Here is a 69936-nt window from a genome sequence, read left to right on the forward strand (position 1 = left end):
AACTACCAGTTCCTACAAATACCACTGGACTATGCCGCAACTCAAACACCACTGACTAAACAGATTGATGATCAATCACTCACTTACTCCGTCATTTTGAAAGCTTTGGACCACGCTCATAAATTTCTGCCCTCTGCCCGATTTTCAGAGATGAGAATTAAAATAGCACAGATCCTATCTAACTCCATTTGTAGGCCACAGAATAGGTTTATATCCCACCTCTCCATGCTTTCTTTAAATGCCACACCATGGGGGCCAATCTCCATCATTGTCTCTGGGCCTGCCCTAATATTTAGACTTTCTGGTCCTGTATTCGATCCTACACAACTCAGAACCTAACGAACTACACTCCTGACACAGCACTCGGGGCAATTTTTGGCTATATAGACCCGGACACACACAGATGCTCCCAAGGGGCATATAGATTATTACATTATGTGGCAGTGGCGGGTGCGAAGGCCATTTTACAGACTTGGCTATATGACCTTGCCCCATTATTTAAGCTTTTTTTATGGATAAACTCTCATATTTATTCAAGATGGATTGGATGGAGGCGTCTCTTCATAAAGAACTTCAAGTGGAGCAGTTCTTTGCCACATGGGAAACCTTCATCTCCCTACTTCCACAGAGAGTTAGGACGGATATTAGGAACTGCTTTCAGCACACTATTTGATTTCAGGAACAGATACTTTTAGGAAACACACCAGTGTGAGGGTGCAGGGGTTCTGGAGTGATTGTGGTGTTGGTTGGAGTCATGCGCTCAGTTGGCGTGTTCTCTTCTCTCAGACGCTCCTGCAGAGTTTACAGTGGCATGGAAGGGGATGGGCGGTCGGCTGGTCCCCGTCCCACCTTTTTGTCCATGGTTGCATTAGGCTTTGATTAAGAGGAGTAGAGGCACGCTTCCTCTTTTTGTATGACATTTATGCAGCAGGGGATTTTTGCTCTGAAGACAGGCTGACTTGTTTGTTTGTCGTCCCCCCCCCCCCTTCCCCTGACTAATACTATAAGGTATCCTGATGGATAGCTGTGTATTCTATTTGCTTCTGGGGATTCCCCCCATTCTTTTATTTTTGTTTTTGTTTTTTTATTTTTCCTCCTTTTTATTCCTGTACCCCATATTTGAAAAAGTTGAATAAACAAAATTGAAAATAAAAATAAAAAAACATAAGTAGAGGTTTACTGGAACAACAAATTTGCTACACTTTCTTTTTATCATCAACGTTGATAACTAGAAAGACAAAATTGAGTCAGATACCTGTGTCATGCCTTTCAAATCCGACCCGCTCGAGTCAATGGCAGAGGATACAGAGGATGATGAAACTGATTTTTGCTTTTCATATTATGCAGTTGCAGATCACTTGAGAAGACATGAAGAAATGTTTTCTACCTCTTCTACATCATCTGTCTCTCCTTTGCCAAGTGGCTCTGAACCAAGTTCCCCGCCTTTCCAACTAGCACCTCCAGGGGTGGCAGGAGAGAAAGATGCGAGTAGCTGGACAATGACTCCTCTCCTGCGTGCATTCAATTTAGTGTTCAAAGGACACTTTTAGTGGGAAAGATGGTAGATCTAAGGAAAAAAGTTATGCAGACTCCTGAATGGACAGGGATTATCAATAGAAGCAGAGATAAATAGCTTAATGAACTAGAAGAAGAATATAGGCAAACAACTTAGTCAACTAGGAGATCTAGTTTAGAGGACATTGGGGATCTCAGGCAGACCAAAAATGTCAAACTATTCACATCCTACCTGTGAGGGTGTAACGCCTATGGCCGCGGACCGTCGTCCTGACTCACCCTCTGATGGCCGTGGCCATGGACGAGTGAGTTCCTGGCGGCATCTCCCTCCTGAGAGACGCCGGCACTCACTTCCTGGTCAGAACATTGTCTCCCGCAGGGCGCACGCACCCGCGCGTGCATGGCCTTAAAGGGCCAGTGCGCGCACAGTTACATAATATCTGCAATTAGCCCAGAATGCTGCTGGACTATAAAATGGGCTCTGCCCTCTTGATCCTTGCCTGAGCGTTGTTGTGTTACCTTTACTTTGTCATTGCAAATGGTCTCCTAGTGTTTTCCAGTTTTCAGTGTTACCCGTTCCTGCTGCCTGTACCCTGTATCCCGTGCTACCGTGCCCCTGTGCATTCAAGAGTGGAAGTCGTGTTGTGCCCTCCGCTGCGTCTATTGTGTCGCACCCCTCCAGGTGTTCGTCTACTGTTGGAGCCTCATCTTAGCCTGAATCCACCGCTACTGTCTACATTGCCTCAGGTACCCTTTCTGAACTATAGACATTGCATTGTACCTGTTTGGCCAGCTGCTATCCCGCTACGCGGTACGGCCCAGTGGGTCCACACCCCGCGACGTGACAGTACACTCAGGCCATGGACCCCGCTGGCCGATCCAAGACCAAGATGACGTCACAGGAGAAGCAAACAGATATGCTAGACCTCTGGTCTCGACAGGACCAACTCCTCCAGGCCTCGAACATTCTCGCACGTCGGCAGGAGGTGCGAGCTGCCGTTCCTCCTACTACACCTCCTGGCAGTGTTGATCCTTTGACTACACCTCCTGGCAGTGTCGATCCCCGATTTTCTTTCCACTTCCAGTTTCCTGTACCTGTTCCAGTTCCTGTTCCTGTTCCTTGCATTCCATACCATCCTGGTCGAGCACTGTGCTGTGCCAAAGTCGTGTTGTGCTGTATTCCACGTCTGACCTGCTTCACCTCGCCTGAAGTCTACCTGGTGCCTAGTCCTAGCCGAGCTTGCCCTGCTGCTGTCTGAGCTGCCACAGGTACCTATACGAACTATAGACATTGACCTGCGCCCTGTTGGCCAGTTGCCTTACCGCCTAAGCGGTACAGCCCAGAGGGTCCACAGACCCTTCGTGACAGTGCGCTCAGGCCCTGGACCCCGCTGGTCGATTCAAGACTGACGACGCCTCAAGAGATGCGAGCGGATATGCTGGACCTCCGGTCTCGACAGGACCAACTCCTCCAGGCGTTCAACATTCTTTCACCTCGGCAGGAAGCACAAGCTGCTGTTCCTCCTACTACACCTCCTGCCAATGTTGATCCTCAGACTACACCACTTGGCAGGGTTGACCCGCGTGTTTCTTTGCCACTTCCTGACCGCTATGATGGAGAAGCAAGTACCTGTCATGGATTTCTGAATCAGTGCCAGATCCACTTCAGCCTGTTTGCTAGGACATTTTCGTCTGATGGCGCCAGGGTCGCTTTTATCATCTCTCTCCTCACTGGCAAGGCTCTTGCATGTGTGAACCCTATCTGGGAGAGACAAGGACCAGAGACCCGTGACTTCCCAGCCTTCCTCCAGACTTTTTGCATGGTGTTTGAGGAACCTGGACGGGTCTCATCTGCAGCGGCCCCTTTGATTTATCCTACGCTAAGGAGACACTTCCGTGAGTGAGTACGCCATCCACTTCCGCACCCTGGTGGGAGAGCTGTTATGGAACAATGAGGCTCTGGTGGCTGCATTCTGGCATGGACTGGCTTCTAGAATTAAGGACGAAATTGCCGCTCGGGATCTGCCGTCTACCCTGGATGACCTACTCATTCTGTCTGAGAACGCCTCCAAGAGGTTCGACGGGAGGGAGTCCTTCCCAGTCTGGCTCCTACATTGCAGCAACTCCTGCTGTCCTCAGATGTCGATCCTCCTAAGGAGTCGGTAATAATGGACCAGTGTAAGTTATCCACCCAGGAGAGACAACGCAGACGCACGTCTAGACTCTGTCTTTATTGCGGCCTCGGTGGCCATCTCGTGTGCCTGTATCCCCAAAGATCCCAAAACCTAGGGTTGCTAGGAGTGACAACCGTATGTAAGAATGGACTTCCGTCTAGATTGTCCATACCTGTGACCATAGTGTCCGGTGAGAGAACGCATCAGGTCTCTGCATATCTGGACTCTGGATCCGCTGCTAATTTCATCCGTAGAGACCTGATGGACCTTCTGCAATTACCCACCACCCCTCTGGAGAACCCGTTGACAGTTGCTTCAGTAGATGGACTACCTCTGCCAGACCCAGTTATAGCTGTGACCAAGCCGCTGAGCCTCCAATTGGGAGCCCTTCACTCCGAACTTCTGCCTTTCTATGTGCTATCCAAAGCTGTTAACCCTGTGTTGCTGGACCCGCCTTGGCTCCGACTACATGCCCCAGTCCTGGACTGGAATTCGAGTGTCAAGGTCGTTGCCTGGTGCAGATTCATTCGGCTCAGCCTTTGCTGCCTCGGTCATTGGCAGGATTGAAGAGTCATTATGCTGCATTTTCAAACGTCTTCAGCAAGAGGGAGGCGGAGACATTGCCTCCACATCGGGCGTATGATTGTCCTATCGAACTGATTCCTGGTGCATCCCTTCCCCGTGGTAGGGTATATCCTCTCTCCTTGCCGGAGACTATGTCCATGTCCGCCTATGTGAAACAGAACTTGGAGAGGGGCTTCGTACGAAAGTCTTCCTCCCGGCAGGAAGAAAGATGGCTCTCTTCATCCTTGTATCGACTACCAAGGTCTCAACCAGATAACGGTGAAGAATAAATATCCATTGCCACTGATCTCTGAACTGTTTGATCGTATACGTGGTGCCAAGATTTTTTCTTAATTAGACCTGTGTGGGGCTTACAACCTAGTCCGGATTTGCTAGGGTGATGAATGGAAGACTGCATTTAACACCCGTGATGGACACTATGAGTATATAGTAATGCCCTTCGGCCTGTGTAATGCTCCCGCGGTCTTCCAGGAGTTTGTGAATTACATTTTCCGTGACCTCCTCTATGTTAGTGTAGTAGTCTACCTTGATGACCTCTTGATCTTTTTCTCCAGATCCTATGACGCACCAGAGACATGTTTGTCAAGTTCTGCTACGGTTAAGGGAGAATCGTCTGTACACCAAGTTGGAAAAGTGCGTGTTTGACAAAGATGCTCTACCCTTCCTGGGCTACATCATCTCGAATCGAGGTCTCGAGATGGATCCTGAGAAGGTAAAGTCTGTTCTGGAATGGCAACGTCCTCAAGGCTTGAGGGCCATACAGCGCTTTTTGGGATTCACTAATTTTTACAGGCAGTTTATTCCAAACTTCTCCTGGTCGAGCACTGTGCTGTGCCAAAGTCGTGTCGTGCTGTATTCCACGTCTTACCTGCTTCTCCTCGCCTGACGTCTACCTGTTGCCTAGTCCTAACCCTGCTGCTGTCTGAGCTGCCACAGGTACCTATACGAACTATAGACATTCACCTGCGCCCTGTTGGCCAGCTGCCTTACCGCCAAGGCGGTACGGACCAGTGAGTCCACAGACCCTTTGTGACATTCTGGCAGGAACTGTCTTCTACGATTAAGGACGAGCTGGCCGCTCGAGATCTGCCGTCTACCCTGGATGACCTCATCCTTCTGGCTACCCGGATTGATATAAGGGTCCGAGAACGGCTCCAAGAAGCTCGTCGGGAAGGAGGTCTCCCTAGTTCGGTCCCTATTTTGCAGCAACCCCTGCTGTCCTCAGATGCCGAATCTCCTAAGGAGTCTGTGTGGATGTACCTGTAATGACGGGGGGTGGGGAGACAGACAAGTGAGCCCTAATCTACCCGCCACTCAGTCCCTGCCTACTTGCAACGACCCGCCCTAGGCGACGGGGTACAACTGGGCGACAGTCCCTACGCTCAATAAGTGCACGACAGACAAACAGACAAGGGTACACAGAGCTAGGGGGAGAAAGGGACAGTTGCCCACGGCAACACCGTGAGCAACAAGTGAAGTAAACAAGCCGAGTCAAACCAGGAGTGTATGAGGTACCAAACGCAGAGCAGGAGAGTAGTCAGCAAGCCGGGGTCAATATGAAGCAAGGACAATAGTACAAGACGCTGCAGCAGGGCCAGGAAACCAAACGAAAAGAATCACAAGCAAAGGAGGAACAGGAAAGGCAGGTATAAATAGACACAGGGTGCGGGAGCTAGCTCCGTCTGGCCAGGCTGTGATAGGTTCTCCCACTCCTAAGCCTGCCACCCTGAGTGGTGGAAGATGGAGTCAGTCTCACAGACATAGAAGCAGGTGCAGACTGATTATCTATGGGCGTTAACCCCGAAGCTGTGCCTGGCAGATCCTTTACAGTACCCCCCCTTTTATGAGGGGCCACCGGACCCTTTCTAAGTGGACCTGGTTTACTGGGGAAACGAAGGTGAAACCTCCTGACCAATATCCCAGCGTGAACATCCCGAGCGGGTACCCAAGTTCTCTCCTCAGGCCCGTATCCTCTCCAATGGACCAGGTACTGGAGGGAGCCTTGGACCATCCTGCTGTCCACAATCTTGGCCACCTCGAATTCTGCCCCCTCAGGGGTGAGAACAGGGACCGGAGGTTTCCTCGAGGGAGCCAAGGACGGGGAGCAGCGTTTAAGGAGGGAGGCATGGAACTCGTCGTGTACTCGAAAAGATGGGGGCAACTCCAGTCGGAAGGAGACAGGATTCAGGACTTCAATGACCTTGTACGGCCCTATAAACCGGGGAGCAAACTTCTTGGACGGGACCTTAAGGCGCAAATTTTTAGACGATAGCCACACCAGATCCCCGACCATAAACAAGGGGTTAGCAGAACGTTTTCTATCTGCCTGAGTCTTTTGTATGCTCTGGGACGCCTCTAGGTTCTTCTGAACCTGAGCCTAGACTGTGCACAGGTCTCGATGAACGACCTCTACCTCGGGATTGTTGGAACTACCAGGTGAAACGAAAGAGAACCGTGGATTAAACCCAAAATTTCAGAAAAAAGGGGAGACCCCTGACGAGTTACTGACCCAGTTATTAAGGGAAAATTCGGCGAGGGGAATGAATGAGACCCAATCATATTGACAGTCAGAGATAAAACACCTTAAATATTGTTCTAGAGACTGATTAGTCCTCTCAGTTTGGCCATTAGTTTCAGGATGGAAGGCAGAGGAGAAGGACAGATCAATCTCCAACTTTTTACAGAAGGCTCTCCAAAACAATGAAACAAATTGTACCCCTCTATCAGAAACAATATTGACAGGGACCCCATGGAGACGCAGGATGTGTTTGACAAACAAGGTAGCTAACGTCTTAGCATTGGGTAGTTTCTTGAGGGGCACAAAGTGGCACATCTTACCGAAGCGGTCTACTACAACCCACACCACCGACTTGCCTTGAGATGGAGGCAAATCGGTGATAAAATCCATGGAGATATGGGTCCAAGGTCTCTGGGGAATGGGTAAAGAACATAGTAAGCCCGCTGGTCGGGACCTGGAAGTCTTGGACCTAGCACAAACTTCACAAGCGGCGACGTAGGCCTTAACGTCTTTGGGCAACCCAGGCCACCAATAGTTTCTGGCAATGAGGTGCTTGGTACCCAGGATGCCTGGATGGCCAGATAGTGCAGAGTCATGATTTTCCCTAAGTACCCTTAGCCGGAATTGCAGGGGAACAAACAGCTTGTTCTCAGGAAGGTTCCCGGGAGCTGAACCTTGATCAGCCGCAATTTCAGAGACTAAATCAGAATCAATAGAGGAAATGATTATACCTCGAGGCAAAACACATGCAGGATCTTCCTCCAAAGGAGGGCTGGCCATGAAGCTACGCGACAGTGCATCAGCCTTAATATTTTTAGACCCAGCCCTACCCTTAGGGAGCTTAGCTCCTGGTACCAAATCAATTGCGCAATCGTATTCTCTATGAGGAGGTAACACTTCGGAGGCCTCTTTAGAGAAAACATCAGCGAAGTCCTGAACAAACTCAGGTAGAGTGTTCACCTCCTCAGGGGGAGAAATAGAATTAACAGAAAAACATGACGTCATGCATTCATTACCCCATTTGGTAAGATCCCCAGTATTCCAGTCAAACGTGGGATTATGCAACTGCAACCAGGGAAGGCCTAAAACCAAATCGGACGATAATCCCTGCCTCACCAGTACAGAGCACTGCTCCAAATGCATGGAGCCAACAAGGATTTCATGAACAGGGGTATGCTGTGTAAAATAACCATTAGCAAGAGGAGTGGAGTCGATACCCACTACCGGGACAGGTTTAGGCAAATCAATCAATGGCATAGCTATAGACATAGCAAATTCCACAGACATAATATTAGCAGAAGACCCTGAATCCACGAAGGCACTGCCGGCAGCAGACCTACCACCAAAAGAGACCTGAAAGGGAAGCAAGATTTTATTACGTTTCATATTTACGGGAAATACCTGTGCGCCCAAGTGACCTCCCCGATGATCACTTAGGCGCAGAAGTTCTCCGGCTGCATTCTTACGCTTAGGATAGTTGTTCACTTGATGCTTGTCATCCCCACAATAGAAGCAGAGACCATTCTTCCTGCGGAAATCTCTACGTTGTTGGGGGGACACGGAGGCCCCGAGTTGCATAGGTACCTCCGAGTCTTCCGGGGAGGAACGAAGCAACGGAACCTCGGGAGGCATCATGGGGGAGTCAGAGGGGAAAACACATAAACGTTCACGTTGTCGTTCCCTGAGACGTCGGTCAAGTCGTACCGCTAAAGCCATAACCTGGTCTAGGGAGTCAGAAGAGGGATAGCTAACTAGCAGGTCTTTCAGGGCGTTCGGGCTTGTGATTATGTAATGACGGGGGGTGGGGAGACAGCCATGTGAGCCCTAATCTACCCGCCACTCAGTCCCTGCCTACTTGCAACGACCCGCCCTAGGCGACGGGGTACAACTGGGCGACAGTCCCTACGCTCAATAAGTGCACGACAGACAAGCAGACAAGGGTACACAGAGCTAGGGGGAGAAAGGGGCAGTTGCCCACGGCAACACCGTGAGCAACAAGAGAAGTAAACAAGCCGAGTCAAACCAGGAGTGTACGAGGTACCAAACGCAGAGCAGGAGAGTAGTCAGCAAGCCGGGGTCAACATGAAGCAAGGACAATAGTACAAGACGCTGCAGCAGGGCCAGGAAACCAAACGAAAAGAATCACAAGCAAAGGAGGAACAGGAAAGGCAGGTATAAATAGACAGAGGGCGGGAGCTAGCTCCGTCTGTCCAGGCTGTGATAGGTTCTCCCACTCCTAAGCCTGCCACCCTGAGTGGTGGAAGATGGAGTCAGTCTCACAGACATAGAAGCAGGTGCAGACTGATTATCTATGGGCGTTAACCCCGAAGCTGTGCCTGGCAGATCCTTTACAGTACCAGTTTAAGCTCTCTACACAGGAGAGACAACGCAGACGCACCTCGGGACTCTGTCTATATTGCGGCCTCGGAGGCCATCTTGTGCGTCTGTGTCCCTAAAAGCCCCAAAGCCTAGGGTTGATAGGAGAGACAACCTTGGATAAAGAAGGACGTTCATCTAAATTGTCCATTCCCGTGACTATAATGTCCGGCGAAAAAATGCATCGGGTCTCTGCGTATCTGGACTCTGGCTCTGCAGCCAATTTTATATGCAAAGACCTTGTGGATCTTCTTCACTTGCCAACTACCCTTCTGGAGAAGCTGTTGATCGCTGCCTCAGTAGATGGACTGCCGCTGCCTGACCCAATATTGTTTGTAACCAAACCGCAGAGGCTTCAAGTGGGAGCCCTTCATTCTGAGCTCATCTCCCTGTTTGTTCTACCCAAGGCCATCATCCTGCTGTTGCTGGGTTTGCCTTGGCTCCGTCTACACACCCCATATCCATCCACCTCAGCCTCCTCATCATCAGTCATTGGCAGGGCTGCCCTCTTGCTACTCTCGGTTCTCGGATGTCTTCGACAAGAAGGAGGCAGAGACGTTGCCACCACATCGAGCGTATGATTGTCCTATTGAATTGGTTCCTGATTGGTCCCCTTCTCGCGGTAGAGTATACCCTCTCTCCTTACCTGAAATCCAGTCAATGTCTGCCTCCATTAAGGAGAATCTAGAGAGGGGCTTCATATGTAAATCCTCATCCTTGTGAAAAAGAAAGACGGATCCCTCTGACCCTCCATTGACTACCGGGGTCTCAACCAGATCACGGTAATGAACAGATACCCATTGCCTTTAATCTGTGAACTGTTTGATTGCATACAAGGGGCAATATTTTTTTCAAAACTAGACCTGCGGGGGGCCTACAATCTAAGGCCTCATTCACACGACAGGGTTTCCCGGCCGGGTGCCGGCCGTTCATAAATCGGCCGGCACCCGGCTGCATTATGAATAATAGACCCCTAATGGGGCTATTCACACGACCGTTTTTTTGACGGCCGGGAAAACCGGCCGTCAAAAAATAGGACATGCTTTATTTTCGGCCGGGTGCCCGGCCGCCCGGCTCCCATAGAAGTCTATGGGGCCGGGTAATACACGGCCTTCACCGGAATGTGTTCCGAGTGATGGCCGGGTTTTCCGTCGCTTGCACTCTATCTCCTCCTCACAGCGCAGACTGCATGTGAGGAGGAGGTGTTGATGCCATTCGGACGAATGGCTGTACGCTGTACACTGTGTGGCAGGGCCGGGGTGTACAGCAGGTGGAGGGAGCGCCCTTCCCTTGCTTGTTTTAAAAGCGCCCTGGCCCGGTGACACCTTCCATGGCGCCGCTAGCAGCTGCTGCTGCTGCGGCTGCTACTACTGTAGCGACGCCACTATAGCAGAGCAGGGAGGTATCTCCCTGCTTTGCTATATGCTAGCCCCACTTTAGCTCCTTGAAGGAGCGGAATCTCCGTGTTTTCGGGGATTCCGCTCCTGGACAGAGCGCTTGATGTCTCTGTCCATATCTGGGCAGTGACATCAGGGGAAACTCCTGAAGCGGAATCCCCAAACACATGGGGATTCCCCTTCAGGAGTTGCCGCTGATGTCACTGTCCAGATCTGCCCGGCCCGGAACGGATGCAAAACTTTATGCAAACCGGCCGGGCAAAATGGGCGATTTTACCGGCCGACACTCGGGCTCGGGCGGGACCCTGTCGTGTGAATCCCGCCTAATCCGGATTTGTCAGGGTGACGGGTGGGAGACTCCATTTAATACACGTGATGGGCACTATGAATACCTGGTTATGCCCTTCGGGCTGTGTATCGCCCCCGCGGTTTTTCAAGAATTCGTCAATAACATTTTCTGTGATCTCCCCTATGTCTGTGTTGTGGTGTATCTCGATGACATTTTGATTATTTCCCCAGCTCCAGTAACTCATCAGAGACTTGTCCGCCAAGTTTTGCTTCGATTAAGGGAAAATCACCTTTATGCCAAGCTGGAGAAGTGCGTGTTCGAAAAGTCTATACCCTTCCTGGGCTATATTATCTCCGATCAGGGCCTCAAAATGGATCATGAGAAGGTAAAGGCTGTCCTGGAATGGCCACGCCCTCAAGGCTTAAGGGCCATACAGCGTTTCCTCGGATTCGCCAACTTCTACCGACTGTTCATTCCCAACTTCTCCTCACTGACCGCTCCCATCTCTACCCTCACCAAAAAGGGCATGAATGCCAAGGTTTTGACTCCAGAAGCAGAGGCCGCGTTCAATTAGCTTAAAGAAGGCCTTCACGTCAGCCTCAATTCTTTATCATCCTGATGTGTCCCTACAGTTTTCGTTGGAGGTGGATGCCTCATCTGTTGGTGCTGGCGCACTTCTGTTCCAGAGAGGTTCCAATGGGAAGACTGTGGTATGTGGCTACTACTCTAAGCTTTTTTCTCCCGCAGAACGCAACTACTCGATTGGGGATTGGGAGTTACTGTCCATCAAGCTGGCCCTGTAGGAGTGAAGACACCTACTAGAGGGCACAGCTCATCCAATCCTGGTCTTCACGGACCACAAGAACCTCACCTACCTTCAGACAGCTCAACAGCTGAATCCTCATCAAGCCAAGTGGTCGCTGTTCTTCGCTCGGTTCCAGTTTGAGCTCCACTACTGACCTGCCGACAAGAATGTGAGGGCCGATGCCTTGGCTAGGTCGTTTGAGACAGAAGACACTGTGGAGTCCCCACAGAATATCATTGACCCTTCCGGCATCATCTCTGTCAACCCTCTGCAAGTTAGAGATATTCCTCTGGGAAGGACCTTTGTAAGTCTGGCTGACAGAGGAAGAATCCTTCGCTGGGGACACATTTCCAAGCTGGCAGGTCACGCGGGTGCCCGTAAGACTCGAGACCTAATTGCCCGTCAGTTCTGGTGGCCCACGCTGCCCAAAGACGTCACAGACTTTGTTTCCTCCTGTAGGGCGTGCGGAGCAAATAAAGTTGCCCACTCCAGACCAGCTGGTCTGCTCCGACCACTGCCTGTGCCTGAGGCCCCCTGGCGACAAATTGCAATGGACTTTGTCATAGATATGCCTCTCTCTACTGAATGCAGTGTGGTCTGGGTGGTGGTGGATCGATTTTCCAAGATGGCTTATTTTGTTCCACTAACTGGTCTACCTTCTGCTTCCCAACTGGCCGATCTCTTCGTCCAACACATCTTCCGTCTGCACGGCTTGCCTCTCCATATTGTCTTGGATCGAGGGGTCCAGTTCACCTCAAAGTTCTGGAGAGCACTCTGCGGTCTCCTCGGTGTAAAGTTGGACTTCTCCTTGGCCTATCATCCCCAGTCCAATGGTCAAGTCGAGAGGGTTAATCAGATTATGGAGAACTATCTGCGGCACTTTATCTCCACGCAGCATGATGATAGGGTGCAACTGCTTCCTTGGGCTGAATTCTCTTATAACAATCTTACTAGTGAGTCCACCACCTCCAGTCCGTTCTTCATTGTCTACGGCCAACATCCACGAATACCTCTTCCTGTCTCCACTATGTCCCAGGTGCCTGCAGCTGACTCTACCTTCAGGGACAGTTTCTGCAGCAGACCCGATCTTCTATTCTGCTGGCGGTTGACCGCATGAAGAAAAAGGCAGACACTAGAAGGCGAAAACCTCCCCAGTTTCTTCCAGGTAACAAGGTCTGGCTGTCTTCCAGGAATATCCGGCTGAGGGTGCCATCTTGCAAGTTTGCCCCCAGGTTCCTCGGACCCTTCGAGATTCTGCAGCAAATAAATCCTGTCTCTTACAAGCTTCGGCTGCCTCCTACCCTCAAGATCCCAAACTCCTTCCATGTCTCCCTGCTGAAGCCTGTGGTCCTGAACCGCTACTCCAGGACTCCTAGTTCCACAGTGGCTCCTGGTGGATCATCAGAGACTGTTGAGGTGAGGGAGATCCTGGCCACCAAGAAAGTAGGAGGAAGGATGTGTTATTTGGTGGATTGGAGGGGATTTGGTCCAGATGAGAGGTCTTAGCCAGAGGAGAACATCGATGCTCCTGCCCTCGTGAAGAAGTTTCTCTCCCACTCTGGTCCCAAGAAGAGGGGGCGCAAGAGCGGGGATACTGTAACATCTATGGCCGCGGACCGTCATCCTGACTAACCCTCTGACAGCCGCGGCCATGGACGTGTGAGTTCCCAGCGGCATCTCTCTCCTGAGAGACGCCGGCACTCACTTCCTGGTCTGGACACTGTCTCTCGCAGGGCTTGCCTGAGCGTTGTTGTGTTACCTTTAGTTTGTCATTGCAAATGGTCTCCTAGTGTTTTCCAGTTCCCAGTGTTACCCGTTCCTGCTGCCTGTACCCTGTATCCCGTGCTACCATGCCCCTGTGCATTCAAGAGTGGAAGTCGTGTTGTGCCCTCCACTGCATCTATTGTGTCGCACCCCGCCGTGTGTTCGTCTGCTGTTGGAGCCTCATCTTAGCCTGAATCCACCGCTACTGTCTACATTGCCTCAGGCACCCTTTCTGAACTATAGACATTGTACCTGTTTAGCCAGCTGCTATCCCGCTACGCGGTATGGCCCAGTGGGTCCACACCCCTCGCCGTGACAGAGGGAAGTTGCCCTTTTAGGGGTGGTGAACAGGGAAGGGAATTATGTGCAATACAAGGGATCCGCGTATGCCCTGAGGAAGCTATCCGAAATCAGAGCAATGATTGCAGAACTGCATGACCTCCAGTATTGTCCAAAAAAATTAGTAAATAAAATGGAGAGGCTATAAAAAACACTTAAAGCTACATGTGAAGATATGTGGATTATTATTTTTTGGATTGTGTACCTATTCTTTAAAAAAAAACTGTTTATATGTCATAGTGACATGTCAGGAGTTTTGATCGGATAGGGTCTGAGCACTGAGTCCCCCACTAATCGCGAAAACAAAGCGGCAGAGGCACTCGTGTCAATGCTGTGCCTCTTCGTTTTTGCTCAGCTCTGCTCTGCTTTCCTTAGGAAAGCTAAGCGATCAGGTACAGACTCAAGGACTTTCTATTGAGCCAATAAACTGTTCGCTCAGTGTTCTGAGAAAAGTAGAACTGAGCAGAAACTAAGCGCTTCTGCCACTTCATTTTAGTGATCGGTCGGGGTCTCAGTGCTCAGGCCCGGTTAACTTTTTATTATGTCGTTTAGATTTTGTTTCACAATCGATTAAAAAGGACTATGGTTTGAAGCATTTAATGTCAATGGCCATTCTAAGATGAATGTGCCTGCTCTCGTCAGATCGCAGAAGTTACACAGCTTAATGCTGCCTCGCTAGTACAAGTGTGGGAGACTGTCTGGGAATCCGTGGTGCTGTTGACCTATTGTTATACTGCTTAGAATTTGTTTCACAATCGATTAAAAATAGACTAAAGCTTTAAAAGTTAATGGCCATTCTAAGCTGAAATGTGCCTTTTCTCGTCAAATCGCAGATGAATAACACTTTAAGGCTGGGTTCACATGAGCACATTAACGTCCGAAATGGACGGACGTATTTCGGCCGGAAGTCCTGGACCGGACTCAGTGCAGGGAGCCGGGCTCCTAGCATCATAGTTATGTACGATTCTAGGAGTCCCTGCCTCTCCGTGGAACTACAGTACCGTACTGAAAACATGATTAGAGTACGGGACAGTTGTCCTGCAGAGAGGCAGGGACTCATAGCATCGTACATAAATATGATGCTAGGAGCCCGGCTCCCTGCACTGAGTTCGGTCCGGGACTTCCGGCCGAAATACGTCCGTCCATTACGGCCGTTAATGTGCTCGTGTGAACCCAGCCTAAGACCTCGCTAGTACCAGTGTGGGAGACTGTCTGGGAATCCGTGGTGCGGTTGACTTTTTATTATGTCGTTTAGATTTTGTTTCACAATCGATTAAAAATGACAATGGATTAAAGCATTTAAAGTCAATGGCCATTCTAAGCTGAATGTACCTGATCTCGTCAGATCGCAGAAGTTACACAGCATAATACCTCGCTAGTACCAGTGTGGGAGACTGTCTGGGAATCCGTGGTGCGGTTGACTTTTTATTATGTCGTTTAGATTTTGTTTCACAATCGATTAAAAATGACAATGGATTAAAGCATTTAAAGTCAATGGCAATTCTAAGCTGAAAGTGCTTGCCCTCGTCAGATCGTAGACGTTATACAGCTTAAGGCCTCGCTAGTACCAGTGTGGGAGACTGTCTGGGAATCCGTGGTGCGGTTGACTTTTTATTATGTCGTTTAGATTTTGTTTCACAATCGATTAAAAATTACAATGGATTAAAGCATTTAAAGTCAATGGCAATTCTAAGCTGAAAGTGCTTGCCCTCGTCAGCTCGTAGACGTTATACAGCTTAAGGCCTCGCTAGTACCAGTGTGGGAGACTGTCTGGGAATCCGTAGTGCGGTTGCCTTTTCATTATGTCGTTTAGATTTTGTTTCACAATCGATTAAAAAGGACTATGGATTAACGCATTTTATGTCAATGGCCATTCTTAGCTGAATGTGCCTGCTCTCGTCAGATCACAGAATATACACACTTTAAGACCTCGCTAATATCAGTGTGGGAGACTGTCTGGGATTCCGTGGTGCGTTTGCCTTTTTATTATGTCGTTTCGATTTTGTTTCACAATCGATTAAAAAGGACTATGGATTAAAGCATTTGACGTCAATGGCTATTCTAAGCTGAACGTGCCTGCTCTCATCAGATTGCAGAAGTTACACAGCTTAAGGCCTCGCTAGCACCAGTGTGGGAGACTGTCTGAGATTCCGTGGTGAGGTTGCCTTTTTATTATGTCGTTTAGATTTTGTTTCACAATCGATTAAAAAGGACTATGGATTAATGCATCTAACATCAATGGCCATTCTAAGCTGAATGTGCCTCCTCTCGTCAGATCACAGCAGTTACACAGTTTAAAGAGGCTCTGTCACCAGATTTTGCAACCCCTATCTGCTATTGCAGCAGATAGGCGCTGCAATGTAGATTACAGTAACGTTTTTATTTTTAAAAAACAAGCATTTTTGGCCAAGTTATGGCCATTTTTGTATTTATGCAAATGAGGCTTGCAAAAGTACAACTGGGCGTGTATTATGTGCGTACATCGGGGCGTGTTTACTACTTTTACTAGCTGGGCGTTCTGATGAGAAGTATCATCCACTTCTCTTCAGAACGCCCAGCTTCTGGCAGTGCAGATCTGTGACGTCACTCACAGGTCCTGCATCGTGTCAGCACCAGAGGCTACAGTTGATTCTGCAGCAGCATCAGCGTTTGCAGGTAAGTAGCTACATCGATTTACCTGCAAACGCCGATGCTGCTGCAGAATCATCTGTAGCCTCTGGTGCCGGCTCGTCTGACACGATGCAGGACCTGTGAGTGACGACACAGCGTGATCTCTCGAGAACACGGCTGTGTCTGCACTGCCAGAAGCTGGGCGTTGTGAAGAGAAGTGGATGATACTTCTCGTCAGAAAGCCCAGCTACTAAAAGTAGTAAACACGCCCCGATGTACGCACATAATACACGCCCAGTTGTACTTTTACTTTTCAACACGCCCAGTTGTACTTTTGCAAGCCTCATTTGCATAAATACAAAAATGGTCATAACTTGGCCAAAAATGCTCGTTTTTTAAAAATAAAAACTTTACTGTAATCTACATTGCAGCGCCTATCTGCTGCAATAGCAGATAGGGGTTGCAAAATCTGGTGACAGAGCCTCTTTAAGGCCTCGCTAGTACCATTGTGGGAGACTGTCTGGGAATACGTGGTCCTGTTGTTATGCTGTTTAGATTTTGTTTCACAATCGATTAAAAAGGACTTTGAATTAAGGCATTTAATGTCAATGGCCATTCTAAGCTGAATGTGCTTGCTCTCCTTAGATTGCAGTAATTACACAGTTTAAAGAGGCTCTGTCACCAGATTTTGCAACCCCTATCTGCTATTGCAGCAGATAGGCGCTGCAATGTAGATTACAGTAACGTTTTTATTTTAAAAAAAACGAGCATTTTTGGCCAAGTTATGACCATTTTTGTATTTATGCAAATGAGGCTTGCAAAAGTCCAAGTGGGTGTGTTTAAAAGTAAAAGTCCAAGTGGGCGTGTATTATGTGCGTACATCGGGGGGTTTTTAATACTTTTACTAGCTGGGCGTTCTGATGAGAAGTATCATCCACTTCTCTTCAGAACGCCCAGCTTCTGCCAGATCACGCTGTGACGTCACTCACAGGTCCTGCATTGTGTCAGACGAGCGAGGACACATCGGCACCAGAGGCTTCAGTTGATTCTGCAGCAGCATCGGCGTTAGCAGGTAAGTCGATGTAGCTACTTACCTGCAAACGCTGATGCTGCTGCAGAATCAACTGTAGCCTCTGGTGCCGATGTGTCCTCGCTCGTCTGACACGATGCAGGACCTGTGAGTGACGTCACAGCGTGATCTGGCAGAAGCTGGGCGTTCTGAAGAGAAGTGGATGATACTTCTCATCAGAACGCCCAGCTAGTAAAAGTATTAAAAACGCCCCGATGTACGCACATAATACACACCCACTTGGACTTTTACTTTTAAACACACCCACTTGGACTTTTGCAAGCCTCATTTGCATAACTACAAAAATGGTCATAACTTGGCCAAAAATGCTCGTTTTTTTAAAATAAAAACGTTACTGTAATCTACATTGCAGCGCCTATCTGCTGCAATAGCAGATAGGGGTTGCAAAATCTGGTGACAGAGCCTCTTTAAGGCCTTGCTAGTACCAGTGTGGGAGACTGTCTTAAATGGATTAAAGCATTTAATGTCAAAGGCCATTCTAAGCTGAATGTGCCTGCTCTCATCAGATTGCAGAAGTTACACAGCTTAAGGCCTTGCTAGTACCAGTGTGGGAGACTGTCTAGGAATCCGTGGTGCGGTTGCCTTTTTATTTTGTCGTTTCGATTTTGTTTCACAATCGATTAAAAAGGACTATGAATTAAAACATTTAATGTCAATGGCCATTCCAAGCTGAATGTGCCTGCTCTCGTCAGGTTGCAGAAATTACACAGTTTAAAGCATCGCTAGTACCAGTGTGGGCGACTGTCTGGGAATCCGTGCTACAGTTCCCTCTTTTATTATGTTGTTTAGATTTTGTTTCACAATCGATTAAAAAGTATTATGGATTAAAGCATTTAATGTCAATGGCCATTCTAAGCTGAATGTGCCTGCTCTTGTCAGATCACAGAAATTACACAGCTTAAGGCCTCGCTAGTACCAGTGTGGGAGACTGTCTGGGAATCTGTGGTGCGTTTGACTTTTTATTATGTCGTTTAGATTTTGTTTCACATTCGATTAAAAAGGACTATGGATAAAAGCATTTAATGTCGATGGACATTCTAAGCTGAATGTGCCTGCTCTCGTCAGTTCGCAGAAGTTACACAGCTTAAGGCCTCGCTATTACCAGTGTGGGAGACTGTCTGGGAATACATGGTGCGGTTGACTTTTTATTATGTCGTTTAGATTTTGTTTCACAATCGATTAAAAAGGACTATGGATTAAAGCATTTACTGTCAATGGCCATTCTAAGCTGAATGTTCCTGCACTCGTCAGATCGCAGAAAATACACAGCTTAAGGCCTCGCTAGTACCAGTGTGGGAGACTGTCTGGGAATCCGTGGTGCGGTTGACTTTTTATTATGTCGTTTCGATTTTGTTTCACAATCGATTAAAAAGAACTATGGATTAAAGCATTTAATGTCAATTGCCATTCTAATCTGAATGTGCCTGCTCTCGTCAGATAGCAGAAATTACACAGCTTATGGCCTCGCTATTACCAGTGTGGGAGACTGTCTGGTAATCCATGGTGCAGTTGCCTTTTTATTATGTCGTTTAGATTATGTTTCACATTCGATTAAAAAGGACTATGGATTAAAGCATTTTAAAGTCTATGGACATTCTAAGCTGAATGTGCCTGCACTCGTCAGTTCCCAGAAGTTACATAGCTTAAGCCCTCGCTAGTACCAGTGTGGGAGACTGTCTGGGAATACGTGGTGCGGTTGACTTTTTATTATGTCGTTTAGATTTTGTTTCGCAATCGATTAAAAAGCACTATGGATTAAATCATCTGATGTCAATGGCCATTCTAAACTGAATGTGCCTGCCCTCGTCAGAATGAAGAAGTTACATAGATTAAGGCATCGTCAGTACTTGTGTGGGAGGCTGTCTGGGAATCCGTGGTGCGGTTGACTTTTTATTATGTCGTTTAGATTTTGTTTCACAATCAATTAAAAAGGACTATGGATTAAAACATTTAATGTCAATGGCCATTCTCAGCTGAATGTGCCTGCTCTCGTCAAGTTACACAGCTTAAGTCCTCGCTAGTACCAGTGTGGGAGACTGTCTGGGAATCAGTGGTGCGGTTGACTTTTTATTATGTCGTTTAGATTATGTTTCACAATCGATTAAAAAGAACTATGGATTAAAGCATTTGATATTGATGGCCATTCTAAGCTGAATGTGCCTGCTCTGGTCAGATCGCAGAAATTACACAGCTTAAGGCCTCGCTAGTATCAGTGTGGGAGACTGTCTGGGAATCCGTAGTGCGGTTGAATTTTTATTATGTCGTTTAGATTATGTTTCACATTAGATTAAAAAGGACTATGGATTAAACATTTATTGTCAATGGCCATTCTAAGCTGAATGTGCCTGCTCTCGTCAGTTCACAGAAGTTACACAGCTTAAGGCCTCGCTAGGACCAGTGTGGGAGACTGTCTGGGAATCAGTGGTGCGGTTGACTTTTTATTATGTCGTTTAGATTTTGTTTCACAATCGATTAAAAAGAACTATGGATTAAAGCATTTAATGTCGATAGCCATTCTAAGCTGAATGTGCCTGCTCTCGTCAAAACGCAGAAGTTATACAGCTTAAGGCCTCGCTAGTGCCAGTGTGGGAGACTGTCTGAGAATGCGTGGCGCGGTTCACCTTTTATTATGTCGTTTAGATTTTGTTTCACAATCGATTATAAAGGACTATAGTTTAATCATTTAATGTCAATGGCCATTCTAAGCTGAATGTGCCTGCACTCGTCAGAGCGCAGAAGTTACACAGCTTAAACCCTCGCTAGTACCAGTGTGGGAGACTGTCTGGGAATCCGTGGTGCGGTTGACTTTTTATTATGTCGTTTCGATTTTGTTTCACAATAGATTAAATAGGACTATGGATTAAAGCATTTATTGTCAATTGCCATTCTAAGCTGAAGGGGCCTGTTCTCGTCAGATTGCAGAAGTTACACATCTTAAGGCCTCGCTAAAACCAGTCTGGGAGACTGCCTGGGAATCCGTGGTGCGGTTGACTTTTTATTATGTCGTTTAGATTTTGTTTCACAATCGATTAAAAAGAACTATGGATTAAAGCATTTAATGTCAATGGCCATTCTAATCTGAATGTGCCTGCTCTCGTCAGATCGCAGAAGTTACACAGCTTATGGCCTCGCTATTACCAGTGTGGAAGACTGTCTGGGAATCCATGGTGCAGTTGAGTTTTTATTATGTCGTTTAGATTATGTTTCACATTCGATTAAAAAGGACTATGGATTAAAGCATTTAAAGTCTATGGACATTCTAAGCTGAATGTGCCTGCTCTCGTCAGTTCCCAGAAGTTACATAGCTTAAGCCCTCGCTAGTACCAGTGTGGGAGACTGTCTGGGAATACGTGGTGCGGTTAACTTTTTATTATGTCGTTTAGATTTTGTTTCACAATCGATTAAAAAGGACTATGGATTAAATCATCTGATGTCAATGGCCATTCTAAACTGAATGTGCCTGCACTCGTCAGAATGAAGAAGTTACACAGATTAAGGCATCGTCAGTACCAGTGTGGGAGACTGTCTGGGAATCCGTGGTGCGGTTGACTTTTTATTATGTCGTTTAGATTTTGTTTCACAATCGATTAAAAAGGACTATGGATTAAAGCATTTAAAGTCAATGGCCATTCTATGCTGAATGTGCCTGCTCTCGTCAGATCGCAGAAGTTACACAGCTTAAGGCCTCGCTAGTACCAATGTGGGAGACTCTTTATTATATCGTTTTGATTTTGTTTCACAATCGATTAAAAAGGACTATGGATTAAAGCATTTGTTGTCAATGGCCATTCTAAAATGAATGTGCCTGCTCTCGTCAGATCGCAGAAGTTACACAGCTGAAGGCCTCGCTAGTACCAGTGTGGGAGACAGTCTGGTAATCGGTGGTGCGGTTGACTTTTTATTATGTCGTTTAGATTTTGTTTCACAATCGATTAAAAAGGACTATGGATTAAAGCATTTCAAGTCAATGGCCATTCTAAGCTTAATGTGCCTGCTCTTGTCAGATCGCAGAAGTTACACAGCTGAAGGCCTCGCTAGTACCAGTGTGGGAGACTGTCTGGGAATCCGTGGTGCGGTTGACTTTTTATTATGTCGTTTAGATTTTGTTTCACAATCGATTAAAAAGGACTATGGATTAAAGCATTTAATGTCAATGGCCATTCTAAGCTGAATGTGCCTGCTCTTGTCAAATCGCAGAAGTTACACAGCTTAAGGCCTGGCTAGTACCAGTGTGGGAGACTGTCTGGGAATCCGTGGTGCGGTTGACTTTTTATTATGTCGTTTAGATTTTGTTTCACAATAGATTAAAAAGGACTATGGATTAAAGCATTTAATGTCAATGGCCATTCTAAGCTGAATGTGCCTGCTCTTGTCAGATCGCAGAAGTTACACAGCTTAAGGCCTCGCTAGTACCAGTGTGGGAGACTGTCTGGGAATCCGTGGTGCGGTTGACTTTTTATTATGTCGTTTAGATTATGTTTCACAATAGATTAAATAGGACTATGGATTAAAGCATTTAACGTCAATAGCCATTCTAAGCTGAATGTGCCTGCTCTCGTCAGAACGCAGAAGTTACACAGCTTAAGGCCTCGCTAGTACCAGTGTGGGAGACTGTCTGGGAATCCGTGGTGTGGTTGAATTTTTATTATGTCGTTTAGATTTTGTTTCACAATCGATTAAAAAGGACTATGGATTAAAGCCTTTAATGTCAATGGCCATTCTAAGCTGAATGTCCCTGCTCCCGTCAGATCACAGAAGTTACACTTCTACTAGCGAGGCCTTAAGCTGTGTAACTTCTGCGATCTGACGAGAGCAGGGACATTCAGCTTAGAATGGCCATTGACATTAAATGCTTTAATCCATAGTCCTTTTTAATCGATTGTGAAACAAAATCTAAACGACATAATAAAAATTCAACCGCACCACGTATTCCCAGACAGTCTCCCACACTGGTACTAGCGAGGCCTTAAGCTGTGTAACTTCTGCGTTCTGACGAGAGCAGGCACATTCAGCTTAGAATGGCCATTGACGTTAAATGTTTTAATCCATAGTCCTATTTAATCTATTGTGAAACAAAATCTAAACGACATAATAAAAAGTCAACCGCACCACGGATTCCCAGACAGTCTCCCACACTGGTACTAGCGAGGCCTTAAGCTGTGTAACTTCTGCGATCTGACGAGAGCAGGGACATTCAGCTTAGAATGGCCATTGACATTAAATGCTTTAATCCATAGTCCTTTTTAATCGATTGTGAAACAAAATCTAAACGACATAATAAAAATTCAACCGCACCACGGATTCCCAGACAGTCTCCCACACTGGTACTAGCGAGGCGTTAAGCTGTGTAACTTCTGCGATCTGACGAGAGCAGGCACATTCAGCTTAGAATGGCCATTGACATTAAAACAATTAATCCATAGTCCTATTTAATCTATTGTGAAACAAAATCTAAACAACATAATAAAAAGTCAACTGCACCACGGATTCCCAGACAGTCTCCCACACTGGTACTAGCGAGGCCTTAAGCTGTGTAACTTCTGCGATCTGACGAGAGCAGGGACATTCAGCTTAGAATGGCAATTGACATTAAATTCTTTAATCCATAGTCCTTTTTAATCGATTGTGAAACAAAATCTAAGCAACATAATAAAAATTCAACCGCACCACGGATTCCCAGACAGTCTCCCACACTGGTACTAGCGAGGCCTTAAGCTGTGTAACTTCTGCGTTCTGACTAGAGCAGGCACATTCAGCTTAGAATGGCCATTGACGTTAAATGCTTTAATCCATAGTCCTATTTAATCTATTGTGAAACAAAATCTACTCGACATAATAAAAAGTCAACCGCACCACGGATTCCGAGACAGTCTCCCACACTGGTACTAGCGAGGCCTTAAGCTGTGTAACTTCTGCGATCTGACGAAAGCAGGCACATTCAGCTTAGAATGGCCATTGACGTTAAATGCTTTAATCCATAGTCCTATTTAATCTATTGTGAAACAAAATCTAAACGAGATAATAAAAAGTCAACCGCACCACGGATTCCCAGACAGTCTCCCACACTGGTACTAGCGAGGCGTTAAGCTGGGTAACTTCTGCGATCTAACGAGGGCAGGCACATTCAGCTTAGAATGGCAATTGACGTTAAATGCTTTAATCCATAGTCCTTTTTAATCGATTGTGAAACAAAATCTAAACAACATAATAAAAAGTCAACCGCACCACGGATTCCCAGACAGTCTCCCACACTGGTACTAGCGAGGCCTTAAGCTGTGTAACTTCTGCGATCTGACGAGAGCAGGCACATTCAGCTTAGAATGGCCATTGACATTAAAAGCCTTAATCCATAGTCCTATTTAATCTATTGTGAAACAAAATCTAAACGACATAATAAAAAGTCAACCGCACCACGGATTCCCAGAAAGCCTCCCACACTGATACTAGCGAGGCCTTAAGCTGTGTAACTTCTGCGATCTGACGAGAGCAGGGACATTCAGCTTGGAATGGCCATTGACATTAAATGCTTTAATCCATAGTCCTTTTTAATCGATTGTGAAACAAAATCTAAACGACATAATAAAAATTCAACCGCACCACGGATTCCCAGACAGTCTCCCACACTGGTACTAGCGAGGCCTTAAGCTGTGTAACTTCTGCGTTCTGACGAGAGCTGGCACATTCAGCTTAGAATGGCCATTGACGTTAAATGCTTTAATCCATAGTCCTATTTAATCTATTGTGAAACAAAATCTAAACGACATAATAAAAAGTCAACCGCACCACGGATTCCCAGACAGTCTCCCACACTGGTACTAGCGAGGCCTTAAGCTGTGTAACTTCTGCGATCTGACGAGAGCAGGCACATTCAGCTTAGAATGGCCATCGACGTTAAATGCTTTAATCCATAGTCCTATTTAATCTATTGTGAAACAAAATCTAAACGACATAATAAAAAGTCAACCGCACCACGGATTCCCAGACAGTCACCCACACTGGTACTAGCGAGGCGTTAAGCTATGTGTAACTTCTGCGATCTAACAAGAGCAGGCACATTCAGCTTAGAATGGCCATTGACATTAAATGCTTTAATCCATAGTCCTTTTTAATCGATTGTGAAACAAAATCTAACCAATATAATAAAAAGTCAACCGCACCACGGATTCCCAGACAGTCTCCCACACTGGTACTAGCGAGGCCTTAAGCTGTGTAACTTCTGCGATCTGACGAGAGCAGGCACATTCAGCTTAGAATGGCCATTGACATTAAAAGCCTTAATCCATAGTCCTATTTAATCTATTGTGAAACAAAATCTAAACAACATAATAAAAAGTCAACCGCACCACGCATTCCCAGACAGTCTCCCACACTGGTACCAGCGAGGCCTTAAGCTGTGTAACTTCTGCGATCTGACGAGAGCAGGGACATTCAGCTTAGAATGGCCATTGACATTAAAGGCTTTAATCCATAGTCCTTTTTAATCGATTGTGAAACAAAATCTAAACGACATAATAAAAACTCAACCGCACCACAGATTCCCAGACAGTCTCCCACACTGGTACTAGCGAGGCGTTAAGCTGTGTAACTTCTGCGCGCTAACGAGAGCAGGCACATTCAGCTTAGAATGGCCATTGACTTTAAATGCTTTAACCCATAGTCCTTTTTAATCGATTGTGAAACAAAATCTAAACGACATAATAAAAAGTCAACCGCACCACGGATTCCCAGACAGTCTCCCACACTGGTACTAGCGAGGCCTTAAAGCTGTGTAACTTCTGCGATCTGACGAGAGCAGGCACATTCAGCTTAGAATGGCCATTGACATTAAAAGCCATAAACAATAGTCCTATTTAATCTATTGTGAAACAAAATCTAAACAACATAATAAAAAGTCAACCGCACCACGGATTCCCAGACAGTCTCCCACACTGGTACTAGCGAGGACTTAAGCTATGTAACTTCTGCGTTCTGACGAGAGCAGGCACATTCAGCTTAGAATGGCCATTGACATTAAATGCTTTAATCCATAGTCCTTTTTAATCGATTGTGAAACAAAATCTAAACGACATAATAAAAAGTCAGCCGCACCACGGATTCCCAGACAGTCTCCCACACTGGTACTAGCGAGGCCTTAAGCTGTGTAACTTGTGCGATCTGACGAGAGCAGGCACATTCAGCTTAGAATGGCCATTGACATTAAAAGCCGTAATCCATAGTCCTATTTAATCTATTGTGAAACAAAATCTAAACAACATAATAAAAAGTCAACCGCACCACGCATTCCCAGACAGTCTCCCACACTGGTACCAGCGAGGCCTTAAGCTGTGTAACTTCTGCGATCTGACGAGAGCAGGGACATTCAGCTTAGAATGGCCATTGACATTAAAGGCTTTAATCCATAGTCCTTTTTAATCGATTGTGAAACAAAATCTAAACGACATAATAAAAACTCAACCGCACCACGGATTCCCAGACAGTCTCCCACACTGGTACTAGCGAGGCCTTAAGCTGTGTAACTTCTGCGTTCGGACGAGAGCAGGCACATTCAGCTTAGAATTGCCATTGACGTTAAATGCTTTAATCCATAGTCCTATTTAATCTATTGTGAAACAAAATCTAAACGACATAATAAAAAGTCAACCGCACCACGGATTCCCAGACAGTCTCCCACACTGGTACTAGCGAGGCGTTAAGCTGTGTAACTTCTGCGATCTAACGAGAGCAGGCACATTCAGCTTAGAATGAGCATTGACTTTAAATGCTTTAATCCATAGTCCTTTTTAATCGATTGTGAAACAAAATCTAAACGACATAATAAAAAGTCAACCACACCACGGATTCCCAGACAGTCTCCCACACTGGTACTAGCGAGGCCTTAAGCTGTGTAACTTCTGCGATCTGACGAGAGCAGGCACATTCAGCTTAGAATGGCCATTGACATTAAAAGCCTTAATCCATAGTCCTATTTAATCTATTGTGAAACAAAATCTAAACAACATAATAAAAAGTCAACCGCACCACGGATTCCCAGACAGTCTCCCACACTGGTACTAGCGAGGTCTTAAATTGTTATTCATCTGCGATTTGACGAGAAAAGGCACATTTCAGCTAAGAACGGCCATTAACTTTTACAGCCTTAGTCTATTTTTAATTTTAATCGATTGTGAAACAAAATCTAAACAACAAAATGTTAGGTCAACAGCACCATGGATTCCCAGACAGTCTCCCACACTGGTACTAGCGAGGCCTTAAGCTGTGTAACTTCTGCGAATAGACGAGAGCAGGCACATTCAGCTTAGAATGGCCATTGACATTAAATGCTTTAATCCATAGTCCTTTTTAATCGATTGTGAAACAAAATCTAAACGACATAATAAAAAGGCAACCGCACCACGGATTCCCAGACAGTCTCCCAGACAGTCTCCCAGACAGTCTCCAGTGAGGCCTTAAACTGTGTAACTTCTGCGATCTGATGAGAGCAGGCACATTCATCTTAGAATGGCCATTGACCTTAAATGCTTTAATCCATAGTCCTTTTTAATCGATTGTGAAACAAAACCTAAACATAATAAAAAGTCAACCGCACCACGAATTCCTAGACAGTCTCCCACACTGCTACTAGAGAGGTCTTAAAGTGTTATTCTTCTGCGATTTGACGAGAAAACTCACATTTCAGCTTAGAATGGCCATTAACGTTTAAAGCTTTAGTCTGTTTTTATTTTTAATCGATTGTGAAACAAAATCTAAACGACATAATAAAAAGTCAACCGTACAACGGATTCCCAGACAGTCTCCCAGACTGATACTAGAGAGGCCTTAAGCTGGGTAACTTCTGCGATCTGACAAAAGCAGGCACATTCATCTTAGAATTGCCATTCACCTTAAATGCTTTAATCCATAGTCCTTTTTAATCAATTGTGAAACAAAACCTAAACGACATAATAAAAAGTCAACCGCACCACGAATTCCTAGACAGTCTCCCACACTGCTACTAGAGAGGTCTTAAAGTGTTATTTTTCTGCGATTTGACGAGAAAACTCACATTTCAGCTTAGAATGGGCATTAACGTTTAAAGCTTTAGTCTATTTTTATTTTTAATCGATTGTGAAACAAAATCTAAACAACAAAAAGTTAGGTCAACAGCACCAGGGATTTCCAGACAGTCTCCCACACTGGTACTAGTGAGGCCTTAAGCTGTGTAACTTCTGCGATCTGATGAGAGCAGGCACATTCAGCTTAGAATGGCCATTGACATTAAATGCATTAATCCATAGTCCTTTTTAATCGATTGTGAAACAAAATCTAAACGACATAATAAACAGTCAACCGCACCACTGATTCCCAGACAGTCTTCCACACTGGTACTAGCGAGGCCTTAGGCTGTGTAACTTCTGCGATCTGACGAGAGCAGGAACATTCAGCTTAGAATGGCAATTGACATTAAATGCTTTAATCCATAGTCCTTTTTAATCGATTGTGAAATAAAATCTAAACGACATAATAAAAAGGCAACCGCACCACGGATTCCCAGACAGTCTCCCATAATGGTACTAGCGAGGCCTTAAGCTGTGTAACTTCTGCGATCTGATGAGAGCAGGCACATTCAGCTTAGAATGGCCATTGACATTACATGCTTTAATCCATAGTCCTTTTTAATCGATTGTGAAACAAAATCTAAAATACATAATAAAAAGGCAACCGCACCACGGATTCCCAGACAGTCTCCCACACTCATACTAGCGAGGCCTTAAGCTGTGTAACTTCTGCGATCTGACGAGAGAAGGCACATTCAGCTTTGAATAGCCATTGACATTAAATGCTTTAATCCATAGTCCTTTTTAATCGATTGTGAAACAAAATCTAAACGACATGATAAAAAGTCAACCGCACCACGGATTCCCAGACAGTCTCCAAGACTGGTACTAGCGAGGTCTTAAATTGTTATTCATCTGCGATTTGACGAGAAAAGGCACATTTCAGCTAAGAACGGCCATTAACTTTTAAATCTTTAGTCTATTTTTATTTTTAATCGATTGTGAAACAAAATCTAAAAGACATAATAAAAAGTCAACCGTACAACGGATTCCCAGACAGTCTCCCAGACTGGTACTAGTGAGGCCTTAATCTGTGTAACTGCCACTATCTGACAAGAACAGGCACATTCATCTTAGAATGGCCATTGACATTAAATGCTTTAATCCATAGTCCTTTTTAATCGATTGTGAAACAAAATCTAAACGACATAATAAAAAGGCAACCGCACCACGGATTCCCAGACAGTCTCCCACACTGGTAATAGCGAGGCCTTAAGCAGTGTAACTTCTGCAATCTGACAAGAGGAGGTACATTCAGCTTAGAATGTCCACTGACAATAAATGCTTAAATCCATAGTCCTTTTTAATCGATTGTGAAACAAAATCTAAACGACATAATAAAAAGTCAACCGCACCACGGATTCCCAGACAGTCTCCCACACTGGTACTAGCGAGGTCTTAAAAGTGTTATTCATCTGCGATTTGACGAGAAAGGGCACATTTCAGCTTAGAATGGCCATTAACTTTTAAAGCTATAGTCTATTTTTATTTTTAATCATTTCAATTTTTATTGAGCTTTTTCTACACATTACATAGGAAAAATACATCCAAACGTCTGCACCCAAGGCTCTCAACATGAGAAGTACTATAAAGGAGTGCCCAAATCAACATAACAGAAAATCAACAAAAACAGAAAACAAAAGAAAAAACAATCTTATACATACTGTGACTCTGTTCAGACATATTCATGACTTATTTATAATATTTTGAGCTTTTCCATAAATCCCACGCTGCCACCTTAGTGTGAGGTGTGTTAAAGTAATAGAGGAAGGACGTTTCATGTCTACAATCTATGTTAACTCTTCTAATTACCTCTGATAAGGATGGAGGGACGGAAGATTTCCACAATTTAGCTATTGACATTCTTGCAGCTATGAGAATATGTTGACAGATCAGTCGAACTTGGTGAGGTATATCTTCCAACCCCATGTCCAAAACGGCCAATTCTGGGGACCCTGAGATGAGTATACCTGAGATCTCAGAGATCAGATGAAACACTTCCTTCCATAGAAAGCAAATAGAAGCACAGGTCCACCACATATGTAATGTGGAGCCTTTGTTCCCACAGCCTCTCCAACACATATTAGACCTCCCCCCCCCCCCCCAAAGTGGGAGAATCTGGAAGGCGTTAAGTACCACCTAAGATGCATTTTCTTAACTAACTCCATATGATTTATGCATCTAGAGTGCTTGGAGATCCAATTAGCAGCTTTAATCCATTGTTCTGAAGAGAATGAAGTACCCAACTCTCCTTCCCATTTTAGCATATAAGGGTCTTTTGAATCCCATCCTCTATGAAGCAGTAAATCATAACTAAATGTGAGGCCTTTCGGAAAACCCTGCCATTGAAACATAAACTTATGAAATGTAGAGGATTGGAGCGGTTGGGTAGGAAGTTTCAAGCCTTGCAAGAAATGCAGAATTTGGAGATATTGAAAGAACTTCTTATGAGATATGTGAAATGAATCGGCTAAATCTGCAAATGTTCTGAAAACCCCGTTGTCATAAAAGTCAGAAAGAACCTCCAACCCAGCTGATTCCCATTCTAACATTGGAGTGGCAGGAATAAAGTTTTGAATAGAAATCACTGCCATATTTTGTAAGGAGACATGCACACAATTTTGTTTACACATTACCTGTGACCAAACCTGTATGGAGTCTTTCATAGATTGTATGGGGAGAGGAGGAACTGAACTCCCCATATATGCTATTATCATCAGGGTTTTGAGAGAATGATGAGGGACAAGCACTTCTTCAATTTGAGCCCATAAGTGCTTAGGAGAAGAATTCCACATCTCCCGCAGCTGGTCCATTATTGCTGCCACATTATAGGAAGCAATGTTAGGAACTCCCAAACCTCCATCCCCATTCCTTCGATACAGCAGTGACTTTGCAACTATTGCTCATTTGTGATTCCAGATAAACTTAAGCAAAACATTTTGGAATTGTGTAGTGAATGAGACAGGTATAAGAAATGGAATGGTTCTACATAAGTATAAGATCTTAGGCAGTAAGAACATCTTAACCAAATTTATCCTGGCTATCCACGATAATTGGAAGTTATTTAACCTTTCACATTCTTCCTTTATAGTCAACAAAAGAGCAGAATAATTTTCAGAGATTATTTGAGAAGGACATGAAAATAACTTTATACCTAAATATGGAATGCCTGTTTCTGCCCATGCAAACTGAAATTTTGATAGATGTGCCCTCAGGGGATCCAAAATGTAATTGGTAACATTACCGACTTGGATATGTTTAGTTTATAATATGAAACTCTGGAATATTGGTAGATAACCTTTAGTACTGCAGTCAGGGACGTCAAGGGGGAAGTACAAGTCATAACCACGTCATCGGCGTATAGTCCAATTTTGTGCTCCATGGCACCTACTTTAATCCCTGACATCTCCTGAGTAGTACGGATCAATTCTGCGAAAGGTTCAATGCAAAGAGTAAAGATCAACGGAGACAATGGACAACCCTGACGAGTACCATTAGTTATCTGAAATATACTCGACATAAACCGGGAATTCAAAACCCTGGCTGAAGGGGAGGTATACAAAGAGAGAATTGCTGTTTTTATAAAAGATCCAAATCCAAATTTTTCCAGGACTGCTTCCATGAAACCCCAATGTACCCTATCGAATGCTTTTTCAGCATCCAGGGAAAGAAAAATCGTTGCATCCTTAGATCGAGAAGCTACTTGAATCAAATCTAAAACCGACGAGTTAAATCTCTAGCTTGTCTTCCTTTAACGAACCCTACTTGATCTAAAGCTATCAATGAAGGTAGACAGTCAATTAGTCTGGAAGCTAGCAATTTAGAAAATAACTTAATATCGCTGTTTAATAAAGATATGGGTCGAAAGTTGGCTGGGGAATCTGGAGTTTTTCCCGGCTTGGGAAGCGTAACAATAATGGCCTGCAACATTTCAGAGGGAGGACCTTGAGGAGACACTATTCCATTGAAAGTATCTACCATGTATGGAATTAAAGTTTCCATAAACGTTTTAAAATATTCATTAGGGAGGTCATCTGGTCTGGGGGATTTATTTTGTTTGGAACCTAAAATTATCTTCTTTAATTCTTCCCCTCGTATGGGAGCATTCAATTGGGATAGTTGTACTTCAGACAATTGGGGCAGCTGTACTTTGCTCAGAAAAGCTTGTATAGATTCCTGAGATATAGGAGGGAGGGAAGCATCTTCCCTAAGATTATACTGTGCTCTATAATATCCAGCAAACTCATCCGTTATCTGTTGGGGATCATAAATTCTCTGCGCTCTGACTGAGTTTAAATAATGTATCTTGGTTTTTGCTATGTGTTGTTTAACCCCTTAAGGACACAGCCTGTTTTGGCCTTCAGGACACAGCCTATTTTTTCAAATCTGACATGTGTCACTTTATGTGGTAATAACTCCGGAATGCTTTTACCTATCCAAGCGATTCTGAGATTGTTTTCTCGTGACATATTGTACTCTATGTTAGTGAAAAAATTTGGTCGATAAATTCAATATTTATTTGTGAAAAACTTCAAATTTTAGCAAAAATGTGCAAAAATTAGCATTTTTCTAAATTTAAATGTATTTGCTTGTGAAACACATAGTAATACCACACAAAATAGTTACTAGTTACCATTTCCTATATGTCTACTTTATGTTTGCATCATTTTTTTTCACGTACTTTTATTTTTCTAGGACGTTACGAGGCTTAGAAATTTAGCAGCAATTTCTCATATTTTCAATAAAATTTCAAAAGGCTATTTTTTCAGGGACCAGTTCAGTTCTGAAGTGGCTTTGAGGGCCTTATATATTAGAAAGTCCCCATAAATCACCCCATTTTGAAAACTGTACCCCTCAAGGTATTCAAAACCACATTCAGAAAATATTTTAACCCTTTAGGCGTTTCACAGGAATTAAGGCAAAGTAGAGGTGAAATTTGCAAATTTCATTTTTTTTGCCGAAATTCATTTGTAATAAAAAAAAATCTGTAACACAGAAGGTTTTACCAGGGAAACGCAACTCAATATTTATTGCCCAGATTCTGCAGATTTTAGAAATATCCAACATGTGGCCCTAGTGTCCTAATGGACTGAAGCACAGGCCTCAGAAGCAAAGGAGCAGCTAGTGGATTTCGGGGCCTCCTTTTTTTAGGAATATATTTTAGGCACCATGTCAGGTTTGAGGAGGTCTTGTGGTACCTAAACAGCCGAAACCCCCCCCCCCAAAGTGACCCCATTTTGGAAACTACACCCCTCAAGGCATTTTTCTAGGGGTATAGTTAGCATTTTGACCCCACAGTTTTTTTGCAGAATTTAGTGGAATTAGTCTGTGAAGATGAAAATCACCTATTTTTCTGTGGAAACATAGAATTTTTTCATTTTTACAAGGAATAAAGGAGAAAAAGCCGCCCAACATTTGTAAAGCAATTTCTCCCGATTACGGCAATACCCCATATGTGGTCGTAAACTGATGTTTGGACCCACAGCAGGGCTCAGAAGGGAGGGAGCGCCTTTTGGATTTTGGAAGCAGATTTTGCTGGATTGGTTTTCAGTGCCATGTCGGGTTTGCAACGCCCCAAGGGGCCAAAACAGTGGAAACCCCCCAAAAGTCACCCTATTTTGGAATCTACACCCCTCAAGGAATTTTTCTAGGGGTATAGTGAGCATTTTGGCCCCTCAGGATGTTTTTTAGAGCTAGGGTGACCAAAAAACAGCGATTTTGGCGCTTTAAATTCTTTATTTATTACAGCGTTCACCGTGCTCAATAAATTACGTTTTAATTTATTCTGCCGGTCGGTACGATTACGCCGATACCATATGTGTATAGATTTTTTTAAGTTTTGCAGCGTTTGCACAATAAAATGAAGTTTCTATAAAATAATTTATTTTCTGGGACACGCTATTCTGAGCCGTAACTTTTTTATTTTTTCGTCAAAAAAGCTGTGGGAGGTCTTGTTTTTTGCGGGACGGGTTGTAGTTTTTATTGGTACCATTTTGGGGTAAATGCAACTTTTTGATCACTTTTTATTCTATATCTTGGGAGGGGTGGTGACCAAAAAATAGCGATGCTGACAGTTTTCAGTTTATTTTGTTTGTGGCGTTCACCGTGCGGAAAAATTAACATTATAGTTTCATAGATTGGGTCGTTACGAACGCGGCGATACCAAATATGTGTACTTTTTTTTAACGTTTTCATTTTTTCCCTATAATAAATGATTTATTATAGGAAAACAAAACCTTTTATTTTTACACTTTTATAAAACATTTTTATTAACTTTTTTTTACTTTTTACACTTTATATTTTTGTTTATTAACTTTTTTTTTTACTTTTTACACTTTCTTTTTTTGACCTGCAGCTCTGATCGCTGCTAGAATACATTACACTACCTAGGTAGTGTAATGTATTCCAACTGTCAGTGTGACGTCACAGTCACTTTGACAGTTGGTCTACGAGGATCAGCAGAGGCTGATCCTCATAGGCTGACATACATGGCAGACCTGGGGGCCGTTGTCTGGCCCCCAGGTGCCATCACAAGCATCAGAAGCCCCCACGATTGCATGGGGGCTGCTGATGCGCTACAAACCCGCTACATGCGGAGATTGCAATCGAGCCCCGCATGTAACGGGTTAATTGCCGAAATCAGCGGCGATGAGCCGCTGATCGGCAACACTGGAGAGTGTCCGCTGTCGGGGACAGCTGATCTCCAAGTTCCCGATGCACACTGTCGCCGACAGTGTGCATCGGGAACGACACAGTGACTTCCTGTCACTCTGACAGGAAGCCTATCAGGACCAGCCGAAGGTTGGTCCTGATGGGCTTCCGTCCATGGCAGACCCGGAAGCCATTGTTTGGCTTCCGTTTGCCATACTAACTATCGGCACACCCCGCGATTTCGGACGGGGGTCTGCCGATATGTTAGAAACCCCTAAAATTCGGCGATTGCACCCGATCGCCGAATTTAAGGGGTTAATGCGCCGAAATCAGCGGCAAAGGACCGCTGGCCGGCAAGAGGGGAGTGTCAGCTGTCGGCGACAGCTGACCTCCTGGTTCCCGGTGCACACTGTCGCCGACAGTGTGCACCGGGATTAACTCAGTAACTGTACGTCCTCGTGCGGGAAGTAACTTCCCGCAACGACGTACAGTTACGTCCTGGTGCGGATAGGGGTTAACTCTGCGGGCTAGAATTTTGCTAGGACGGTCCCACTGAACATAAAAATAAAAATTCCACTTAAGTTTCTTTAGGTTTTTCTCGTGTGCATAAAGATATAAGGAACATAGTTTATCCCTGAGGTCTCTAATTTCTTGTTTCAAGACAACTGAAGGAGACACCTTCATGCTATTTTCCCATTTATGAATATCAGAAAGAAGAGCGTCTATTTGTTTGGTCCTTTCCCGCTTTGCTCTTGCTGCTGCTTGTATGAATAGTCCTCGGACAAACGCTTTATGGGTACACTACAAGAGTTCAGGAGAAGAATCCGTAGGGGAATTAATTAAGAAAAATTCTGATAAGGCACTTCCTATTGAAGTCTGCAAAGATTTATCGTTCAATAAGTAGGTATTAAGTCTCCACGGAAAACGTGGGGATCTGTTATATTTGTCCGCAAGAATAAGTTCTATTGGCACATGATCTGACCACGAAATCACCCCAATATTGGACTGTACAACATTTAGTAAGATCTCCCTATCCACCAGAAAGAAATCTATCCTGGAGTAAGTATTATGCGGGGAAGGGAAGAATGTAAAATCTTTTTCTGAGGCGTGTTGATATCTCCAAATATCATGTAAATTTTCCTCAGAAATCAGGTTCTTAAGATCACCACCCAGTCTTCGCGGACCCAAAGTACGATCCATATTTGAGTCAGGAACCTCATTAATAGAGATGAGCAAACTTATGAAAAGTTCGGTTCGGCAGGTTCGCCGAATTTCATGAAAAAGTTCGATTCGAACCGAACTAGTTCTGACCGAACCTGTAATACAAGAAAGCCCCTAAAAATCGTGTATAACACTGTTTAAAAGCCCTAGAAGCCCTAGAAGCCCTTTAGGTCACCCATGAGTATATCCAAGTACTTTTGAGCTGTCTTTAAGGCAAAGTTAGTGTCAAAGTTACGCCAACATGTATGGCTATAGGAAAACGGATGGGACACGGTGATAACTAACAGAAACCACTGCACTTGTGCATGTTGTATGCTTAATGCATTGTTAAAAAAGGTACAACAATTAACCATTTTTGGCGGCAGATGCCTGCCAGGGTTCATACATATAAGGTGGTAAAAGAAGAAGCAAAGGCTTTTGACAAGCCCTCAAAAAATTTACCCTTTATGGTGGAAAATGCCTGCCGGGGTTCTTCCATACATGGATGTAAAAGCAACAAGCAATGGCTTTTGACAAGCCCTCCAAAAATTGACCCTTTTTTTTGGCAGATGCCTGCCGGGGTTCTTCCATACATAGATGTAAAAGCATTAAAGCAACAAGCAATGGTTTTGACAAGCCCTCCAAAAATTTACCCTTTTTATTGACAAGGGTGAGTAGTAGCAGCACATTAAAAGACACTGGACGACAGTCACAGGACAAAGCCCTGTGGTGGGGCAGGCCTGCTTGTAGCAGACGGGCGGCAGTGGAGGTGTATTGGTGGTAGTAGAGGTAGCCAACACAGACAGCAAGGGTGGTAGACTGGTAGTAGCAGCAGCACATTAAAAAAAGAGACTGGACGACAGTCACAGGACAAAGCCCTGTGGTGGGGCAGGCCTTCTTGTAGCAGACGGGTGGCAGTGGAGGTGTATTGGTGGTAGTAGAGGTAGACTAGCGAACACAGACAGCAAGGGTGGTAGACTGGTAGTAGCAGCAGCACATTAAAAAAAGAGACTGGACAACAGTCACAGGACAAAGCCCTGTGGTGGGGCAGGCCTGCTTGTAGCAGACGGGTGGCAGTGGAGGTGTATTGGTGGTAGTAGATTTAGCCAACGGACAGCAAGGGTGGTATTAGTAGTAGCAGTAGCAGCACATTAAAAAAAGAGACTGGACAGTCACAGGACAAAGCCCTCTGGTGGGGCAGGCCTCAGGCCTGCTTGTAGCAGATGGCAGTGGAGGTGTATTGGTGGTAGAGGTAGCCAACACAGACAGCAAGGGTGGTAGTAGTAGTAGTAGCAGCACATTAAAAAAAGAGACTGGACGACAGTCACAGGACAAAGCCCTGTGGTGGGGCAGGCCTGCTTGTAGCAGACGGGTGGCAGTGGAAGTGTATTGGTGGTAGTAGTGGTAGCCAACGGACAGCAAGGGTGGTAGTAGTAGTAGCAGTAGCAGCACATTAAAAAAAGAAACTGGACAGTCACAGGACAAAGCCCTCTGGTAGGGCAGGCCTCAGGCCTGCTTGTAGCAGACGGCAGTGAAGGTGTATTGGTGGTAGTAGAGGTAGCCAACAGACAGCAAGGGTGGTAGTAGTAGTAGCAGTAGCAGCACATTAAAAAAAGAGACTGGACAGTCACAGGACAAAGCCCTCTGGTGGGGCAGGCCTCAGGCCTGCTTGTAGCAGACGGGTGGCAGTGGAGGTGTATTGGTGGTAGTAGAGGTAGACTAGCCAACACAGACAGCAAGGATGGTAGACTGGTAGTAGCAGCAGCAGCACATTAAAAAAAGAGACTGGACGACAATCACAGGACAAAGCCCTGTGGTGGGGCAGGCCTGCTTGTAGCAGACGGGTGGCAGTGGAGGTGTATTGGTGGTAGTAGAGGTAGACTAGCCAACACAGACAGCAAGGGTGGTAGACTGGTAGTAGCAGCAGCACATTAAAAAAAGAGACTGGACGACAGTCACAGGACAAAGCCCTGTGGTGGGGCAGGCCTGCTTGTAGCAGACGGGTGGCAGTGGAGGTGTATTGGTGGTAGTAGATTTAGCCAACGGACAGCAAGGGTGGTAGTAGTAGTAGCAGTAGCAGCACATTAAAAAAAGAGACTGGACAGTCACAGGACAAAGCCCTCTGGTGGGGCAGGCCTCAGGCCTGCTTGTAGCAGACGGCAGTGGAGGTGTATTGGTGGTAGAGGTAGCCAACACAGACAGCAAGGGTGGTAGTAGTAGTAGCAGCACATTAAAAAAAGAGACTGGACGATAGTCACAGGACAAAGCCCTGTGGTGGGGCAGGCCTGCTTGTAGCAGACGGGTGGCAGTGGAGGTGTATTGGTGGTAGTAGAGGTAGCCAACGGACAGCAAGGGTGGTAGTAGTAGTAGCAGTAGCAGCACATTAAAAAAAGAGACTGGACAGTCACAGGACAAAGCCCTCTGGTGGGGCAGGCCTCAGGCCTGCTTGTAGCAGACGGCAGTGGAGGTGTATTGGTGGTAGAGGTAGCCAACACAGACAGCAAGGGTGGTAGTAGCAGTAGCAGCACATTAAAAAAAGAGACTGGACAGTCACAGGACAAAGCCCTCTGGTGGGGCAGGCCTCAGGCCTGCTTGTAGCAGACGGGTGGCAGTGGAGGTGTATTGGTGGTAGTAGAGGTAGACTAGCCAACACAGACAGCAAGGATGGTAGACTGGTAGTAGCAGCAGCAGCACATTAAAAAAAGAGACTGGACGACAGTCACAGGACAAAGCCCTGTGGTGGGGCAGGCCTGCTTGTAGCAGACGGGTGGCAGTGGAGGTGTATTGGTGGTGGTAGACTAGCCAACACAGACAGCAAGGGTGGTAGACTGGTATTACCAGCAGCACATTAAAAAAAGAGACTGGACGACAGTCACAGGACAAAGCCCTGTGGTGGGGCAGGCCTGCTTGTAGCAGACGGGTGGCAGTGGAGGTGTATTGGTGGTAGTAGACTTAGCCAACGGACAGCAAGGGTGGTAGTAGTAGTAGCAGTAGCAGCACATTAAAAAAAGAGACTGGACAGTCACAGGACAAAGCCCTCTGGTGGGGCAGGTCTCAGGCCTGCTTGTAGCAGACGGCAGTGGAGGTGTATTGGTGGTAGAGGTAGCCAACACAGACAGCAAGGGTTGTAGTAGTAGTAGCAGCACATTAAAAAAAGAGACTGGACGACAGTCACAGGACAAAGCCCTGTGGTGGGGCAGGCCTGCTTGTAGCAGACGGGTGGCAGTGGAGGTGTATTGGTGGTAGTAGAGGTAGCCAACGGACAGCAAGGGTGGTAGTAGTAGTAGCAGTAGCAGCACATTAAAAAAAGAGACTGGACAGTCACAGGACAAAGCCCTCTGGTGGGGCAGGCCTCAGGCCTGCTTGTAGCAGACGGCAGTGGAGGTGTATTGGTGGTAGAGGTAGCCAACACAGACAGCAAGGGTGGTAGTAGCAGTAGCAGCACATTAAAAAAAGAGACTGGACAGTCACAGGACAAAGCCCTCTGGTGGGGCAGGCCTCAGGCCTGCTTGTAGCAGACGGGTGGCAGTGGAGGTGTATTGGTGGTAGTAGAGGTAGACTAGCCAACACAGACAGCAAGGATGGTAGACTGGTAGTAGCAGCAGCAGCACATTAAAAAAAGAGACTGGACGACAGTCACAGGACAAAGCCCTGTGGTGGGGCAGGCCTGCTTGTAGCAGACGGGTGGCAGTGGAGGTGTATTGGTGGTAGTAGAGGTAGACTAGCCAACACAGACAGCAAGGGTGGTAGACTGGTATTACCAGCAGCACATTAAAAAAAGAGACTGGACGACAGTCACAGGACAAAGCCCTGTGGTGGGGCAGGCCTGCTTGTAGCAGACGGGTGGCAGTGGAGGTGTATTGGTGGTAGTAGACTTAGCCAACGGACAGCAAGGGTGGTAGTAGTAGTAGTAGTAGCAGTAGCAGCACATTAAAAAAAGAGACTGGACAGTCACAGGACAAAGCCCTCTGGTGGGGCAGGTCTCAGGCCTGCTTGTAGCAGACGGCAGTGGAGGTGTATTGGTGGTAGAGGTAGCCAACACAGACAGCATGGGTTGTAGTAGTAGTAGCAGCACATTAAAAAAAGGGACTGGACGACAGTCACAGGACAAAGCCCTGTGGTGGGGCAGGCCTGCTTGTAGCAGACGGGTGGCAGTGGAGGTGTATTGGTGGTAGTAGAGGTAGCCAACGGACAGCAAGGGTGGTAGTAGTAGTAGCAGTAGCAGCACATTAAAAAAAGAGACTGGACAGTCACAGGACAAAGCCCTCTGGTGGGGCAGGCCTCAGGCCTGCTTGTAGCAGACGGCAGTGGAGGTGTATTGGTGGCAGTAGAGGTAGCCAACGGACAGCAAGGGTGGTAGTAGTAGTAGCAGTAGCAGCACATTAAAAAAAGAGACTGGACAGTCACAGGACAAAGCCCTCTGGTGGGGCAGGCCTCAGGACTGCTTGTAGCAGACGGCAGTGGAGGTGTATTGGTGGTAGAGGTAGCCAACACAGACAGCAAGGGTGGTAGTAGCAGTAGCAGCACATTAAAAAAAGATACTGGACAGTCACAGGACAAAGCCCTCTGGTGGGGCAGGCCTCAGGCCTGCTTGTAGCAGACGGGTGGCAGTGGAGGTGTGTTGGTGGTAGTAGAGGTAGACTAGCCAACACAGACAGCAAGGGTGGTAGACTGGTAGTAGCAGCAGCAGCACATTAAAAAAAAGAGACTGGACGACAGTCACAGGACAAAGCCCTGTGGTGAGGCAGGCCTGCTTGTAGCAGACGGCTGGCAGTGGAGTGTATTGGTGGTAGTAGATTTAGCCAACGGACGGCAAGGGTGGTAGTAGTAGTAGCAGTAGCAGCACATTAAAAAAAGAGACTGGACAGTCACAGGACAAAGCCCTCTGGTGGGGCAGGCCTCAGGCCTGCTTGTAGCAGACGGCAGTGGAAGTGTATTGGTGGTAGAGGTAGCCAACACAGACAGTAAGGGTGGTAGTAGCAGTAGCAGCACATTAAAAAAAAGAGACTGGACAGTCACAGGACAAAGCCCTCTGGTGGGGCAGGCCTCAGGCCTGCTTGTAGCAGACGGCAGTGGAGGTGTATTGGTGGTAGTAGAGGTAGCCAACGGACAGCAAGGGTGGTAGTAGTAGTAGCAGCACATTAAAAAAGAGAGACTGGACAATCACAGGACAAAGCCCTGTGGTGGGGCAGGCCTGCTTGTAGCAGACGGCACTGGGGTGGATTGGTGGTAGAAGTAGTAGCAGCACCAACAGCGGCACATTAAAAAAAGAGTGGACAGGACAGAATCCCGTAGTAGCAGGCGGCAGTAGCAGGCAGCAGCAGCAGCAGTCAGATCTAATCAGTGGCATCAGGCACAGGGGTTTTAAAATCCTCACCGATCCACACTTGATTCATTTTCAGAAACGTGAGATTTTCCAAGCTGTTGGCGGACAATCTTGTTCGCTTAGGGGTGACGAAGCCCCCTGCCGTGCTGAATACCCTCTCTGACGCTACACTGGAGGGTGGACAAGACAGTACACCCATGGCAAACTGGGCCAGTTCTAGCCAATGATCCAATCTGCTGACCCAGAAGTCCATGGGGTCTGGGATCAGCATTTCTGACGGAGAAAGGGCAGAGTGAACCTGGTTGTTTAGGTGCTGCACCTGGTGATGGTGAACATCCCTTTGGTGACTATGATGTATGTCAGGTCGGGGTATTGGATGTAAAAATGTTGTCATCATATTTCCCAAACTGAATTGGCTGCTGCTACTGCTGCTGCTGCTGCCGCGGCTACCTCCTATTGCAGAGGTAGTTCTGCCAGAGGCGGTGGAACGATGAGACAGTGGGGAGCGGAGAGTGGCCATTGACATTAAATGCTTTAATCCATAGTCCTTTTTAATCGATTGTGAAACAAAATCTAAACGACATAATAAAAAGCCAACCACACCACGGATTCCCAGACAGTCTCCCACAGTGGTACTAGCGAGGCCTTAAGCTGTGTAACTCCTGAAATCTGACATGAGCAGGCACATTCAGCTTTGAATAGCCATTGACATTAAACGCTTTAATCCATAGTCCTTTTTAATCGATTGTGAAACAAAATCTAAACGACATAATAAAAAGTCAACCGCACCTCGGATTCCCAGACAGTCTCCAACACTGGTACTAGCGAGGCCTTAAGCTGTGTAACTTCTGCGATCTGACGAGAGCAGCCACATTCAGCTTAGAATGGCCATTGACATTAAATGGCTTAATCCATAGTCCTTTATATTCGATTGTGAAACAAAATCTAAACGACATAATATAAAGTCAACCACACCACGGATTCCCAGACAGTCTTCCACACTGGTACTAGCGAGGACTTAAGCTGTGTAACTTCAGCGATCTGACGAGAGCAGGCACATTCAGCTTAAAATGGCCATTTACATTAAATTCTTTAATCCATAGTCCTTTTTAATCGATTGTGAAACAAAATCTAAACGACATAATAAAAAGCTAACCGCATCACGGATTCCCAGACAGTCTCTCACACTTGTACTAGCGAAGCATTAAGCTGTGTAACTTCTGCAATCAGACAAGAGCAGGTACATTCAGCTTAGAATGGCCTCTGACAACTAATGCTTTAATCCATAGTCCTTTTTAATCGATTGTGAAACAAAATCTAAACAACATAATAAAAAGTCAACCGCACCACGGATTCCCAGACAGTCTCCAAGACTGGTACTAGCGAGGTCTTAATTTGTTATTCATCTGCGATTTGACGAGAAAAGGCACATTTCAGCTAAGAACGGCCATTAACTTTTAAAGCTATAGTCTATTTTTATTTTTAATCATTTCAATTTTTATTGAGCTTTTTCTACACATTACATAGGAAAAATACATCCAAACGTCTGCACCCAAGGCTCTCAACATGAGATGTACTATAAAGGAGTGCCCAAATCAACATAACAGAAAATCAACAAAAACAGAAAACAAAAGAAAAAACAATCTTATACATACTGTGACTCTGTTCAGACATATTCATGACTTATTTATAATATTTTGAGCTTTTCCATAAATTCCACGCCGCCACCTTAGTGTGAGGTGTGTTAAAGTAATAGAGGAAGGACGTTTCATGTCTACAATCTATGTTAACTCTTCTAATTACCTCTGATAAGGATGGAGGGACGGAAGATTTCCACAATTTAGCTATTGACATTCTTGCAGCTATGAGAATATGTTGACAGATCAGTCGAACTTGGTGAGGTATATCTTCCAACCCCATGTCCAAAACGGCCAATTCTGGGGACCCTGAGATGAGTATACCTGAGATCTCAGAGATCAGTTGAAACACTTCTTTCCATAGAAAGCAAATAGAAGCACAGGTCCACCACATATGTAATGTGGAGCCTTTGTTCCCACAGCCTCTCCAACACATATTAGACCTCCCCCCCCCAAAGTGGGAGAATCTGGAAGGCGTTAAGTACCACCTAAGATGTATTTTCTTAACTAACTCCATATGATTTATGCATCTAGAGTGCTTGGAGATCCAATTAGCAGCTTTAATCCATTTTTCTGAAGAGAATGAAGTACCCAACTCTCCTTCCCATTTTAGCATATAAGGGTCTTTTGAATCCCGTCCTCTATGAAGCAGTAAATCATAACTAAATGTGAGGCCTTTCGGAAAACCCTGCCATTGAAACATAAACTTATGAAATGTAGAGGATTGGAGTGGTTGGGTAGGAAGTTTCAAGCCTTGCAAGAAATGCAGAATTTGGAGATATTGAAAGAACTTCTTATGAGATATGTGAAATGAATCGGCTAAATCTGCAAATGTTCTGAAAACCCAGTTGTCATAAAAGTCAGAAAGAACCTCCAACCCAGCTGATTCCCATTCTAACATTGGAGTGGCAGGAATAAAGTCTTGAATAGAAATCACTGCCATATTTTGTAAGGAGACATGCACACAATTTTGTTTACACATTACCTGTGACCAAACCTGTATGGAGTCTTTCATAGATTGTATGGGGAGAGGAGGAACTGAACTCCCCATATATGCTATTATCATCAGGGTTTTGAGAGAATGATGAGGGACAAGCACTTCTTCAATTTGAGCCCATAAGTGCTTAGGAGAAGCATGCCACATCTCCCGCAGCTGGTCCATTATTGCTGCCACATTATAGGAAGCAATGTTAGTAACTCCCAAACCTCCATCCCCATTCCTTCGATACAGCAGTGACTTTGCAACTCTTGCTCGTTTGTGATTCCAGATAAACTTAAGCAAAACATTTTGGAATTGTGTAGTGAATGAGACAGGTATAAGAAATGGAATGGTTCTACGTAAGTATAAGATCTTAGGCAGTAAGAACATCTTAACCAAATTTATCCTGGCTATCCACGATAATTGGAACTTATTTAACCTTTCACATTCTTCCTTTATAGTCAACAAAAGAGCAGAATAATTTTCAGAGATTATTTGAGAAGGACATGAAAATAACTTTATACCTAAATATGGAATGCCTGTTTCTGGCCATGCAAACTGAAATTTTGATAGATGTGCCCTCAGGGGATCCAAAATTTAATTGGTAACATTACCGACTTGGATATGTTTAGTTTATAATATGAAACTCTGGAATATTGGTAGATAACCTTTAGTACTGCAGTCAGGGACGTCAAGGGGGAAGTACAAGTCATAACCACGTCATCGGCGTATAGTCCAATTTTGTGCTCCATGGCACCTACTTTAATCTCTGAGATCTTCTGAGTAGTACGGATCAATTCTGCGAAAGGTTCAATGCAAAGAGTAAAGATCAACGGAGACAATGGACAACCCTGACGAGTACCATTAGTTATCTGAAATATACTCGACATAAACCCGGAATTCAAAACCCTGGCTGAAGTGGAGGTATACAAAGAGAGAATTGCTGTTTTTATAAAAGATCCAAATCCAAATTTTTCCAGGACTGCTTCCATGAAACCCCAATGTACCCTATCGAATGCTTTTTCAGCATCCAGGGAAAGAAAAATCGTCGCATCCTTAGATCGAGAAGCTACTTGAATCAAATCTAAAACCGACGAGTTAAATCTCTAGCTTGTCTTCCTTTAACGAACCCTACTTGATCTAAAGCTATCAATGAAGGTAGACAGTCATTTAGTCTGGAAGCTAGCAATTTAGAAAATAACTTAATATCGCTATTTAATAAAGATATGGGTCGAAAGTTGGCTGGGGAATCTGGAGTTTTTCCCGGCTTGGGAAGCGTAACAATAATGGCCTGCAACATGTCTGAGGGAGGACCTTGAGGAGACATTATTCCATTGAAAGTATCTACCATGTATGGAATTAAAGTTTCCATAAACGTTTTAAAATATTCATTAGGGAGGCCATCTGGTCCGGGGGATTTATTTTGTTTGGAACCTAAAATTATCTTCTTTAATTCTTCCCCTCGTATGGGAGCATTCAATTGGGATAGTTGTACTTCAGACAATTGGGGCAGCTGTACTTTGCTCAGAAAAGCTTGTATAGATTCCTGAGATATAGGAGGGAGGGAAGCATCTTCCCTAAGATTATACTGTGCTCTATAATATTCAGCAAACTCATCCGTTATCTGTTGGGGATCATAAATTCTCTGCGCTCTGACTGAGTTTAAATAATGTATCTTGGTTTTTGCTATGTGTTGTTTAACTCTGCGGGCTAGAATTTTGCTAGGACGGTCCCCCTGAACATAAAAATTCCACTTAAGTTTCTTTAGGTTTTTCTCGTGTGCATAAAGATATAAGGAACATAGTTTATCCCTGAGGTCTCTAATTTCTTGTTTCAAGACAACTGAAGGAGACACCTTCATGCTATTTTCCCATTTATGAATATCAGAAAGAAGAGCGTCTATTTGTTTGGTCCTTTCCCGCTTTGCTCTTGCTGCTGCTTGTATGAATAGTCCTCGGACAAACGCTTTATGGGTACACTACAAGAGTTCAGGAGAAGAATCCGTAGGGGAATTAATTAAGAAAAATTCTGATAAGGCACTTCCTATTGAAGTCTGCAAAGATTTATCGTTCAATAAGTAGGTATTAAGTCTCCACGGAAAACGTGGGGATCTGTTATATTTGTCCGCAAGAATAAGTTCTATTGGCACATGATCTGACCACGAAATCACCCCAATATTGGACTGTACAACATTTAGTAAGATCTCCCTATCCACCAGAAAGAAATCTATCCTGGAGTAAGTATTATGCGGGGAAGGGAAGAATGTAAAATCTTTTTCTGAGGCGTGTTGATATCTCTAAATATCATGTAAATTTTCCTCAGAAATCAGGTTCTTAAGATCACCACCCAGTCTTCGCGGACCCAAAGTACGATCCATATTTGAGTCAGGAACCTCATTAATAGAGATGAGCGAACTTATGAAAAGTTCGGTTCGGCAGGTTCGCCGAATTTCATGAAAAAGTTCGATTCGAACCGAACTAGTTCTGACCGAACCTGTAATACAAGAAAGCCCCTAAAAATCGTGTATAACACTGTTTAAAAGCCCTAGAAGCCCTAGAAGCCCTTTAGGTCACCCATGAGTGTATCCAAGTACTTTTGAGCTGTCTTTAAGGCAAAGTTAGTGTCAAAGTTACGCCAACATGTATGGCTATAGGAAAACGGATGGGACACGGTGATAACTAACAGAAACCACTGCACTTGTGCATGTTGTATGCTTAATGCATTGTTAAAAAAGGTACAACAATTAACCATTTTTGGCGGCAGATGCCTGCCAGGGTTCATACATATAAGGTGGTAAAAGAAGAAGCAATGGCTTTTGACAAGCCCTCAAAAAATTTACCCTTTATGGTGGAAAATGCCTGCCGGGGTTCTTCCATACATGGATGTAAAAGCAACAAGCAATGGCTTTTCACAAGCCCTCCAAAAATTGACCCTTTTTTTTTGGCAGATGCCTGCCGGGGTTCTTCCATACATGGATGTAAAAGCAACAAGCAATGGCTTTTGACAAGCCCTCCAAAAATTGACCCTTTTTATTGGCAGATGCCTGCCGGGGTTCTTCCATACATGGATGTAAAAGCAACAAGCAATGGCTTTTGACAAGCCCTCCAAAAATTGACCCTTTTTAAAAGCAACAAGCAATGGCTTTTGACAAGCCCTCCAAAAATTGACCCTTTTTATTGGCAGATGCCTGCCGGGGTTCTTCCATATATGGATGTAAAAGCAACAAGCAATGGCTTTTCACAAGCCCTCCAAAAATGGACCCTTTTTATTGGCAGATGCCTGCCGGGGTTCTACCATACATGGATGTAAAAGCAACAAGCAATGGCTTTTCACAAGCCCTCCAAAAATTGACCCTTTTTTTTGTCAGATGCCTGCCGGGGTTCTTCCATACATGGATGTAAAAGCAACAAGCAATGGCTTTTCACAAGCCCTCCAAAAATTGACCCTTTTTTTTGGCATATGCCTGCCGGGGTTCTTCCATACATGGATGTAAAAGCAACAAGCAATGGCTTTTCACAAGCCCTCCAAAAATTGACCCTTTTTTTTGGCAGATGCCTGCCGGGGTTCTTCCATACATGGATGTAAAAGTAACAAGCAATGGCTTTTCACAAGCCCTCCAAAAATTGACCCTTTTTTTTGGCAGATGCCTGCCGGGGTTCTTCCATACATGGATGTAAAAGCAACAAGCAATGGCTTTTGACAAGCCCTCCAAAAATTGACCCTTTTTATTGGCAGATGCCTGCCGGGGTTCTTCCATACATGGATGTAAAAGCAACAAGCAATGGCTTTTGACAAGCCCTCCAAAAATTGACCCTTTTTTTTGGCAGATACCTGCCGGGGTTCTTCCATACATAGATGTAAAAGCATTAAAGCAACAAGCAATGGCTTTTGACAAGCCCTCCAAAAATGTACCCTTTTTATTGACAAGGGTGAGTAGTAGCAGCACATTAAAAGACACTGGACGACAGTCACAGGACAAAGCCCTGTGGTGGGGCAGGCCTGCTTGTAGCAGACGGGCGGCAGTGGAGGTGTATTGGTGGTAGTAGAGGTAGCCAACACAGACAGCAAGGGTGGTAGACTGGTAGGAGCAGCAGCACATTAAAAAAGGAGACTGGACGACAGTCACAGGACAAAGCCCTGTGGTGGGGCAGGCCTTCTTGTAGCAGACGGGTGGCAGTGGAGGTGTATTGGTGGTAGTAGAGGTAGACTAGCCAACACAGACAGCAAGGGTGGTAGACTGGTAGTAGCAGCAGCACATTAAAAAAAGAGACTGGACGACAGTCACAGGACAAAGCCCTGTGGTGGGGCAGGCCTGCTTGTAGCAGACGGGTGGCAGTGGAGGTGTATTGGTGGTAGTAGATTTAGCCAACGGACAGCAAGGGTGGTATTAGTAGTAGCAGTAGCAGCACATTAAAAAAAGAGACTGGACAGTCACAGAACAAAGCCCGCTGGTGGGGCAGGCCTGCTTGTAGCAGACGGCAGTGGAGGTGTATTGGTGGTAGAGGTAGCCAACACAGACAGCAAGGGTGGTAGTAGTAGTAGCAGCAGCACATTAAAAAAAGAGACTGGACGACAGTCACAGGACAAAGCCCTCTGGTGGGGCAGGCCTCAGGCCTGCTTGTAGCAGACGGGTGGCAGTGGAGGTGTATTGGTGGTAGTAGAGGTAGACTAGCCAACACAGACAGCAAGGGTGGTAGACTGGTAGTAGCAGCAGCACATTAAAAAAAGAGACTGGACGACAGTCACAGGACAAAGCCCTGTGGTGGGGCAGGCCTGCTTGTAGCAGACGGGTGGCAGTGGAGGTGTATTGGTGGTAGTAGATTTAGCCAACGGACAGCAAGGGTGGTATTAGTAGTAGCAGTAGCAGCACATTAAAAAAAGAGACTGGACAGTCACAGAACAAAGCCCGCTGGTGGGGCAGGCCTGCTTGTAGCAGACGGCAGTGGAGGTGTATTGGTGGTAGAGGTAGCCAACACAGACAGCAAGGGTGGTAGTAGTAGTAGCAGCAGCACATTAAAAAAAGAGACTGGACGACAGTCACAGGACAAAGCCCTCTGGTGGGGCAGGCCTCAGGCCTGCTTGTAGCAGACGGGTGGCAGTGGAGGTGTATTGGTGGTAGTAGAGGTAGACTAGCCAACACAGACAGCAAGGGTGGTAGACTGGTAGTAGCAGCAGCACATTAAAAAAAGAGACTGGACGACAGTCACAGGACAAAGCCCTGTGGTGGGGCAGGCCTGCTTGTAGCAGACGGGTGGCAGTGGAGGTGTATTGGTGATAGTAGATTTAGCCAACGGACAGCAAGGGTGGTAGTAGTAGTAGCAGTAGCAGCACATTAAAAAAAGAGACTCGACAGTCACAGGACAAAGCCCTCTGGTGGGGCAGGCCTCAGGCATGCTTGTAGCAGACGGCAGTGGAGGTGTATTGGTGGTAGAGGTAGCCAACACAGATAGCAAGGGTGGTAGTAGTAGTAGCAGCAGCACATTAAAAAAGAGACTGGACGACAGTCACAGGACAAAGCCCTGTGGTGGGGCAGGCCTGCTTGTAGCAGACGGGTGGCAGAGGAGGTATATTGGTGGTAGTAGAGGTAGCCAACGGACAGCAAGGGTGGTAGTAGTAGTAGCAGTAGCAGCACATTAAAAAAAGAGACTGGACAGTCACAGGACAAAGCCCTCTGGTGGGGCAGGCCTCAGGCCTGCTTGTAGCAGCCGGCAGTGGAGGTGTATTGGTGGTAGTAGAGGTAGCCAACGGACAGCAAGGGTGGTAGTAGTAGTAGCAGTAGCAGCACATTAAAAAAAGAGACTGGACAGTCACAGGACAAAGCCCTCTGGTGGGGCAGGCCTCAGGCCTGCTTGTAGCAGACGGGTGGCAGTGGAGGTGTATTGGTGGTAGTAGATGTAGACTAGCCAACACAGACAGCAAGGGTGGTAGTAGTAGTAGCAGCAGCACATTAAAAAAAGAGACTGGACGACAGTCACAGGACAAAGCCCTGTGGTGGGGCAGGCCTGCTTGTAGCAGACGGGTGGCAGTGGAGGTGTATTGGTGGTAGTAGATTTAGCCAACGGACAGCAAGGGTGGTAGTAGTAGTAGCAGTAGCAGCACATTAAAAAAAGAGACTGGACAGTCACAGAACAAAGCCCTCTGGTGGGGCAGGCCTCAGGCATGCTTGTAGCAGACGGCAGTGGAGGTGTATTGGTGGTAGAGGTAGCCAACACAGACAGCAAGGGTGGTAGTAGTAGTAGCAGCACATTAAAAAAAGAGACTGGACGACAGTCACAGGACAAAGCCCTGTGGTGGGGCAGGCCTGCTTGTAGCAGACGGGTGGCAGTGGAGGTGTATTGGTGGTAGTAGAGGTAGCCAACGGACAGCAAGGGTGGTAGTAGTAGTAGCAGTAGCAGCACATTAAAAAAAGAGACTGGACAGTCACAGGACAAAGCCCTCTGGTGGGGCAGGCCTCAGGCCTGCTTGTAGCAGACCGCAGTGGAGGTGTATTGGTGGTAGTAGAGGTAGCCAACGGACAGCAAGGGTGGTAGTAGTAGTAGTAGCAGTAGCAGCACATTAAAAAAAGAAACTGGACAGTCACAGGACAAAGCCCTCTGGTGGGGCAGGCCTCAGGCCTGCTTGTAGCAGACGGCAGTGGAGGTGTATTGGTGGTAGAGGTAGCCAACACAGACAGCAAGGGTGGTAGTAGCAGTAGCAGCACATTAAAAAAAGATACTGGACAGTCACAGGACAAAGCCCTCTGGTGGGGCAGGCCTCAGGCCTGCTTGTAGCAGACCGCAGTGGAGGTGTATTGGTGGTAGTAGAGGTAGCCAACGGACAGCAAGGGTGGTAGTAGTAGTAGTAGCAGTAGCAGCACATTAAAAAAAGAAACTGGACAGTCACAGGACAAAGCCCTCTGGTGGGGCAGGCCTCAGGCCTGCTTGTAGCAGACGGGTGGCAGTGGAGGTGTATTGGTGGTAGTAGATGTAGACTAGCCAACACAGACAGCAAGGGTGGTAGTAGTAGTAGCAGCAGCACATTAAAAAAAGAGACTGGACGACAGTCACAGGACAAAGCCCTGTGGTGGGGCAGGCCTGCTTGTAGCAGACGGGTGGCAGTGGAGGTGTATTGGTGGTAGTAGAGGTAGCCAACGGACAGCAAGGGTGGTAGTAGTAGTAGCAGTAGCAGCACATTAAAAAAAGAGACTGGACAGTCACAGGACAAAGCCCTCTGGTGGGGCAGGCCTCAGGACTGCTTGTAGCAGACGGCAGTAGAGGTGTATTGGTGGTAGTAGAGGTAGCCAACGGACAGCAAGGGTGGTAGTAGTAGTAGCAGTAGCAGCACATTAAAAAAAGAGACTGGACAGTCACAGGACAAAGCCCTCTGGTGGGGCAGGCCTCAGGCCTGCTTGTAGCAGACGGCAGTGGAGGTGTATTGGTGGTAGAGGTAGCCAACACAGACAGTAAGGGTGGTAGTAGCAGTAGCAGTAGCAGCACATTAAAAAAAGAAACTGGACAGTCACAAGACAAAGCCCTCTGGTGGGGCAGGCCTTCTTGTAGCAGACGGGTGGCAGTGGAGGTGTATTGGTGGTAGTAGAGGTAGACTAGCCAACACAGACAGCAAGGGTGGTAGTAGTAGTAGTAGCAGCAGCACATTAAAAAAAGAGACTGGACGACAGTCACAGGACAAAGCCCTGTGGTGGGGCAGGCCTGCTTGTAGCAGACGGGTGGCAGTGGAGGTGTATTGGTGGTAGTAGATTTAGCCAACGGACAGCAAGGGTGGTAGTAGTAGTAGCAGTAGCAGCACATTAAAAAAAGAGACTGGACAGTCACAGGACAAAGCCCTCTGGTGGGGCAGGCCTCAGGCATGCTTGTAGCAGACGGCAGTGGAGGTGTATTGGTGGTAGAGGTAGCCAACACAGACAGCAAGGGTGGTAGTAGTAGTAGCAGCACATTAAAAAAAGAGACTGGACGACAGTCACAGGACAAAGCCCTGTGGTGGGGCAGGCCTGCTTGTAGCAGACGGGTGGCAGTGGAGGTGTATTGGTGGTAGTAGAGGTAGCCAACGGACAGCAAGGGTGGTAGTAGTAGTAGCAGTAGCAGCACATTAAAAAAAGAGACTGGACAGTCACAGGACAAAGCCCTCTGGTGGGGCAGGCCTCAGGCCTGCTTGTAGCAGACGGCAGTGGAGGTGTATTGGTGGTAGTAGAGGTAGCCAACGGACAGCAAGGGTGGTAGTAGTAGTAGCAGTAGCAGCACATTAAAAAAAGAGACTGGACAGTCACAGGACAAAGCCCTCTGGTGGGACAGGCCTCAGGCCTGCTTGTAGCAGACGGCAGTGGAGGTGTATTGGTGGTAGAGGTAGCCAAGACAGACAGCAAGGGTGGTAGTAGCAGTAGCAGCACATTAAAAAAAAATACTGGACAGTCACAGGACAAAGCCCTCTGGTGGGGCAGGCCTCAGGCCTGCTTGTAGCAGACGGGTGGCAGTGGAGGTGTATTGGTGGTAGTAGATGTAGACTAGCCAACACAGACAGCAAGGGTGGTAGTAGTAGTAGCAGCAGCACATTAAAAAAAGAGACTGGACAGTCACAGGACAAAGCCCTCTGGTGGGGCAGGCCTCAGGACTGCTTGTAGCAGACGGCAATAGAGGTGTATTGGTGGTAGTAGAGGTAGCCAACGGACAGCAAGGGTGGTAGTAGTAGTAGCAGTAGCAGCACATTAAAAAAAGAGACTGGACAGTCACAGGACAAAGCCCTATGGTGGGGCAGGCCTCAGGCCTGCTTGTAGCAGACGGCAGTGGAGGTGTATTGGTGGTAGAGGTAGCCAACACAGACAGTAAGGGTGGTAGTAGCAGTAGCAGTAGCATCACATTAAAAAAAGAGACTGGACAGTCACAGGACAAAGCCCTTTGGTGGGGCAGGCCTCAGGCCTGCTTGTAGCAGACGGCAGTGGAGGTGTATTGGTGGTAGTAGAGGTAGCCAACGGATAGCAAGGGTGGTAGTAGTAGTAGCAGCACATTAAAAAAAGAGACTGGACAATCACAGGACAAAGCCCTGTGGTGGGGCAGGCCTGCTTGTAGCAGACGGTACTGGGGTGGATTGGTGGTAGAAGTAGTAGCAGCACCAACAGCGGCACATTAAAAAAGAGTGGACAGGACAGAATCCCGTAGTAGCAGGCGGCAGTAGCAGGCGGCAGCGGCAGCAGCAGCAGCAATGTCAGATCTAATCAGTGGCATCAGGCACAGGGGTTTTAAAATTCTCACCGATCTACGCTTGATTCATTTTCAGAAACGTGAGATTTTCCAAGCTGTTGGCGGACAATCTTGTTCGCTTAGGGGTGACGAAGCCCCCTGCCGCGCTGAATACCCTCTCTGACGCTACACTGGAGGGTGGACAAGACAGTACACCCATGGCAAACTGGGCCAGTTCTTGCCAATGATCCAATCTGCTGACCCAGAAGTCCATGGGGTCTGGGATCAGCATTTCTGACGGAGAAAGGGCACAGTCCAGGTACGAGTGAACCTGGTTGTTTAGGTGCTGCACCTGGTGATGGTGAACATCCCTTTGGTGACTACGATGTGTGTCAGGTCGGGGTATTGGATGTAAAAATGTTGTCATCATATTTTCCAAACTGAATTGGCTGCCGCCTATTGCAGAGGTAGCTCTGCCAGAGGCGGTGGAACGATGAGACAGTGGGGAGCGGAGAGTGGCCATTGACATGAAATGCTTTAATCCATAGTCCTTTTTAATCGATTGTGAAACAAAATCTAAACGACATAATAAAAAGTCAACCACACCACGGACTCCCAGACAGTCTCCCACAGTGGTACTAGCGAGGCCTTAAGCTGTGTAACTTACGCGATTTGACGAGAGCAGGCAAATTCAGCTTAGAATGGCCATTGACATTAAATGCTTTAATCCATAGTACTGCTGGTGCTGCTGCCGCTGCTGCCTTGGCTGCCGCCTATTGCAGAGGTAGCTCTGCCAGAAACGGTGGAACGATGAGACAGTGGGGAGCGGAGAGTGGCCCCCCGGTCAGACATGCTTGCAGCAGGTGTTTGCCGTTTGAAAGCCGTGACAAGCTGGCTGCATAGCTTCTCTCGATAATAAGCCAATTTTGCCTCCCTCTCGGAAGGCGCAAAGAACTCCCCCATTCTGGCTTTATACCGAGGGTCTAAAAGTGTGGCTATCCAGTACTCATCTCTTTGCTTCATGCTAACAATACGACAGTCAGCGTGCAAGTAACGAAGCGAGGCCTTAAGCTGTGTAACTTCTGCGATCTGACGAGAGCAGGCACATTCAGCTTAGAATGGCCATTGACATTAAATGCTTTAATTCATAGTCCTATTTAATCGATTGTGAAAAAAAATCTAAACGAAATAATAAAAAGTCAACCGCACCACGGATTCCCAGACAGTCTCCCACACTGGTACTAGCGAGGTCTTAAAATGTTATTCTTCTGCGATCTGACGAGAGCAGGCAGTTTCAGCTTAGATCGGCCATTGACATTAAATGCTTTAATCCATAGTCCTTTTTTATCGATTGTGAAAAAAAATCTAAACAACATAATAAAAAGTCAACCGCACCACGGATTCCCAGACAGTCTCCCACACTGGTACTGGTACTGGTGAGGCCTTAAGCTATGTAACTTCTGCGATCTGACGAGAGCAGGCACATTCATCTTAGAATCGCCATTGCTGTTTAATGCTTTAATACATAGTACTTTTTAATCGATTGTGAAATAAAATCTAAACGACATAATAAAGAGGCAACCGCATCACGGATTCCCAGACAGTCTCCCACACTGGTACTAGTGAGGCCTTAAGCTGTGTAACTTCTGTGTTCTGACGAGAGCAGGCACATTCAGCTTAGAAAGAAGAGGCTGGACGCAGCTGCAGGCTTAAGGGAAGCCGACATGACCGTCCTGGTAGGGAAAGGGTTAATGTTACGAGGTGAGGGAAAGTTGAAGGAGCTGAAGGAGGGACGGGGAGGAGTTAAGGGGGACGGGGGGCCGTTACTGCGCTTCCCGCTGTTTCTCGGCATTGAGCCGGAAGCAGCGGGAGGAGTAACACACAGTAAGCAAAGCTCCCCGTTGCCCGGTTTTTAGTGATGGCAGAGGCCCTGATTTTAGAGCGGCTGCGTGCCGCTGCTGTGCACCACGGTCCCGGATGGCTGGAGGAGACCGTGGCTGCATTAACGCGGATCCCGGACGCCGTTTCGCCACGTCGGGCACGGCGTTCGGGGTCCGTTGCAAGGGACAGGCTCCCCTCCCCCGGCCCCCCTACGAGCATGGCTATGGCGGCGGGGGGGGAGTCGGCAACAACCGCTCCTGCGCTGGGCAGGCAGAGAGCGGTGGCAGGGGTGACGGCGATGCAGGCTGTGTCGACCCGTCCCTCTCGGCGGTCCCGACCTCCAGAGCGCCTTAGTCCGGAGGTAGTCCCGCGGACACGGCGTCGCAGAGGGAGCCCGATCCCGGACGCTGCAGGCCAGGCAGCTGGGAGGACCGCCCCTTCCCAGGCCCTGCGTCCTGGCAGGAATCCCAGGCCGCGCCGGGGTCCGGCGGTAAGCAGGGAGTCGCAGGCTGGGCTCCCTGTCACCCCTCCCCCATCAGATGGAAGATGTCGAGAGCAAGGTACGGCCGCCCCGCATGGTGATGTTCCGGCCAGGGGGCAGGCTTCGTCAGGATCGTCTAGACGGACGACTAGATCTGCAGCGACGTCGAGGCAACAGGTCCGGTCGGAAGTCTGGGTCCCGGCGGTCGGGCGGCAGGTTGCCGGCCCATCGGTCAGCGCGTCCTCATCCCCTTTTCGAAGATGTCGTTGGGAGGGACAGTCGTCGGCGAGAGAAGAACTGGAGGAAGGTGAACTGGACGTCTATCGTCGAGGTCAGGATGGTCCGGCTGACGGGAACACAGCGCCTGTGCAGCCCGGTGAGTGTATAACTCCATTATTGTCTTATCCAGCGATTTTTATGTCGGGTGTCGGCGGGGGGGCTGCTAGCATAGCATCGGGGGCCGGTAGTGGCGCGGGCGGGCGCGCCGGAGCGGGTATGGCAGAGTTAGTGGGTTGCTTACGGGAGCTGGTGGGGCGCCTGGATAGGGCCGCGGCGCCGGTAGTAACGGAAGTGTCCCCTGCGGTAGTTTGGGAAGGCCCCATGGACGTGGGATCGTTGCAGGCGCGTCCTGTGGTGGCGGTTAGAGAGGCGGGCGCGGTGTCGGTGCAGACTGAGGCACAGAAGGACGGCGATCGAGTGCGCATGGACGATCGTGCTCGGGGGGAGGTGTATGTTTGTTTTGAGGGTCCGTTGGGGGCGCATTTAAAGCAGGAGGTGCGTGATCGGATCTGGAAAGATGAATATGTTGAAATTTTTTCTCTCTTGCCGCTGGCTAAATTCAATTTGGATAAGAGCAAGCGGGATGAGAGTAAAAAGGACGAGGAGGAACGGCGGCGGTATAGGCTTATCCCGCAGACGTTCGTTAATTGGTCGCAGGCGTTCGCCATATTGGCTAGTTTGATAGGGGAAAAGGCGCCGGAAAATTGTTCGGCGTTATTTTGTTATTTTGATGCTATTGGGGAGGCTCATAGGGCGTATGGGGGTCAGGCGTGGCTGCGATATGATGAGCAATTCCGTCAGCGGAAGGCGGTTCGGCCGGCGATTCGGTGGGACCAGAAGGATATTGCTCTCTGGTTACGGGTTACGGCTCCGGTTAGGCAGCCCTTTCCCGGGAGCGGTGGTCAGGGAGGCCAGTCTAGTCAGAGTGGACCAAGCGGCGGGGGAAAGGCGGGGTTTTGCTGGCAATTCAATGAAGGCCAGTGCAAGTTTGGGGCCACGTGCAAGTTCAAGCACGTGTGCTCCGAGTGTAATGGTGCATCACACGGGGCGGCAAAATGTCTGCGGAAAAAGAGGTCCGGGAACCAGCAGGGGGCTGGTCAAGGGGGTGTCGCCGGTGAGGGTGGAAAGGATGGCCCCTTATCTAAATGAGTATCCGGATAGGGCGGCAGCTAAGTTGCTTTATGAAGGGTTTAGTGTTGGTTTTGTTATTCCTCCGCCTCCTTATGAGGTTCCGGTTACGCGGAGAAATTTAAAATCGGCTTACTTGCATGCGGAAGTCGTGTCGGAAAAGTTGTTAAAAGAAGTTTCGTTGGGGCGCATGTCGGGGCCATTTGTGGAGTCGCCGGTGAAAGATTTAGTTGTGTCCCCTCTGGGTATTGTCCCTAAACGCGAGCCCGGAAAGTTTCGTTTGATTCAACATTTATCGTATCCCAAAGGTTCGTCGGTAAATGACGGGATTGATCACGAGTTGTGTTCCGTAGTTTATACCTCATTCGATAAGGCGGTGGGGTTAGTGCGGGCTGCGGGTCCGGGGGCGCTGCTAGCAAAAACCGACATCGAGGCGGCGTTCAGGTTGTTGCCGGTGCATCCAGAAAGCCAACGGCTGTTGGGTTGTTTTTGGAATGGGGCCTTTTACGTGGATCGGTGCCTTCCGATGGGGTGTTCTCTTTCTTGTGCATACTTCGAGGCGTTTAGTAGCTTCGTGGAGTGGGTAACGAGGGGAGTATCCGGGGTCGATTCGTTGATCCATTACTTAGATGATTTTTTGTGCGTTGGCCCGGGGGGTTCGCCGGTTTGCGGTAACTTGCTTCATGCCCTGCAGAAGGTGGCGAGGGATTTTGGGATCCCTTTGGCGCCGGAAAAAACGGAGGGCCCGGTAGCGACGATTTGTTTCTTGGGAATCGAAATTGACTCGGTGGCAATGGAGTGTCGGCTCCCGGCGGATAAGTTGGGTGCTTTGAGGCTGGAGGTGCGACGGGCTTGTAGAAGGAAGAAAATGTCGCTGAGGGAGCTTCAGTCGCTGCTGGGGAAGTTGAATTTCGCCTGCCGGATTATGCCGATGGGGAGGGTGTTTGGTAGAAGGTTGGCGGCGGCAACGGCGGGAGTGCGGGCGCCGCATCATTTTGTGAGGCTCAAGGAGGAGCACCGAGCTGATCTTCAGGTTTGGGATGACTTCTTGGGCCAGTACAATGGTCGCTCGCTATGGATGGCCCCAGCGCAGGATACGAGTGATCTGAATATTTTCACGGATGCGGCTGGGGCGGGTGGCTTTGGAGCTTACGGGGGAGGTCCGTGGTGCGCAGGTCAATGGCCGGCTAGCTGGGTGTCCAGTGGATTGACGCGGAATCTGGCCCTGCTCGAGCTGTTTCCCATCGTGGTGGCGGCTACCATTTGGGGGGACAGGCTCAGGGATAAGAAGGTCCGTTTTTACTGCGACAACATGGGGGTGGTGCTTGCCATTAATAACATCACGGCGTCCTCTCCTCCGGTAGTTCAATTGTTGCGACATTTAGTGTTGGTGTGTTTGTCGTTGAACGCGTGGGTGGTGGCGGTGCATGTCCCGGGTGTACGGAATTGTGTTGCTGATGCTCTTTCTCGCTCGCAGTGGGACCGGTTTCGGCAATTGGCCCCGGGAGCGGAACGTCTCGGTTTGGCTTGTCCGGATCATCTATGGGATCTGGTATCGGTCCCGTAGAGCAGCTGTTACAAAGGTCTTTGGCGCGCACGACGTGGAGGGCTTATGCTGCTTGTTGGAGGCAGTGGGAGGAGTGGGTAAGAGAGTTGGGTGATGTCAATACGGATAGAGACAGGTTGGTGGCACTTTTGTATTGGTTAGGGGATGCCTGGGTGGATTTGTTTCGGTTGGCTTTCTCGTTGGCGTTCTTCGGAGCATTTAGAATAGGTGAGTTGGTGTCGCCAAGTACTAAACAGGCAGGGGGGCTGAGATCTGGGGAGGTGAGCCTTTTTGCAGATCGGTTGGAGGTATGGTTGCGTAGATCAAAAACTGACCAATTAGGGAAGGGAAAACTGATAGTTTTGTTCGCTCTCCCGGGGTCGGTCATGTGCCCAGTAGAGTGCATGCGGGGTTTTACAAAAAACAGGGGGTCTCCAGATTTGCCTTTGTTACGTCATGTGGACGGGTCGTTCTTGTCCAGGTTTCAGTTTGGAGCTGTTTTTAAAAAATGTTTGACGGCGGTTGGGGTTGCGGCAGGCTCATATTCATCTCATTCCTTCCGGATTGGCGCAGCAACGGAAGCAGGGCGCTGGGGGTTGGATGATGAGGGGGTGAGGCGTATTGGTCGTTGGGAGTCTAAAAGGTTTAAGTCCTATGTCCGCCCCCATATGTTGTAATTTTGTTGTTTATGCTTGCAAATGTTATATGGTGGTGCCTAACTGTGTTTTCCGTTTCAGATTCGCCTCCTTGTCTGGTGTGGTTGATGGGTCATTCGTACGTGCACTGGGGGGCTTTGAGGGCGGACGTCCGCCCGGATGGTCGCCAGTTGCGCATTCCGCGACAGGATGCGGTTGTGCATTGGCTGGGGTTTAGAGGTATGTCGTGGAACAGGGTGTTGGCGGAATTCCAGACATATGTGCGGCTTGATAGGGTTCCGGAGGTTTTAGTGTTGCACGTGGGTGGGAATGACTTAGGAGTCCGCCCTTTTCGTGAGTTGGTGCGGGATATCAAACATGATTTGTTGTGTTTGTGGGTATCTTATCCCAAGTTGGTGGTAGTGTGGTCGGACATAGTCCCAAGGAAGCATTGGCGGTTAGCTAGATCGGTGGAGAGAGTCAATAAGGCTCGGATAAAGGTTAACCGGGCGGTGTCCCGTTTTGTGGCGAAGAACGGGGGCATTTGCGTGAGGCATAGGGATTTGGAGTCAGGATTGGGGAATTTCTGGAGGAGTGACGGGGTTCATCTGACCGAGGTTGGCATTGATATTTGGAGCTTGGCTATAGCAGAAGGCATAGAAAGGGCGGTGGTGGTGTGGAGGAACTCACAGGCTTAAGGTGGTCAAGGCCTGTTTCGCGGTGGCGGGGGGAGTCCTTGAGGCCAGTCAGTACAAAATGGTGGGGGGGTCGCATCGGGGGTATGCGTCCCCCAAAAAAGGTACATGGTTGAAGACTTCATCGGGTGTTATCCCTTTGAAGTGGTCTTCTGGTAGAAGGTATGTCACTTGAAGGCTTCATCGGGTGTTATCCCTTTGAAGTGGACTTCTAGTGGTCGGTATATCACTTGAGGGCTTCATCGGGTGTTATCCCCTTGAAGTGGACTTCTAGTGGTTGGAGCCATCTGCAGAGGTGAACGGTGCTTCCGAGCTGGTTTACGGCTGGAGGTAATTAGTGGTTTGCAGATGGCTAATTCGGTGTGTTCTTGAAAGGAACATCTGAAGGGGCTTCAAGGACTTCCTCTGCTCGGGTTAATGTTAACGTTTAATTGTTATTTATGATTCTGACCCATGTTGGGTCATGTGAATTATTAGGAGGAATTCTCTGGTGGATTCCTAACTAGTTATCCGAATGTTTCGGATTTAAATTGTTTTTATAAAACTGTGAAATTAATAAACGGCTGCTGTGGCCATTTCACATCCAACCTCGGTGTCATGTGTCGTTACTAAATGGGGGTGGGGGATAGTATGGTTTAAGGTTAACACACGACTCTACCTAGGCAGGTCAAGAAGAGGCTGGACGCAGCTGCAGGCTTAAGGGAAGCCGACATGACCGTCCTGGTAGGGAAAGGGTTAATGTTACGAGGTGAGGGAAAGTTGAAGGAGCTGAAGGAGGGACGGGGAGGAGTTAAGGGGGACGGGGGGCCGTTACTGCGCTTCCCGCTGTTTCTCGGCATTGAGCCGGAAGCAGCGGGAGGAGTAACACACAGTAAGCAAAGCTCCCACCCTCCCACCCTTGTTTTGTTACTCCTTAGGTCTTATGTACGTCTGTCTACGAGCGTTGTGTTTTATTTTGTGTGCTTATTTAACATGTTTTTCTTTTTTCCGGAGTAGGTTCTGTTGTCATGGCAGCTGGCGGGGGGAGTCCTTGAGGCCAGTCAGTACAAAATGGTGGGGGGGTCGCATCGGGGGTATGCGTCCCCCAAAAAAGGTACATGGTTGAAGACTTCATCGGGTGTTATCCCTTTGAAGTGGTCTTCTGGTAGAAGGTATGTCACTTGAAGGCTTCATCGGGTGTTATCCCTTTGAAGTGGACTTCTAGTGGTCGGTATATCACTTGAGGGCTTCATCGGGTGTTATCCCCTTGAAGTGGACTTCTAGTGGTTGGAGCCATCTGCAGAGGTGAACGGTGCTTCCGAGCTGGTTTACGGCTGGAGGTAATTAGTGGTTTGCAGATGGCTAATTCGGTGTGTTCTTGAAAGGAACATCTGAAGGGGCTTCAAGGACTTCCTCTGCTCGGGTTAATGTTAACGTTTAATTGTTATTTATGATTCTGACCCATGTTGGGTCATGTGAATTATTAGGAGGAATTCTCTGGTGGATTCCTAACTAGTTATCCGAATGTTTCGGATTTAAATTGTTTTTATAAAACTGTGAAATTAATAAACGGCTGCTGTGGCCATTTCACATCCAACCTCGGTGTCATGTGTCGTTACTAAATGGGGGTGGGGGATAGTATGGTTTAAGGTTAACACACGACTCTACCTAGGCAGGTCATGGCCATTGACATTAAATGCTTTAATTCATAGTCCTATTTAATCGATTGTGAAAAAAAATCTAAACGACAATAAAAAGTCAACCGCACCACGGATTCCCAGACAGTCTCCCACACTGGTACTAGCGAGGTTTTAAAATATTATTCTTCTGCGATCTGACGAGAGTAGGCACTTTCAGCTTAGATCGTCCATTGACATTAAATGCTTTAATCCATAGTCATTTTTAATCGATTCTGAAAAAAATCTAAACGACATAATAAAAAGTCAACCGCACCACGGATTCCCAGCCAGTCTCCCACACTGGTACTGGTGAGGCCTTAAGCTATGTAACTTCTGCAATCTGACGAGAGCAGGAACATTCATCTTAGAATCGCCATTGCTGTTTATTGCTTTAATACATAGTCCTTTTTAATCGATTGTGAAAAAAAATCTAAACAACATAATAAAAAGGCAACTGCACCACAGATTCCCAGACAGTCTCCCACACTGGTACTAGCGAGGCCTTAAGCTGTGTAACTTCTGCGTTCTGATGAGAGCAGGCACATTCAGCTTAGAATTGCCATTGACAATAAATGCTTTAATCCATAGTACTTTTTAATCGATTGTGAAACAAAATCTAAACGACATAATAAAATCTCAACTGCACCATGGATTCCCAGACAGTCTCCCACACTGGTACTAGCGAGTTCGTAATCTGTGTAACTTCTGCAATCTGACGAGAGCAGGCAAACTCAGCTTAGAATCGCCATTGACTGTTAAAAATTTAGCCCACGGCTTTTTTTAATCGATTGTGAAACAAAATCTAAATGACAAAGCAGTAGGTCAACAGCACCGTGGATTCCCAGACAGAATCCCACACTGGTACTAGCAAGGCTTTACGCCGTGTAACTACTGGGATCTGACGAGATCAGGCACATTTAGCTTAGAATGGCCATTGACATCTATAGCTTTAGTCCATAGTCCTTTTTTAATCGATTGTGAAACAAAAGCTAAATGACATAATAATAAGTTAACCGCACCACGGATTACAAGACAGTCTCCCACACTGGTACTAGCAAGGCCTTAAGCTGTGTAACTTACGCGATTTGACGAGAGCAGGCACATTCAGCTTAGAATGGCCATTGACATTAAACGCTTTAATCAATAGTACTGCTGGTGCTGCTGCCGCTGCTGCCTTGGCTGCCGCCTATTGCAGAGGTAGCTCTGCCAGAAACGGTGGAACGATGAGACAGTGGGGAGCGGAGAGTGGCCCCCCGGTCAGACATGCTTGCAGCAGGTGTTTGCCGTTTGAAAGCCGTGACAAGCTGGCTGCATAGCTTCTCTCGATAATAAGCCAATTTTGCCTCCCTCTCGGAAGGCGCAAAAAACTCCCCCATTCTGGCTTTATACCGAGGGTCTAAAAGTGTGGCTATCCAGTACTCATCTCTTTGCTTCATGCTAACAATACGACAGTCAGCGCGCAAGTAACGAAGCGAGGCCTTAAGCTGTGTAACTTCTGCGATCTGACGAGAGCAGGCACATTCAGCTTAGAACAGCCATTGACATGAAATGCTTTAATCCATAGTCCTTTTTAATCGATTGTGAAACAAAATCTAAACGACATAATAAAAAGTCAACCGCACCACGGATTCCCAGACAGTCTCCCACAGTGGTACTAGCGAGGCCTTAAGCTGTGTAACTTACACGATCTGACGAGAGCAGGCACATTCAGCTTAGAATGGCCATTGACATTAAATGCTTTAATCCATAATCCTTTTTAATCGAATGTGAAATAAAAGCTAAACGACATAATAAAATGTCATCCGCATCACGGATTCCCAAACAGTCTCCCACACTGGTACTAGCGAGACCTTAAGCTATGTAACTTCTGCAATCTGACGAGAGCAGGCACATTCAGCTTAGAATGGCCATTGACATTAAATGCTTTAATCCATAGTCATTTTTAATCGAATGTGAAATAAAATCTAAACGACATAATAATAAGTCATCCGCATCACGGATTCCCAAACAGTCTCCCACACTGGTACTAGCGAGACCTTAAGCTATGTAACTTCTGCAATCTGACGAGAGCAGGCACATTCAGCTTAGAATGGCCATTGACATTAAATGCTTTAATCCATAGTCCTTTTTAATCGATTGTGAAACAAAATTTAAACGACATAATAAAAAGTCAACCGCACCACGGATTCAAAGACAGTCTCCCACACTGGTACTAGCGAGGCGTTAAGCAGTGTAACTTCTGCGATCTGACGAGAGCAGGCACATTCAGCTTTGAATGGCCATTGACAGTAAATTCTTTAATCCATAGTCGTGTTTAATCGATTGTGAAACAAAATCTAAGCGACATAATAAAAAATCAACTGCAGCACGGATTCCCAGACAGTCTCCCACACTGGTACTAGCGAGGCATTAAGCTGTGTAACTTCTGCGATTTAAAAAGAGTGGGCACATTCAGCTAAGAATAGTCAATGACATTAAATGCTTTAATCCATAGTCCTTTTTAACCCCTTTAGGACACAGCCTGTTTTGGCCTTCAGGACACAGCCTATTTTTTCAAATCTGACATGTGTCACTTTATGTGGTAATAACTCCGGAATGCTTTTACCTATCCAAGCGATTCTGAGATTGTTTTCTCGTGACATATTGTACTTTATGTTAGTGAAAAAATTTGGTCGATAAATTCAATATTTATTTGTGAAAAACTTCAAATTTTAGCAAAAATTTGCAAAAATTTGCATTTTTCTAAACTTAAATGTATTTGCTTGTGAAACAGATAGTAATACCACACAAAATAGTTACTAGTTACCATTTCCTATATGTCTACTTTATGTTTGCATCATTTTTTTTCACGTACTTTTATTTTTCGAGGACGTTACGAGGCTTAGAACTTTAGCAGCAATTTCTCATATTTTCAATAAAATTTCAAAAGGCTATTTTTTCAGGGACCAGTTCAGTTCTGAAGTTGCTTTGAGGGCCTTATATATTAGAAAGTCCCCATAAATCACCCCATTTTGAAAACTGTACCCCTCAAGGTATTCAAAACCACATTCAGAAAATATTTTAACCCTTTAGGCGTTTCACAGGAATTAAGGCAAAGTAGAGGTGAAATTTACAAATTTCATTTTTTTTGCCGAAATTCATTTGTAATAAAAAAAAATCTGTAACACAGAAGGTTTTACCAGAGAAACGCAACTCAATATTTATTGCCCAGATTCTGCAGATTTTAGAAATATCCAACATGTGGCCCTAGTATGGTAATGGACTGAAACACAGGCCTCAGAAGCAAAGGAGCACCTAGTGGATTTCGGGGCCTCCTTTTTTTAGGAATATATTTTAGGCACCATGTCAGGTTTGAGGAGGTCTTGTGGTACCTAAACAGCCGAAACCCCCCCAAAGTGACCCCATTTTGGAAACTACACCCCTCAAGGCATTTTTCTAGGGGTATAGTTAGCATTTTGACCCCACAGTTTTTTTGCAGACTTTAGTGGAATTAGTCTGTGAAGATGAAAATCACCTATTTTTCTGTGGAAACATAGAATTTTTTCATTTTTACAAGGAATAAAGGAGAAAAAGCCGCCCAACATTTGTAAAGCAATTTCTCCCGATTACGCCAATACCCCATATGTGGTCGTAAACTGATGTTTGGACCCACAGCAGGGCTCAGAAGGGAGGGAGCGCCTTTTGGATTTTTTGAAGCAGATTTTGCTGGATTGGTTTTCAGTGCCATGTCGGGTTTGCAACGCCCCGGAGGGACCAAAACAGTGGAAACCCCCCAAAAGTCACCCTATTTTGGAATCTACACCCCTCAAGGAATTTTTCTAGGGGTATAGTGAGCATTTTGGCCCCTCAGGATCTTTTTTAGAGCTAGGGTGACCAAAAAACAGCGATTTTGGCGCTTTAAATTCTTTATTTATTACAGCGTTCACCGTGCGCAATAAATTACGTTTTAATTTATTCTGCCGGTCGGTACGATTACGCCGATACCATATGTGTATAGTTTTTTTTAAGTTTTGCAGCGTTTGCACAATAAAATGAAGTTTCTATAAAATAATTTATTTTCTGGGACACGCTATTCTGAGCCGTAACTTTATTATTTTTTCGTCAAAAAAGCTGTGGGAGGTCTTGTTTTTTGCGGGACGGGTTGTAGTTTTCATTGGTACCATTTTGGGGTAAATGCAACTTTTTGATCACTTTTTATTCTATATCTTGGGAGGGGTGGTGACCAAAAAATAGCGATGCTGACCGTTTTCAGTTTATTTTGTTTGCGGCGTTCACCGTGCGGAAAAATTAACATTATAGTTTCATAGATTGGGTCGTTACGAACGCGGCGATACCAAATATGTGTACTTTTTTTTAACGTTTTCATTTTTTCCCTATAATAAATGACTTATTATAGGAAAACAAAACCTTTTATTTTTACACTTTTATAAAACATTTTTATTAACTTTATTTTACTTTTTACACTTTATATTTTTGTTTATTAACTTTTTTTTTTACTTTTTACACTTTCTTTTTTTGACCTGCAGCTCTGATCGCTGCTAGAATACATTACACTACCTAGGTAGTGTAATGTATTCCAACTGTCAGTGTGACGTCACAGTCACTCTGACAGTTGGTCTACGAGGATCAGCAGAGGCTAATCCTCATAGGCTGACATACATGGCAGACCTGGGGGCCGTTGTCTGGCCCCCAGGTGCCATCACAAGCATCAGAAGCCCCCACGATTGCATGGGGGCTGCTGAAGCGCTACAAACCCGCTACATGCGGAGATCGCAATCGAGCCCCGCATGTAACGGGTTAATTGCCGAAATCAGCGGCGATGAGCCGCTGATCGGCAACACTGGAGAGTGTCAGCTGTCGGGGACAGCTGATCTCCAAGTTCCCGATGCACACTGTCGCCGACAGTGTGCATCGGGAACGGCACAGTGACTTTCTGTCACTCTGACAGGAAGCCTATCAGGACCAGCCGAAGGTTGGTCCTGATGGGCTTCTGTCCATGGCAGACCCGGAAGCCTTTGTTTGGCTTCCGTTTGCCATACTAACTATCGGCAGACCCCGCGATTTCGGACGGGGGTCTGCCGATATGTTAGAAACCCCTAAAATTCGGCGATTGCACCCGATCGCCGAATTTAAGGGGTTAATGCGCCGAAATCAGCGGCAAAGGACCGCTGGCCGGCAAGAGGGGAGTGTCAGCTGTCGGCGACAGCTGACCTCCTGGTTCCCGGTGCACACTGTCGCCGACAGTGTGCACCGGGATTAACTCAGTAACTGTACGTCCTCGTGCGGGAAGTAACTTCCTGCAACGACGTACAGTTACGTCCTGGTGCGGATAGGGGTTAATCGATTGTGAAACAAAATCTAAACAAAATATTGAAAAGTCAACCGCACCACGGACTCCCAGACAGTCTCCCACAAGGGTACTAGCGAGGCCTTACGCTGTGTAACTTCTGCGATCTGACGAGAGAAGGCACATTCAGCTTAGAATGGCCATTGACATTAAAAGCTTTAATCCATAGTCCTTTTAATCGATTGTGAAACAAAATCTATACGACATAATGAAAAGTCAACCGCACCACTGATTCCCTGACAGTCTCCCATACTGATACTAGCAAGGCCTTAAGCTGTGTAACTTCTGCGATCTGACGAGAGCAGGTACATTCAGCTTAGAATGGCCATTGACATTAATTGCATTAATCCATAGTCCTTTTTAATCGATTGTGAAACAAAATCTAAACGCCATAATAAAAAGGCAACCGCACCACGGATTCCCAGACAGTCTCTAACACTGGTACTAGCGAGGTCTTAAAGTGTTATTCATCTGCGATTTGACAAGAAAAGGCACATTTCAGCTTAGAATGGCCATTACCTTTTAACCCCTTAACGACCAAGGACGAAAATGAACGTCATGGTCGGCTGCTAGTTCCCGCACCATGACGTTCATTTTCGTCCGCATTTCAAACTGTCACTCTGTGTAAACACAGAGTGAAAGACCCACGCTGACAGCTGTCCTAGACAGCTGAGACATCAGCCTCGCCGGACAGCGGACCATCGCCGCTGCTTTCGGCAGTTAACCCCTTAAGTGCGGCGACGGATTGCCGTCGCCGCATTTAAGTGATTTGAAGCACATCGGCAGCCCCCACGAAGTGATCGTGGGGGCTACCGATGCTTGTCACGGCAATCGGAGGTCAGATAATGACCTCCGGGTTGCCATGTACGGAAGCCTCGGAGGAACGGCCTCCGGCCGTTCCTCCTCTGCTTCCTGTCAGTGTGACAGTCACGTCACAATGACAGTTAGAGTACATTACACTACGTGTGTAGTGTAATGTACTCTAGCAGCGATCAAAGCTGCAAGACTAAGTGTCCTCTAGTGGGACAAGTTAAAAAAGTAATAAAAAGTAATAAAAATGTTTTAAAAAAAGTGTAAAAATAAAAGTTATAAGTTCTATAAACACTAAATGCTTTTTTTCCTATAATAAGACTTTTATTATAGAAAAAAAATGAACACGTTAAAAAAGTACACATATTTTGTATCACCGCGTTCGTAACGACCCCAACTATAAAAATATAATGTTATTTTTCCCGCACGATGAACACCCCAAAAAAAAATCAATAAAAAACTACGACAGAATCGCAATTTTTTTGGTCACCACCGCTCCCTAAATAAAGAATAAAAAGTGATCAAAAAGTCGCATGTACCCAAAAATAGTACCAATAAAAACTTCTATCCGTCCCGCAAAAAACAAGCCCTTACACCGCTTTTTTGACTAAAAAATAAAAAAATTATGTCTCTCAGAATATGGTGACAAAGAATTTTTTTTTTTTTTATAAATAAGTCATTTTATTGTGCAAACGCTAAAAAAAAGGACCAAACCTATATACATATGGTATCGCCGTAATCGTACAAACACGCAGAATAAAGTAAAAATGTAATTTATAGCGTACGGTGAGCGCCGCAAAAAGAAAACCTAAAAAACGGTGTCAGAATTCCTGTTTTTTGCTCAGGATTGCAAAAAAATTTAATAAAAAGTGATCAAAAAAAATGGCATGTACCCCAAAATGGTACCAATGAAAACGACAGATTGTCCCGCAACAAATAAGCCCTCACGCAGCTCCGGTGGTGAAAAAATAAAAAAGTTCTGGCTTTCAGAATATGGCGATGCAAAATGTGCAGTGTCCAAAAGCGGATAAGATCGGGCGCCATTTTTCAGTGCGACACCGGCCACATATCTATGAATTATTATTTATTTACCGCATTATAATACCCTCTTATTATGCCCTGATGTACGCCGCACAGATTACATATGCCCCCACATTATAAACTGAAATACCAGCGAAACCCAAAACAGAAAAACTACAAAGCAAAATCTGCGCTCCAAAAGCAAAATGGCGCTCCCTCCCTTCTGAGCCCTGCAGTGTGCCCAAGCAGCAGTTTGCGCCCACACATATATGGCGTCGCCATACTTGAGAGAACCCGCTTAACGTTTTATGAGGTATTTGTCTTCAGTGGCACAAACAACATATTATGCACTAAAATGGCGTATCAGTGGAAAATTGCAATTTTCACTTTGAACCATCCGCTGCGCATTAACCCCTTTGCGCACTATGACTTAATTGCCCGTCATGGTGCGGCGGTTGATGTATGGAGCTGGCTCACGTGCTAAGCCCGCTCCATACGCTGCGGGTGTCGGCTGTGTATTACAGCAGGCCCCCTCAGTACTAACGGACAAGAACAGCGATCGCTCTGTTACAGAAGCCTGTAAGAATAACAATATACTGCAATACATTAGAATTGCAGTATATTGTACCAGTGATCCAATGATCGCTGGATCAAGCCCCCTAAGGGGATTGATTAATAAAATGTGTAGAAGAATTATAGTTATTAGTAGTGAGAATTTTTTATTTTAAAGTTAAAAAAACAAAACACCTTTTCGCATTTTTCTTCTAAAGTAATGTAAAAAAATGAACAAAATTGGTATCGCTACGTCCGTAAAAGTCCGAACTATTACAATATACCATTATTTAATTTGCACAGTGAACACCTTAAAAAAATGTAATAATTGAAACTGCCAAAATCGCTATATTTTTTTTTTTGTCACCTTCGCTCTAAAAAAAATATGTAATACAACTTTTGAATCACTTTTTATGCACCAAAAAATGGTACCAATAAAAACTGCAGCTCCTCCCGCAAGAAATAAGCCCTCACACCGCTCTATTGATGGAAAAATAAAAAAGTTATGGCTCTTGGAAAGCGGGGAGTGAAAATCTAAAATATGAAAGCAAAAAATGGATCAGTCCTGAAAGGGTTAATTCCTTTCTAATGAAAAAACTTTTGACCACATGTGGGGTATTTCCGTACTCGGGAGAAATTGCTTTATAAAAAATGGTTGTTTTTTTCCTCCTTTATCCCATGTGAAAATGAGAAAATGCAACATTTTAGTGGAAAAAATGTTGATATTAATTTTCGCGCCCTAATTCCAATAAACTCTGCAAAAGACCCGTGGGGTGTAAATGCTCACTATACCCCTAGAAAAATTCCTTGAAGGTTTTTCCAAAATGGGGTCACTTTTGGTGGGTTTCCACTGTTTTGGTCCCTCCAGTGCATTGCAAATGCGACATGGCACCGAAAACCATTCCAGCAAAATCATAAATCCAAATGGCGCTCCTTCCCTTCTGAGCCCTGCTGTGGGTCCAAACAGCAGTTTATTACCACATATGGGGTATTGTCGTAATCGGGAGACATTGCTTTACAAATGTTGGGGTGCATTTTCTTCGTTATTGCTTGTAAATAATAAAAATTTCTATGTTGTTTCAGAAAAAAATGCTAACTATACCACTAGATAAATACCTTAAGGGGTCTAGTTTTCGAAATGGGGTCGTTTATGGGCAGTTTCTATCGTTCTGGCAGCTCAAAGCTTCTCCAAATGTACAGTGGGGCCTAAAACATTTTCAAGCAAAATTTGAGTCCTGAAAGCCTCCGGGTGCTCCCTTCCTTTGGGGCCCTGCCGTGTGTCCAAACAACGCATTAGGGCCACAATGTGGGTATTTTTGAAAACAGGAGAAAGAGGGTGATAGATTTTGTGGTGTGTTTCTTCATTTTCATGTTCGCTTTACAAA

At 46.1% G+C, this 69936-nt stretch overlaps 31 pseudogenes; 5 read left to right on the forward strand and 26 right to left on the reverse strand.

Moving 5' to 3' along the window:
• Positions 1–18672: 18672 nt before the first annotated feature.
• On the forward strand, positions 18673–18791 carry LOC142667715 (5S ribosomal RNA; annotated as a pseudogene).
• A 2634-nt stretch (positions 18792–21425) lies between these two features.
• LOC142692840 (5S ribosomal RNA) lies at positions 21426–21544 on the forward strand (annotated as a pseudogene).
• Positions 21545–21611: 67 nt separating this feature from the next.
• On the forward strand, positions 21612–21730 carry LOC142711760 (5S ribosomal RNA; annotated as a pseudogene).
• Positions 21731–21797: 67 nt separating this feature from the next.
• LOC142737167 (5S ribosomal RNA) lies at positions 21798–21916 on the forward strand (annotated as a pseudogene).
• Positions 21917–21983: 67 nt separating this feature from the next.
• Positions 21984–22102, forward strand: LOC142738060 (5S ribosomal RNA; annotated as a pseudogene).
• Positions 22103–22373: 271 nt separating this feature from the next.
• Positions 22374–22492, reverse strand: LOC142729321 (5S ribosomal RNA; annotated as a pseudogene).
• Positions 22493–22559: 67 nt separating this feature from the next.
• Positions 22560–22678, reverse strand: LOC142728534 (5S ribosomal RNA; annotated as a pseudogene).
• A 67-nt stretch (positions 22679–22745) lies between these two features.
• Positions 22746–22864, reverse strand: LOC142700965 (5S ribosomal RNA; annotated as a pseudogene).
• Positions 22865–22931: 67 nt separating this feature from the next.
• Positions 22932–23050, reverse strand: LOC142732947 (5S ribosomal RNA; annotated as a pseudogene).
• A 67-nt stretch (positions 23051–23117) lies between these two features.
• On the reverse strand, positions 23118–23236 carry LOC142679197 (5S ribosomal RNA; annotated as a pseudogene).
• Positions 23237–23303: 67 nt separating this feature from the next.
• LOC142668965 (5S ribosomal RNA) lies at positions 23304–23422 on the reverse strand (annotated as a pseudogene).
• Positions 23423–23675: 253 nt separating this feature from the next.
• On the reverse strand, positions 23676–23794 carry LOC142715208 (5S ribosomal RNA; annotated as a pseudogene).
• Positions 23795–23861: 67 nt separating this feature from the next.
• Positions 23862–23980, reverse strand: LOC142698745 (5S ribosomal RNA; annotated as a pseudogene).
• Positions 23981–24047: 67 nt separating this feature from the next.
• On the reverse strand, positions 24048–24166 carry LOC142670113 (5S ribosomal RNA; annotated as a pseudogene).
• Positions 24167–24233: 67 nt separating this feature from the next.
• On the reverse strand, positions 24234–24352 carry LOC142729112 (5S ribosomal RNA; annotated as a pseudogene).
• A 255-nt stretch (positions 24353–24607) lies between these two features.
• Positions 24608–24726, reverse strand: LOC142715220 (5S ribosomal RNA; annotated as a pseudogene).
• A 67-nt stretch (positions 24727–24793) lies between these two features.
• Positions 24794–24912, reverse strand: LOC142738056 (5S ribosomal RNA; annotated as a pseudogene).
• A 253-nt stretch (positions 24913–25165) lies between these two features.
• LOC142738273 (5S ribosomal RNA) lies at positions 25166–25285 on the reverse strand (annotated as a pseudogene).
• Positions 25286–25352: 67 nt separating this feature from the next.
• Positions 25353–25471, reverse strand: LOC142738395 (5S ribosomal RNA; annotated as a pseudogene).
• Positions 25472–25538: 67 nt separating this feature from the next.
• LOC142696720 (5S ribosomal RNA) lies at positions 25539–25657 on the reverse strand (annotated as a pseudogene).
• Positions 25658–25724: 67 nt separating this feature from the next.
• LOC142738057 (5S ribosomal RNA) lies at positions 25725–25843 on the reverse strand (annotated as a pseudogene).
• Positions 25844–25910: 67 nt separating this feature from the next.
• Positions 25911–26029, reverse strand: LOC142737579 (5S ribosomal RNA; annotated as a pseudogene).
• A 253-nt stretch (positions 26030–26282) lies between these two features.
• On the reverse strand, positions 26283–26401 carry LOC142733634 (5S ribosomal RNA; annotated as a pseudogene).
• Positions 26402–26655: 254 nt separating this feature from the next.
• LOC142693843 (5S ribosomal RNA) lies at positions 26656–26774 on the reverse strand (annotated as a pseudogene).
• Positions 26775–27596: 822 nt separating this feature from the next.
• On the reverse strand, positions 27597–27715 carry LOC142736328 (5S ribosomal RNA; annotated as a pseudogene).
• A 67-nt stretch (positions 27716–27782) lies between these two features.
• On the reverse strand, positions 27783–27901 carry LOC142690996 (5S ribosomal RNA; annotated as a pseudogene).
• A 67-nt stretch (positions 27902–27968) lies between these two features.
• On the reverse strand, positions 27969–28087 carry LOC142729299 (5S ribosomal RNA; annotated as a pseudogene).
• Positions 28088–41510: 13423 nt separating this feature from the next.
• Positions 41511–41629, reverse strand: LOC142675301 (5S ribosomal RNA; annotated as a pseudogene).
• Positions 41630–61270: 19641 nt separating this feature from the next.
• LOC142737272 (5S ribosomal RNA) lies at positions 61271–61389 on the reverse strand (annotated as a pseudogene).
• Positions 61390–62432: 1043 nt separating this feature from the next.
• Positions 62433–62551, reverse strand: LOC142710764 (5S ribosomal RNA; annotated as a pseudogene).
• A 3832-nt stretch (positions 62552–66383) lies between these two features.
• On the reverse strand, positions 66384–66502 carry LOC142684820 (5S ribosomal RNA; annotated as a pseudogene).
• Between the last annotated feature and the right edge of the window lie 3434 nt (positions 66503–69936).

This window comes from Rhinoderma darwinii, chromosome 1, assembly GCF_050947455.1.
Source record: "Rhinoderma darwinii isolate aRhiDar2 chromosome 1, aRhiDar2.hap1, whole genome shotgun sequence".
NCBI lineage: Eukaryota > Metazoa > Chordata > Amphibia > Anura > Rhinodermatidae > Rhinoderma > Rhinoderma darwinii.